This window comes from Barbatula barbatula, assembly GCF_947034865.1.
Source record: "Barbatula barbatula genome assembly, chromosome: 10".
Taxonomy (NCBI): domain Eukaryota; kingdom Metazoa; phylum Chordata; class Actinopteri; order Cypriniformes; family Nemacheilidae; genus Barbatula; species Barbatula barbatula.
The window spans coordinates 12,818,734-12,890,822 of record NC_136773.1 but is presented as its reverse complement, the minus strand read 5'-3'; the positions used below and the strand labels follow the sequence as shown (position 1 = coordinate 12,890,822).

Sequence of the window (72,089 nt, the reverse complement as noted above, 5' to 3'; positions counted from 1 at the left end):
CAATTGTAATCTGAAAAATTGTTCATACTTATTTTATGTAAAACAGTAGTCTGAAAGTACGTTGAAGTACTATAAAGTGCCCTGCCTGTTTCTGATATTTTGTCAGCTAGATAAAATAAGAAAATGTATCCTATTTATCCTATTAGAAAGAATTGAGATGATTGTCCACAAGGAATAAATGCAATGTTTTCATTCATATATATATATATATGACATTTTTACTTCAATCTTATTCAGTCTTATAGTTGTATTGTAAAAAAATATAAAAAGAATTGTGACTAAGAACAAAATCTGAACTAATGTTCAACTGTGGAGGAAACTCTTCAGTTTTATTAAATTAAAACCCATTAAGGGCTTTTTGTATAGGTCAATGCAAGTATTTATCTCTTGATTTTGACAATCAGTTGTTATAGTTTAAATAAGCATAAACAAGTTGTTATTTACCTGCAGCTGTCCTCCAGCCCAGATGATGTTTTCAGTGTTTAGCACAAAGCGCTGGTCAGGGGGTAGAGAGGCATCATAGTAACCCACTGCTTTAAACTGAACTGATCCATCAGAGTCCTGCTGCCAGTTCACAACTTCATACTGGGCTACTGCAGCACCAGTGCTGTCAAACCACACACGATCTCCCATCTTTATGGTAAAATTTACTTTTTCCAAGGCCTCAACTATCTAAAATAAAACAACATTGTATTTGTGTATAATACTACAAAATACCATGTAGTATTGTCAAAATATGCTTACAGTTGTCTTTTTACCTGCTGTGGTTGTACTGCCAGGCCTTTCTCACAACCTGCATGTTCTTTGCATTTGAGTAGATTGTGTAATGAATTAGCCACAGCATACACGGATTTGTAGACATTGCTTGAAAATCTTTGTTCAGGTACATCTTCATTGTAATTTTTCAGCACAAGTAGATCCTGATATATGCTGCAGTTTAATGCATGGTGAGAAAAATGTCCATCGCTTTCTGAGCATGGAACAGCTGTGTCCCAGAATGCTTTTATGGCATAATCTGAAAATCCTTCAATATACATTTTTCTTACAGCAAATCCCAATGATCCTCCCAGCACACTAAAACTATTAGGGGTGATTAAATTATTTGTAGTGATCCATCCTTCTACACCAATCATTTGCAGGCCTGTAATATTCTGAATACTAAACTGCTCAAGTAGAATTTCCATCTCTAAACTGGTGAGAAATGCTACAATCACTTTTGCACTTCCTTGTTTTATTACATCTACTACTTTTTTTAGTTTCTCTGTCTCTGTGCGGTAGAATTTCACAGAGTACTCTACACAAATGCCTTCCTCCTGTGCTGTATTCAGAAATATGGCCATTCCGTTGTTTCCATAATCATTGTCAGTGTTCACAGCTCCAACCCAAGACCAGCCGAAGTGTTTGACTATATATGCAAGTGCTCTGCTCTGATGATAATCACTTGCAATTGTTCTGAAGAATGATGGGTGTTCTTTCCTATTACTGAGACATTCACATGTTGCTGAGTGACTTATCTGAAAACAAACAGTGCACATGAAACGTTGAAACAGACATCTTTCTGTTATTGTTTCAAACCTTTTAAATGAGTGCCTTACCACTGGTATTTTAAAAGGTCCTGTTGTTCTGGACAGAATCACTGTGGCAGAAGACTCTGTTTCTCCCAAGATAGCATGTATAGGAGTCTGTCCATTACATCTGTCTTCTTCTGCAAAAACCTGTCCATTCATCACTGACATAGTTGCACTCATAGAAGACAGTCTTGAACCACAGGTATCATAGATTCTATAGCCAATAGACACATTTGGCAGCAAAGTTTCACTTCTATGGATCTCATCAATGGCAAATGTCATAGTTTGAGCCATTCGAAAGTCCCTTAGATTTACACTGTAAAAACATGATGGCAGTAGTCAAGTTTTCTGTTATATTCTCAATGAAATGGCAGTTTGCTGTTTTGAAACAAATTTTGTAGTTGTGCTGAAGTGTATTTTGAAATAAAATTTGTTACTTTAAAATACATTAAAATGCTTTAATTGTTGTCATAATTATATTTTAATGTAACAAACCTGGAGCATGACAGAAGCTGAGGTTTTTGTGTAAACTCAAAAGAAGACAATGTTTCCACGCTGCGAATAGCAAAAAGTCCTCCAATAATTATGTCTCCATCCTTTGAAAACAGTGGATACTTGGGATCTCCCATCATTTGGCAATGATTGCTTTTTGCCATTGCATAAGGGTGATAGAAAAGCAGGAGTGTGTACAATAAAATATACATCCCAGAGTGGAAGGTCATTGGCTGCTTCTAAATGCTATTGACCTGATACAGTGTGTGCACTTTTATATACTTCATTATTATGGATGAACGTGTTATGAACGTAGCCAATGACATCATGGGGCAGAGTGTGAGCCATGTCAAGCATGAGTCAGATACAATATTGCTGTTTTTTAAATGATTAGAAACAAATTGTGAAACTTTGGCTAATTCAATGTGTATTTTTGCTACCAAGTATCAAAATAAACATTCCATAAAAGTTGAATTCTTGTTATGCACATTTTTTGTTTATTTGTTTTTATTAGATGCAGAAGAAATGACTAGTGCATTCAGTTATGTTCTCAAGCAAAATGTGACTCACATCACATTTCTTTGAGATTATTTACAGTAGAGTATTTCAAATTAACAAAATACTCCTTCACAGCCTCCACTCAAATGCTATTTGTGTCAGGGACAGAAGGAAGACCCAAGCGAAGATGCGTTAGAGTCAATTTATTAACACAAAGTCAAAAAGGCAAACAAAGATACCCGGCAGTGCAGCCGGAGTAATGCAGGAGGAGGCAAGAATCGCAGTCGGGCAGGCGTGGGTCGGTCAAGGGCGTACGGTGTCCAGGGAGGGAGAAGAGAGAGCGTAGTCATACAGGCGAGGTGCGAACATAATGCGGAGAAACACGGCAAACTCTTAGTCGGATCAGAGGATCGGAGAAAAACGGAGAACCGAGAAGACAACAGCAGAACCGCAACTCCTGAAGAGAGAAGCAACCACCAGTACGAACTGGGGAAAAAAGGTTAGCAACACGACAAAACAGGGCAAGACCAACTGATATCTGAATAAGACAACAACACACTGGCAACGGAAATGACAGTTGAAGGAGTATATAAAGCAATGGAAGGTAATGAGAAAATAAGTAACAGCTGAGCGGAGAGCGTGAACAGAAGTGAATGGAAAGTCTCAATGAGAGAACGGTTCAGGATGTCCCGGGCCGAGACCCAACATCTTTCCTTGGGCCCATAACCCTCCCAGTCGACCAGATTCTGCAATCCCCTACCACGACGCAGAGAGTCAAGCATCTTCCTGACCCTGAAGGCAGGAGCGCCATCAATAATCAGAGGAGGAGGGGGAGAGACCGGGGAGGAAACAGGGGGAACATGAGGAGAGCAACAGACAGGCTTGACTTTGGAGACGTGGAAGACTGGATGCACCCGGCAAAGAGGACCCCGGCAAACGAAGCCAGACCGCCACCGGGCTGATGACCTTAACATTCGGATATGGCCCAATAAAGCGAGGGGCCAGTATGCGTGCAGGGACCTTTAACGTGAGGTCCCTCGTAGAGAGCCATACCCGTTGTCCACAGATGTACCTGGGAGCCTTCCTCCGTTGGCGGTCAGCGGCTAGCTTGGTACGGTCCCTGGCCTGTAGTAGCGCCTCCCTGGCCCTTCTCCAGGTGAGGTGGCACCGGCGAATAAACACTCTGACCGAGGGAACCGCAGCCTCTGGATCCTGGGAAGAAAACAAAGGAGGTTGGTAACCGAGGCAACACATAAACGGGGATAACCCAGTAGACGTTACCGGCAACGAGTTGTGAGCATACTCAGCCCACTTAAGCTGCTGACTCCAAGAAGAAGGTTGGTAAGAGGCCAGGCAGCGGAGCATCTGACTCAGGTCCTGATTGGCGCTCTCGGACTGGCCGTTAGACTGCGTGTGAAATCCTTTAGACAGACTGGCAGAAGCGTCAATCTGTCGACAGAACTCCCGCCAAAAGCAAGAAACGAACTGGGGCCCTCTGTCAGAGACCACGTCCTCCGGAAGACCATAAATCTGGAAGACATTATCAAGGACGCACGGGCTGTCTCCTTAGCAGAGGGGAGTTTTGGGAGAGCCAGGAAGTGGACTGCTTTAGACAACTGATCCACTACCGTGAGGACCACCTTATTGCTGCTGGAAATGAGGAGACCAACTGCAAAATCCAGCGCAATATGGGACCAAGGGCGGGAGGGGACAGGAAGGGGTTGGAGCAGCCCGGATGATGGTGCATTCAGGGACTTGCTTTGGGCGAGTCTGGAGGTGTGGCACCAAACGGAAAACCGGTGCGCGGAACGACTCATGAACAAAAAGGCCTGAGGGATCTCAAAGCGCCCTAAGAAGAGTGCCCAGCGAGCCTGTCTGGAATTCTGCCGTTTTGCGGATTGAATATATTCCAGATTCTTGTGATCGGTCAACACGATGAAGGGGATGGTAGACGCTTCTAACCAATGGTGCCACTCCCCCAGAGCCAAACGAACAGCCAGCAGCTCTCGATTGCCGACAGTAGTAGATGGGAAAAGTAAGCACATGGGTGCAACTTATTGTCATGAGGGGAAACCTGAGAAAGAACCACCCCAACCCCCAACTCTGATGCATCAACCTCCACCACGAACTGCCGTGCCGGGTCATGGGTAACAAGGATTGGGCGAGGAGACAAACCTGCTTTTAAGTTCCTTGAAAGCCGCCTGAGCAGCCGGCAGCCAGACAAACTTGCTGTTGGTAGAGCTTGCCGCCACCTGTCCGAAGTTCCTGATAAATTGCCGATAAAAATTGGCGAAGCCCAGGAACTGTTGTAAGGCCCTGCGGGAATCAGGCGGCAGCCAGTCGGAAACAGCCCTTACCTTGTCTGGGTCCATGCGGATCCCCTAAGACGATACGATGTGTTCCAAGAACGGACAAGACTGGCGGTGGAAGTCACACTTCTCAGCTTTGATGAACAGCTGGTTCTCCAGCAGTCAGTGAAGCACCCATCTGATGTGCTGAATGTGCACCTGGAGAGAAGAGGAGAAGATTAAAATGTCATCCAGGTAGACAAATATGAACCTGTTGATCATATCCTGCAGCATGTCGTTAACGAGCGTCTGGAAGACGGCCGGGGCATTAGAGAGTCCAAAAGGCATGACTCTATATTCCGTAGGGGTATTAAACGCCGTTGTGGTGAGGAAGGCGGGACGAGAGCCGTGAGGCTCCCCTCTCTCGTCCCTGTCGCTCCTGGTGCTCCCGTCTCCGTTCTCTCATCTCGTCGGCGCATACCCCATGCGCTGCCAACGCAGAGGCAGGCTCCCCGAGGGGATAGGTGCAGTCTCAGTGGTCCCCCCCGGCCTGTAAGGGGCGATGGGGGTATGTGGTGAGGAAGGCGAGACGAGAGCCGTGAGGCGGGGCCGGTGGCGTGAGTGATAGTTAGAATCAGCTGTACACGCACCGGTCCCGCATATCTCATGGAGCGATTGAGAGCTGAAGAGGACAAGCGGCAGGTCTGTTGATGAGAGAGGACTGGGCCCGGACATGTGTTAATTTTGTGTTTATGTTTTATGGCTGGCAGTCTACCGTGAGGTGGCTGCTGGTCTTTTACTTCCGTGTTATTGTTTGTTTATTTTAATTAAAGTTTTGTTGAATGTTCGCCGGTTCCCGCCTCCGTCCTTCCCTACGTCTATGAACTGTTTTACAGCCATCTTCCATTCGTCCCCGTCTTTCATCCAGACCAGATGGTAAGCATTGCGAAGGTCCAGTTTCGTGAAGAACCTTACGCACTGCAATAGCTCAAAGTCTGACGACATCAGCGGCAACGGGTACTGATTCTTAATGGTAATGTCATTCAGCCCCCGGTAATCTATGCAGGGACGCAAGGAGCCATCCTTTTTCTTCACGAAAAAGAACCCCACACCGGCCAGAAACGAGGAGGGACGAATAACACCAGCTGCCAGAGAATCAATCTAATATTTCTCCATGGCTATCCGTTCAGGGGCAGACAAGGAGAAAAGCAGACCGAATATCGTATATGACAATACACACTCCAACCAGAAACAAAATTATCCGCCCAGTTAATGGCGGGATTATGTAATGAAAGCCAAGGGTGACCCAAAATAAGAGGAACAACAGAAACTTTAAGACAAAGAAGGTGAGCTCCTTGCCCGAGGTGATGAGTCCTACCAAAGTGGTGGTAAGGGAAACCGTGCAGGAAATGGGCGAGGATGAGCGGACGGAGAGGAAAAAGGGGATTTCGCCTCTTGCGAGCCCAGGTTCATCAACAAAATTGCCTTCCGCCCCCGAATCCACGAGAGCCGACTCACAGAGAGAGGCATTGTACAGGTCAGCACGACCGGTAGAAGGGTATGAGTACCCAGGATGGGAGAGATGGAGGTGCCGCTCGCCAGGACTCCCCTGTTTAACGATGAGCGCTGGCTTTTAGCAGACAGGCAGCCGATTGGTGTCCTTGTCTCGCACAGTAGAGACACACTCCGTCGTTTATACAACGCATCTTCTCCCTGGCCGAGAGGCGAAGTCTGTCGAGTTGTATGGGTTCAGTTTCATCTGCGGGAGTTGGGGGTCCACGGATCCCCAAGACCACGGATCCATTTGTACGACTTGACTCGCTGGCGGATCTCTCTCCTCACATCCAGCTGAATGGCCAAATCAACCTGTCCATCAAAGTCGGCAGGGAAATCCCAGGCATAGATCTCATCCTTGATGTCACTGACGAGCCTATCTAGGAACTATGCCATCAGAGCTTCGGCATTCCAGGAGCAAGTGGTGGCCAGGGTACGAAACTCGATGGAATAGTCAGTAACCGACCTACTGCCCTGCTGCAGTGAGGCAAGGCGTCGAGAAGCATCCCACCCGAAGGCTGAACGGTCGAACACCTTGATCATCTCTCTGCCTTGAAATCTTGAAAATCATGCCTGTAGCAAACCTGTGACTACCTCGCAAGCCCGTCCGGTAAAAAGGGAAACTACAAACGCCACCTTGGCATTATCAGAGGAGTAAGTGCGGGACTGGAGGGAAAACACAACTTCATATTGCGTGAGGAACGCTCTGCAGAGGGTTGGCTCACCATCGTACAACGGCGGGTTGTTGACCCGGGGTTCGGGAGGTAGTCCTTGGGAGGTTGCATCAAGCAGATGTATGCGTTCCAGCCGGGACGAAAGGTCATTCACTAAAGTGGACAAACGCATCAACCGACTGCTGAGTGGCCGTTAGTTCCTCCTCATGGTGGCCCAGTAACGCCCCCTGTCGCTCCACGACCGTGCACAAAATGGAAACATTCCCTGGGTCCATAGTCTGTTCTGTCAGGGACAGAAGGAAGACCCAAGAGCAGATGCGTTAGAGTTCATTTATTAACACAAAGTCAAAAAGGCAAACAAAGATACGCGGCAGTGCAGCCGGAGTAATGGAGGAGGAGGCAGGAATCGTAGTTGGGCAGAACGGCAACTCCTGAAGAAAAAAACAACCACCAGTACAACTTCGGGAAAAAAGGTTAGCAACATGACAAGACAGGGCAAGACCAAATGATATCCGAATAAGGAAACAACACACTGGCAATTGAAAGGAAATTTGAAGGAGTATATAAAGCAAAGGAAGGTAATGAGAAAAAAAAGGAACAGGTGCGAGAGAGCGTGAGTGGAAACAGTTGAGTGGAGAGCATGAACAGAAGTGAATGGAAAATCAAACCCGAGACCTGACAATTTGTTTGTATCTTTGAAAAGTAAATAACCAAAGCAGTCACACGTTTCACGAAAAGATGTATGAGTAAAGAATACATTATATATTACATATGTACATATACAGTACATATTTGTTGGAAACATTTACACATAATTGACCACTGCTCATATCGATATACACTATGAACCTCAATTCTTGCGCCTCTCCTATTCAACCTGTACATGCTCCCAATGAGCCAAATAATAAGAAATAACCAAATTGCTTACCACAGCTATGCAGACGACACACAGATATACTTAGCCCTATCGCCTAAAGATTACAGCCCCATTGACTACCTGCTCAAATGCATTGATGAAATAAATAGTTGGATGTGCCAAAACTTTCTTCAGTTAAACAAAGACAAAACTGAAGTCATTGCGTTTGGAAATAAAGGTGAAGTTCTCAAGGTGAACGCGTACCTTCACTCTAAAGGTCAAACAACAAAAAATCAAGTCAGGAATCTCGGTGTGTCTCTAGAGTCAGACCTTAGCTTCAGTAGTCATGTCAAAGCAATAACTAAATCAGCATACTATCATCTGAAAAATATTGCAAGAATTAGATGCTTTGTTTCCAGTCAAGACTTAGAGAAACTAGTGCATGCTTTCATCACCAGCAGGGTGGATTATTGTAATGGACTCCTTACTGGCCTCCCCAAAAAGACCACAAGACAGATGCAGCTCATACAGAACGCTGCGGCAAGGATTCTGAGCAGAACCAAAAAATATGATCATATCACACCAGTCCTCAGGTCCTTACACTGGCTACCAGTTACATATAGGATAGATTTTAAAGTTTTATTACTGGTATATAAATCGTTCAATGGCCTAGGACCTCAATACATTGCAGATATGCTCATTGAATACAGACCCAAAAGAACACTCAGGTCATTAGGATCGCATCAGCTAGAAATACCAAGGGTTCTCTCCAAGCAAGAAGAGTCTGCATTTAGCTATTATGCGAGCCGCAGTTGGAACCAGCTTCCAGAAGATATCAGATGTGCTCCCACAGTAGTCACATTCAAATCCAGACTCAAAACACATCTGTTTAACTTTGCATTTGATTAATGTACACTGTGCCTCTGACCGTCCGACTGTTTGTGCTGTACTTTATTTTATTTATTATCTATTCTAAACTATATTTTATTTTATTTTTATTCTTAACTGGTTAATTTTTATTTTTCTTATTTCTTCTAAACTATGTTATTTTATTTTTCTTATTTCTTAACTGTTTTATCAAATGGATATTTTTTATTTCTTCTATGTAAAGCACTTTGAATTGCCATTGTGTATGAAATGTGCTATACAAATAAACTTGCCTTGCCTTGCCTAATGCTCAATTCTGGTTTATTGCTCAGATCAGATTTCACATTATTTGTTTATGTGGCCAGCAGATTTTAGCACATTGTCATACAAAGTAAGCATTATTGCCAAGTCAACAAATATTTGCAACTTTTTATGGTGCTTGCCGGACCGGTCTCCATGTGACATCCGCCCGGAATGTTTGGTTATGTTAATGTTTGGCAACTCAGCTGAGAGTGCATTTTTTTCGTCACCAGGGGCCTGTACCATGAATGTAGCTGAACAAACTCAGGGTAGTTGGATTAGTTTTGGGTTGACAAAACCAAACCAACATGATCAAGCTTTGTTGGTACCACGAAGCAGCTCATGGAGTTTCTTTGTCAACTCAAGCTTTGATCCTGAAGCTAAGATTAGTTTGCATGCGCGTGCACATGAACGAGTGACGTCAGCATGGCTAAACCAATCGCATTATAAATGGATAAAGCGATTTCCACAATATGAACACAAACATGAATTGGACTGATATGTTTCTGCTGTCTACGCAAGAGAGAAGTGATTCAGAAACACTGCTGATTGCGTTAATGCGCAAGTTAAAAGACTATATAGTACACACATTTACTGTAGTGCTGTAGGGCAAACAGGATCCGCGGGGTCCTCGGTGGAACTACAAGAGGTCCGTGTCCTTGCGGGCAACTTTTTTTATGATACGCACCGCTTCTGCATTGTAAACTCTGACATCTTACGTGTTTAAAATCAATAAATGCACCGTGTACTGATGGTTCATGTCAAAAAAGTTGCCCAAAAAATTACGCCGAAAGAAGATGGAGCTCAGAATTATAAAATAGCGGTGTGTTCTGCAACACAGAGAAGCAGAAGAAAATATAAGAATTACACTTAATAAAACGGCCTGCTTTTACAACAGAATGCATAAGCCTGTACCTTTAATAGACTAGTCTTTGCGCCATTAACCAGGGTCAGTCATTTCATTGAAGACTTAATAAAAACTACTATTCAGGACAAAGAAAAATGTCCTAATACAGTGAAACTGAAAGTGTTTCTAGATGTTCTGCACCACAGACAAGAATGTAAAAAATGCAATGCAAATACATGTGATACAATAAAAGTGGAATATAAGTAAGTAAATTGAATTTCATCTGAGTGTAAGGGAAAGCCAGCAAATCTGTAAAATCTGATTTTACCTATATAGTAAACAATATTTGATTTTATATTTGTAATATATATTTGTATATTTTTATATTAGTATTTTTATTTGATTAAACCGTATAAAAAATGACTAGCCATTCTAACGCACTGTGAGTCAGTTACGTCACCTATATGTTTCTTTGCTCACAGCTGATTGGTCAAACTTCAGTCTGATATCTTGAATCCAGAACATAGCCTGCCCCTGAGCAGGTTAGCCGTGCAGCGTAAGATACCATGGCGACGAACACCGATTAAAGCCTAGCTACTCTCATGGTACCTAAAACCCAAGGTTGGTACAAACTAAACTGAAACATAGCTGGGTAGCCACCTAAACCAGCTTCATGGTACAGGCCCCAGGGCTACATATTCCACTGCACAATTGTTATGTCCTTCCCTCACTAACTTCCCTCAGCCTCGTTATTCTAATGCTGCACAAGCACCCACCACTAACAGAACTTGTGAATCAGCTTTAAATGGAATGCGCTTAGCCATTGATCACTTGGTGTTCACAATTAAGCTTAGTTGACCATATGCACAGAACGTTCTTAAGAACTTCTGCAGTATAGCCAGCTGGAAAACCTCTGAGGAATATTTCGAGGTAGCTCCAACAGCATCAACAGCATCAATAGCGTAATACTTTATTCAGAATCTAGTCTAGTCTTGCCTTATAGTAACTTATTTGAAAAGACGTTTACATTTTAGAGGTATGAGGGGACAAAAGGTTCTTATAGACCGACTTCTGACATTTTCTAAATGAAATCTTATCAAAAGCCATCAGCGATTGAGCCACCATTTTCCATTCTTTGTCTTTTCATTTGTACAGATAAAACATACTGTAAGTCAGTGTGTTATTTGATATGTTTATTTGAGAATATGATAAAAGATACTCAAAATATGTTTATTTCAGTTTACTTAACAACAAAATTTAAATCTGATTGCATAACCACAAAATACCATGCAAGCTTATTTCTCATCAGGACTTAGTTTGTGTTTTTCCCATTAAATGTTGCTTTGTATTTTGTTCAGGCTTAAACAGGATGATGTAACATTTAGGTGCAAAAATACAGAATAATAAACCAAAGCTTGAGGCTAAAATTGCAAAAATCTCCACGGCTACAGTAAATTTTCCAGGAGAACTGACATAAGCTGGAATAAATGTGATCCATACAGCACAGAATATGAGCATACTGAATGTGATGAATTTAGCTTCATTGAAGTTATCAGGCAACTTCCGAGCCAGAAATGCCAGAATGAAGCACATTAGAGCCAGTACACTTATATAACCCAGTACAGCCCAGAAACCTATAGTAGAACCCAGACTGCACTCAAGAATGATCTTCTCTTTATAATATTTCATATTTTTGTTAGGAGAAGGAGGAGATATTGTTAGCCATAGCACACAAATAAGAACCTGTATGAGTGTAAAGGCAAGAACACTGAGTCTTTGTTGTAAAGGCCCAAACCATTTCATGACATTACTTCCTGGAAGTGTGGCCTTGAAGGCCATTAACACAACTAATGTTTTCCCCAGAACACAAGAGATACAGAGGACAAAAGTGATCCCAAACGCTGTGTGACGTAACATACAGGACCACTCAGTGGGACGACCAATGAAAGTAAGTGAACAGAGAAAACACAGAGTCAATGAGAAGAGCAGCAGGAAGCTCAGCTCTGAGTTGTTGGCTTTTACTATGGGGGTGTCCTTCTTACTGTAAAACAGAACTGAGACCAGTACAGTTATTCCTACTCCAAACAGTGAGAAAAAGACTAGCACTATACCCATAACTTCTGTGAATGACAGAAACTCTACAATCTTTAACACACATTTATTTTTCTCAACATTAGACCAGAATTCCCCTGGACACTGCATGCAGTTATTTGAATCTGAAAAGACAGTAGTGATCACTAGTTAGAGACCAAAAGAAAAGTTGATTATGAATTTAAATGTGAACCAATTTGCTAAGAAACTAAATTGAAAATATCAATGGAAATATAACAGTTTTCTGGTTCAAGTTTACCTGTCTCATTACTGATTTCTCCATCTGCACATGGAATACAGTCATAACAGCAGACAGGTCTTCCTTTCTGTACAGCCTTCCTAGTGCCTGGAGGACAACTCTCACTGCACACAGACCTTGGCTTCTACATTTGAAAGTTGATTATGTATTCACTTATTTATAGTATGTATAGTCTACAGACACTAAAGAATTAATATAATAGTAAATATATGATGCAAACAGACAATTTCAGCTATATATTGGGTATTTCTGATTACTTTCCTCTGCTGTTGATTTGTGTATTAATTCAACTCTCTTCAAAATATAAAATCATGTCAAGTCATTTCAAATAAAATGGCATTGTTATAACTCATTTGACAGTTTAATCTCACCACATTATGTACATCCGTATGTACTGCAGTGTTTGTTTTACTTAGTGCTTGAAGTGGGGGGAAAATATGTTCCATAACTCTCTTGTGCACTTTGCCATATGCAAATTATTACCACATTTGCAATTTCAAGAACAAAAATAAAAGTATTTGGACATAAAATAATGAATAATTTTAAATACAAATTTGACCAAAGATTCGCCGTTTCATTACCTACGTTTTCATTTAAAACAGCAGACTTATTAAAAGATAAGTATTTTGCATCTCTGAAATCTTACCATTTATCACTTTTGTTCATTTGTCATACTACACGGTCACAGTCATTACCCCAACCCTAACCATAACATACCCCTAAAATCGGAGGGAAATGATAATTGAAAAACAATGGATTCAATTTAATGGTCTCTGTGATTTGAATGGCTGGATTTCCGTAAACCCTGTTTGAGTGGTCAATCTGTTGAAATTGAGTAGCCTGCAATCTTTAGCCAAAAAAGCGTAATGGCTGATACTAACGCCGTGGCTTTAGTGAATCATCCATACAATGATGCTTTGAGTCAGAGTGAAAAACTACCGGCAACATGTTAGAAGTGCAGGTACCCAAGAAAAAGCTGTTGTACTTCATAACGACGCATACCGGCCCACTTCAAGCACTGGTTTTACAAATGTTTTAGAGATGCACGTGCTATTTACTATGTTTATGTCCTTCAATACCTTTGTTTTTTTCTTTATTTACAACATGTAGACTCAGTTTAAACAAACCATGCATCGCAAATTTACCTCCAGCTGTCCTCCAGCCCATATTATGTTTTTAAGGTTAAGCACTAAGCGCTGGTCAGGGGGCAGTGAGGCATCATAGTAACCCACTGCTTTAAACTGGAATGATCCATCAGAGTCCTGCTGCCAGTTCACAACTTCATACTGGGCTACTGCACCACCTGTGCTGTCAAACCACACACGATCTCCCATTTGTACGCTGAAGTTCACCTTTTTCAGAGCCTCAACTACCTAGTAAAAGAAAGTTTAAAACATAATTGAGAGCCTTCTTACTCCCACTTTATCTCTTATTGTAGTTTTTACCTGATGTGGTTGTATTGTCAGGCCTTTATTACAACCTTCTTTGTCTTTGCACTTGAGCAGACTGTGTAGTGAATTAGCAGCAGCATACACCGCTTTGTAGACATTACTAGCATATCTTTGTTCGAGCACATCTTCACTGTAATTTTTCAGTGCAAGTAGATCCTGATATCTGCTGCAACTAACTGCATTTTGAGTCGAATTACCATCTCTTTCTGAGCATGGAAACGCTGTGTCCCAGAATGCTTTCATAACATATTCTAAAAACCCTTCAATATGAATTTTTCTCACTGCAAATCCCAGTGACCCTCCCATCACATGAAAACTGTTTGGAGTGATGTAAATCTTTGATGTTATCCATGCCTCCACACCGACCAATTGGAGGCCTGTAATGTTCTGTATACTTAGCTGATCAATAAGTAATCCCATCTCAACAAACGAAATAAATGCAACAATAACTTTTGCTGTGCCTTTTTTCATTGTATTTACAACTTTTGGGAGTTTTTCAGGCTCTGTTCGGTAGAATTTCACAGCGTACTCTACACAAATCCCCTCCTCCTGGGCTATTTTCAGAAATATAGACATTCCGTTGTTTCCATAGTCAGTGTCACTGTTCACAGCTCCAACCCAAGACCAGCCTAAATGCTTGACCATGAGTACAAGTGCTCTGCTCTGATGATAATCACTAGCAATAGTCCTGAAGAATGATGGATAATCGTTTCTGTTACTGAGACATTCACATGTAGCTGAAGGACTTATCTGAAAAAGAAAGCATATGAAACACAAAAATGTTGATGAATTGAAGTTGAAGAAATACTGCGGGATTGTGTCTAACTTTTACTCATCGTCTCTCACCACTGGAATTTTAAAAGGTCCTGTTGTTCTGGACAGAATCATTGTGGCAGAAGACTCTGATTCTCCTATAATAGCATGTATAGGAGTCTGTCCATTGCATTTGTCCTCTGCTGCAAACGCCTGATCATTCATCACCGCCATAGTTGCACTCATAGAAGACAGTCGTGAACCACAGGTATCATAGATTCTGTAGCCAATAGAAACATTTGGGAGTAAAGTTCCACTTCTGTTAATCTCCTCAATGGTAAAAATCATGATTTGAGCCAGACGAAAATCTCGTAGATTCACACTGTAAATACATTAAAGCAGCAGACTAAAGATAAATAAGGGGGATCACAAAAGAGTATTCAGTCGTTCTCTCTGAAATTCACAAAGATCATTCTGTAGTGCCGGCAAAAATTAAATAAGTTATCTAAGTTCCCAGATGTTTTGGTAGTGTTCTGTTATAGAGTTAAAATACATCAAATGAAGAAGAAAAATAGAGCGTTTGGTCTTTTTAGATTTTTGGTAAAATCTGTGTGTTTGGGTAGTGAAATTGATCAAGACGTTTTTTTTACAGTGAGATAAATGTCAGAAAATGTACCATTCATCTGGAATTCACCTTGTGTTATTATTATTCCTAATTTCTTTCTGAGAGTTTCCAATATTACAAACCTAGAGCATGACAGAAGCTGAGGTCTTTTTGTGAACTCAAATGAAGGTAACATTTCTTTCTTGTTGATTGCAAAAACTCCTCCAATAGTTATGTCTCCATCCTTGGACAGCAGAGGGTACGTTGGGTCTCCCATCATTTGGCAAAGAGATTTTTCTGCTTTTGCATTACAATGAAAGAAAAGCAGGAATGTGTAAGGAACAATAAGCATCCTAAAGACTGAGCTAAAGTGTTGATGCCTTATGCATTTGACCCTGATGCAGTATTTATGTGTTTATAGGCATAATTTATACGGATGAATAAACAAGGATGTGACCTCATAGGGCAGAGCATGAGCTAGGTCCAGTAAGATTTGAATATGTTCATGCTAATTTATTTTTCTATCAGAAGGTAAACTGGAAAAGTGTTTGGAATAATATTTAGTTTTATCCATATTTGCTATCGGATATGTAAAGCCACAAACATGGTTTGTGTGTCTTCGGATTTCAGAAGATTCCTATTTATTTCCTATGAGCTCATAGGTTGTTGAAGCTTCTGGTGAACAGGTACTCCACCCATAATCTGACAGAAAATATTCAATCAGTCAGACAATAACAGGAAACAAAGAAAACCTTTATGAGTTGTCACTCATAAACTCATAAAGGACTAGACATGTGTGCGTCCAAAAGAGCCTGAAAATGAAATAAGAGCCTGTGTGGGAACAATATAAAAGGTTATTTTTTTAGTGTATTGTTTGTTTTGACCAATAGAGGGAGCTGCTCACTGCAGAAGCTTCAACATCTATTATCATTAACCAACGTATGTATGTATATAAACAGTATATATATTCTCATAATTGTGATTGTATTCCAAAAACCTTACAACTTTCAGCAACAATTGTTTTTTACATGTAATGGTAACATCCTAGCGTCAGAGGGAAAGAACAATTTCAATGTTTTAATTATCTGATTGTAATATTTTATTTATTTATTTGTTCATTCATTGTTGTTCACCTACAGGCCACAACCCCCCTGCAATACTGCAGTAATAGCATCCATTCTTCTGTGAGGGTTTAATTTAGGATTATAATAATGGGATAGAATATACAATTGGTACAGCATAAAAATCATTACATCTGACAGTCCTGTGAAATCAGAATATAAATGAACCAAGCATGATCAAGCATCATTTATGTGAACAAGTTATTATTCCATTATAAAATGATGACCGCAAACATTAAAATATGAGGAAAGCCGATGTAAGCCGTTTTACCTGCTTTATAAAATATAAATAAGTGTGCAGTCATTGGTTCATATAATAAGTAAACTGATCCTTTTGAACTAACAATAGCTAAATATGTGGTAAACACCTTTATCTTAAAATAAAAAAACACAGAAAGTATTTTGTGATGGTTAGTTTTAGGGGAAGGGCTAAGAATACAGTATACAGTTTGTATCAAAATCATTATGTTGATATGGAAAGTCCCCACAATATATACAAACAGAGGCCTTATAGATTTATGCACACCTAACATTTAATTATCAAATTGTTGAAAAGATTTTAGATAATAGATTAAATTGGTCACTTGTGAAATGATGGAATATAACTACAGGTCATCTTAATAATAGCTTCTGGGTGGATTGATGTCTTACATCAATTTTGAAAACTCAAGGTTTACTTATTCTGGGTTTGTTCAAGGTGTTTGCAAGGGTCAAGCTGGGTGAATCATGTAAAAATTAAGGTGGTCAGAAAATAAACAATAGAAATCACTGAATCGTATACCATATAATATACCATATTCCTCAGTAGGACTTTTTTGTTTTTGCCATCAAATGTTGTTTTGTATTTTGTTGAGGCTTTAACAGGATGATGTGACATTTAGGTGCAAATATACAGAATAATAAACCAAAGCTTGACGCTAAAATTGCAAATATCTCCACAGCTACAGTAAATTTTCCAGCGGAACTGACATAAGTTGGAATAAATGTGATCCACACAGCACAGAATATGAGCATACTGAATGTGATGAATTTAGCTTCATTGAAATTATCAGGTAGCTTCCGAGCCAGAAAAGCCAGAATGAAGCAGAAGAGAGCCAGTAGACCAATATAACCCAAAACAGCCCAGAAACCTACAGTTGAACCCAGACTGCACTCAAGAATGATCTTCTCTTTATAATATTTCATATTTTTAATGGGAAATGGAGGAGATATTGTTAGCCATAGCACACAGATAAGAACCTGTATAAGTGTAAAGGCAAGAACACTGAGTCTCTGTTGAAGAGGCCCAAACCATTTCATGACATTACTTCCTGGAAGTGTGGCCTTGAAGGCCATTAACACAACTAATGTTTTCCCCAGAACACAAGAGATACAGAGGACAAAAGTGATCCCAAACACTGTGTGACGTAACATACAGGACCACTCAGTGGGGCGACCAATGAAAGTAAGTGAACAGAGAAAACACAGAGTCAATGAGAAGAGCAGCAGGAAGCTCAGCTCTGAGTTGTTGGCTTTTACTATGGGGGTATCCTTCTTACTGTAAAACAGGACTGTGACCAGTACAGTTATTACTACACCAAACAGTGAGAAAAAGACTAGCACTATACCCATAACTTCTGTGAATGACAGAAACTCTACAGCCTTTAACACACATTTATTTTTCTCAGCATTAGACCAGAATTCCCCTGGACACTGCATGCAGTTATTTGAATCTGGAAAGAAAGTTGTGATCACTATGGTTAGAAACAAAAAAAATCATTTATTTACTCCTTTGCTAAGAAACTGCATCCTGAACAGCAAAAGGAAAACACAAAAAGAACAACTAACCAGTTTTCTTTGCATCTTTGATTTGGGCTGAAGTTTACCTGTCTCATTACTGATTTCTCCATCTGCACATTGAATACAGTCATAACAGCAGACAGGTCTTCCTTTCTGTACAGCCTTCCTAGTACCTGGAGGACAACTCTCACTGCACACAGACCTTGGCTTCTACATGAAAACATAGATGTACTTTTAGCTATTTATCTCTATGGAATGAGAAAAAAAGGAATTAATACCCTTTTTTATTTAATTTCCATATTATTTAAGGAGTTAACTCATGACAACAGCACCTAGAATTGTAAATAAGTGCCACCACTAAATGGCTAAAGGTGCTTATGTTTCCTATTGCAAAACGGCGTGTTTGATTTATATGTGGCACAACGGAGTGAAACCCGCTTTAAACTGTCATATCTTCCAATAGAAAATGTGAGACTTTTGTATATAGATCCAATTAACAAGCAATGTTTTAATCTCATTTTAAATTATTTCTTTGTTTCTTTCATAATCTTTCTGTCAGATTAACATGTTAGTGTCATTTACCTGCAGCTGTCCTCCAGCCCAGATGATATTTTCAATGTTAAGCACAAAGCGCTGGTCAGGGGGTAGAGAGGCATCATAGTAACCCACTGCTTTAAACTGAATTGATCCATCAGAGTCCTGCTGCCAGTTTCCAACTTCATACTGTGTTACTGTGGAACCAGTGCTGTCAAACCAAACACAATCTCCAAACTTTGTTGTAAAATGTATCTTTTTAAGAGCCTCCACGACCTAGTAAAAGGACAGCATATGAACATGATCATGGTTGTAGCGGAAAACGAGTGAAATGGGGATGCCTTTTTCAACCATATTCTCTTTTTGTTTACCTGTTGTGGTTGTATGGTTAGGGCCTTTGCACAACCTTCTTGTTCTTCGCACTTGAGCAGACTGTGTAGAGCATAAGCCACAGCATACACAGCTTTGTAAACATTACTTGAATGCCTGTGTTCAGGCACATCTTCATTGTAATTTCTAAGCCCAAGCAGCTCCTGATAGTTGCTGCACTTTAATTTATACTGAGAAGAATTCCCATTTCTTTGTGAACATGGAAAAGCTGTTTCCCAAAATTGTCTTTTAACATAATCTGAAAACCCATCTATATAAATTTTTCTTAATGCAAACCCTAATGACCCTCCCAATAAATGAAATGTTTTTGGAGTGATTAAATCCTTTGACGTTATCCATCCAACCACCCCAATAATTTGAAGCCCTGTAATGTTCTGTATACGTAGCTGTTCAACTAGTAATTCCATTTCCACTAATGCAGCAAAGGCAACAATCACTTTCGCTGTGCCTTTTTTAATTGTGTTTACCACTTTTTGGAGTTTGTCAGGCTCTGTTCGGTGGAATTTCACAGAGTACTCTGCACAAATCCCCTCCTCATCGGCTGCATTCAGAAATATGGCCATTCCATTGTTTCCATAATCATTGTCACTGTTCACAGCTCCAACCCAAGTCCATCCTAAGTGCTTGACCAAAACTGCGAGTGCTCTGCTCTGATGATAATCACTAGCAATTGTCCTGAAGAAAAAGGGGTAATCTTTCTTATTACTGAGACATTCACATGAGGATGAGTGGCTTATCTGAAAAAGAAATCACAGGAAACAGTAAAAGAGTCATCAGTTTGGAAATTGTGTCAAACGTTTGCTGTTAAATTTTCTTACCACTGGTATTTTGAAAGGTCCTGTGGTTCTGGACAGAAGCACCGTGACAGAAGACTCAGTTTCTCCTATGATAGCATGTATAGGAGTCTGTCCATTACATTTATGCTCTGCTGCAAACTCCTGTTCATTCATCAATGCCATGATAGCACTCATAGAAGACAGCCTTGAACCACAGCTATCATAGATTTTGTAACCAATAGAAATATTTGGGAGCAAAGATTTACTTTTGTTTATCTCCTCAATTGCAAAAATCAAAATCTGAGCCATCCGAAAATCTCTTAGTGTCACACTGAAAAAGAAAATTACAAGTTGGTTAAATCATCAGTTTGCTGTCCGTACATTATCTAAACTAACCCTTCTTTAAAAGTTTTAAATGTAACAAACCCAGAACATGACAAAGGTTGAGGTTTTTGTTTGAACTCAAATGAAGGTAATTTTTCTTTACTGTGGACTGGAAAAATTCCCCCAATAATTATGTCTCCATCCTTTGATAGCAGCGGGTATTTAGGGTCTCCCATCATTTGACAAAGAATGTTTTCTGTCTTTGCATGAAGGTGATGAAAAAGCATGAGTGTGTATAGAAAAAAAAGCATCACAAAGATTGAGCTCACCGGCAGCCGCTACAGTAAATGCAATGGATCCAATTCTGTGTCAGCTATTTTTATAGACGCAGTTTGGATAAACAACATGTAGCCAATGGCATCAGATTGAACAGCATGAGCAAAGACAAGCAGATGTGAAATAGATGTCGTTGTACCATCTTGCCATTCATTTTTTATCTTATACAGGCAAATTAGAACATTATCATTACTTTGTATAATCCATTAATTATCAAAAACCTAACAACTGGTTAAATAAAAATAAAAAAAGACATTTACATCAGTTAAATCAGTGTTTCTCAACTTTTTTCTGCTATTCCCCACTTTGGAGGTAGGGTAGGTGTCCGAGCCCCACCTGTCCCCAATAGCCAAAAACAAAATGGTAATAAACTTTAGGTCCACTGTCTGTCTTGGTTATCTCTGCTGGTGCCGAATCTCCAGTTTTCTTTTCATTCCATGTCACAAACCTCTGACATAAAATCATTCTTGCAATGTAGTTGCAATCAGATTTTTTAAAAATAAGGCTCACATTTAAATGTCGTTGTTTTGTTTTGAGTGTATGGTCAATAATAAAGTAATTAATAGAGATTAATAGAGGCACAAAGGGCACTCAAGGGTGGTCTCGCCCAGGGTGCAGTTCAATGTAGAACCACCACTGACGACACAGACACTTTTTGCTACACACTTATTTCTTGTTTAGTCAGCATATGCCCTCTTACATCAAGGTCAGCAAGTGTGTTCCTTTCTGCCCCTGGGTTATCTGATGTTCTCCGTGAGCATCGCGCCAGGCTCAGGTCTGCTGAGAGAAAGTGGAATCTCTAATCTCTGTCTCTATCAGTCTGTCCTCTCTTCTTTCTCTGCAGATGTCTCCTCTTCAAAAACTCAGGACTACCACTCAAAATTCAACAACTCGCCTGACTCAAGCTCTCCGTAAAACCTTCTACACTCTTCTTTGCCCGCCTGCCCCCTAATCCATCTGAAAAGAAAATGACCACCATCAGTAGACAGCTCTCTGAGCCACCTCTTTAACACGCCAAAACCCCCAACACATATTCGCTCCCCTCTTTCTCTCACTAATCTGAAGATGACATCTCCAAGGTCATTTCTTCTAACCGCCCAACTACCTGCCCGCTAGATCACATCCCCACCCATCTCCCCCAGGCCTGTTCCTTCTCTGACCAACTTTATCAACTCGTCTCTCAGCACCGGTACACTTCCCACAGTCTTCTAAGTGGTCCACTCTAAATCCTGCACTGTTAGATAATTACAGACCAGTATCTCTCCTCCCCTTCATTCACAAAACTCTTGGGCATGTTGAATACTGGAGAGGTGAGGTCTCAACATTTCAAGACAGGGGTGTCTTATAGCTCACTTGTTTGGATCATTGCTCATCCATATACATGACATCCCTAGGTTATGTTATTCGGAAACATGGCTTTTCCTATCACTGCAATGCAGATGATACAAAATTTCACCTGCCATTTCAGCCTGACGATCTGACTCTTTCTGCACACATTTCAGCATGCCTGGCTGATATTTTGTCTGGATGAAGGACCAAAAACAGAACTGCTTGTAATCCCGACTGACCCAAAGATTCACCACACCTTGTCCAGTCAACAAGTCTCATCAAACATCACACCTTCCAGAAAGGCCAGAAACCTGGGAGTGGTAATCAATGATGTGCTAAACTTCACGGATCATGTTGCCAGCACCAACCGGTTCTGTAGATTTATCCTCTACAACATTAGCCTTTAAACACCGCCTTCCCCTGGACTGCGGGAGCAAAACGCGTTCCGCCTGGTGCCATTTTTCAGCTCACGAAAGCCTGGAATGCCCCCTTCTCGGCGTGTTCATGGCAGACAAGCTTGGTCGCCATGACTTCCCTCGACTCCGGAGCGGCTAAGGGCTGTGTCGAGGTATTCCAGATAATGCTGTCACAGTACACCTGTGCCAACAGACGGCCGCCACCTGGAGGGACCGACCAACGCTCCCTTCCAAAGCGTGTAAGTTCTCGAGATCGCTGGTGTCGAAGGCTTACACTGTGGCAGGTCTAGCTGCCTCCCCGCTTCACGCCATGGCCATCCTGCAGGTCCTCCAAGCTAAGAGAAAGAGCGACCCAGTTGTTATGCAGGAACTGCGCACCGCCACTGACCTCTCTCTCCGGGCGAATAAGGTGACGGCCTGCACGCTGGGTCACTCCTGTGGTCCAAGAGAGACACCTTTGGCACCTTTGGAGATGCCGAATGAGGTTGGGTTTCTCGATGTGCCCATCGCACATGGTGGGCTGTTTGATAACACCGTCGAATACTTTTCCCAATAGAAGCAGACCGAGACCAGCAGGCACATCCTCCACTGCTGCAACCCGGCCCCGCCATGGCGCCAAGGTCCCGGACAGTGTCTGCAACCCAGCAGCCCGCCCCTCCACACCTCTGTCCCGGCACCCCCTACTTAGGCGGCCCTCCGCGGACATAGACCCAAGCGGAGTGCATCAACTCCCCATCAGCAGCACTCCAGGAAGCGACTCTAACAGGTATGACCCAGGAAGATACATGACATCGTCCGCAGCTCCAGCCATGCCATCGCTGACGAGCCGCACTGGGATGGTCCCTGCCATGTCCCACTCCAAGGCAGGCACCTTCTCCCTGGGTGTCCACACCATGCAGCAGCCTTAACTTGCCCAGTCGATGCTGCGGTCTGCGGTCGCCCTGAAACAGTCAGAGGCTCCTGGGACATATGGCATCCTCCTCAGCGGGCATGCCGCTCGGGTTGATGCATATGAGAGCACTTCAGCATTGGCTTTAGAGTCAGTTCCCTGGAGAGTGTGGCACATCGGCACAAGGCCCAATCCAATTGCCTGGAGTTGCTGACAGCTTGTCTTGCGATGTAAAGGCCCCTGCCTCTCATTTGGTGCAAGCACATGCTGCAGACAGCATGCACAAGGCTGGCTGCCGGACAAGAGGGAGTACTTCTTCCCCCTCCAGTGAGCCTCCCCGCAAAGGTACTGTGCAGAGTCAGGGAAGAGCAGCATCTAAGTCTGCTAGTTGCGCCCGATTGGCCTAACCAGACTTGGCTCTCGGAGTACACGCTCTGACAACACCTTCCCCTGGCCGATTACCCTGAGAAGAGATCCGAAGTGACCTGTCTCCCGCTCTCGTGAGCATGGTCATTCGGGAAAGAGCACCAACCACTAGGCGACTGTCGTTATAAGTGGCGCCTCTTCTCACCCCGCACAGAGAGTGCCCCGACCAGCAGATTCCTAAGGGGCGTGGGTCTGCTATCTGTACGCTCCTGTGACCTTATCTTGGTCCTGATGGGACTCCACCGCTTCTGTGCTACATTGGTTGGGGCCCCCATGAGTTCTCCTCACTGGTGAGACCATGTAGGTATTCCATGTATTATCTCCCTTCGGCAGATGTGGTCTCCGTAGCGACCCCGCCGAATTTCCAGTGCTCCTTACGGTGTCGGGTGGCCTACTCGCCTCTAGAGTAGTAAGGCCACTGCCTGTAAGGCCGGTAGTAAGAACCTTTCGTCTTGGTCACACAAATGTATATCTTACTACACTACTGGATGCTTACGAGTCGCAAGGATGCTCTTCGTGACTCGCATAGGCCGGTCAGTGTCGTTCCGCTGGAAATCGTGACGCAGCGCAGCACCGTGGCGTTTTCGGCACGTTTCGTTTTCAACATCGAGAGACCGACAGAAAGGGAACATCGGTTCACTGATGGAGGGAACAAGACGTTGTGTCCGTCATGCCACGAGCGCTGTGCCGGCCCGTGCCTCACAAGTTCATCACCCCAAAAAGGTGAATGAATGGGCATGTCCCATTTGCCAAGTTCATTGGCCTTTTCAAAGTATAATCGGAGATGATAGGTTTTCGTGTCAAACCCCATTCTGTCAGTCTCGACAGACGTTTTTTTGTTGTCTCATTTTTTTGAAGGGCAAACAAAGATGCTTTCTATTCGCAATGAAGCACACACAGCGTCTCCGCAAAATGGCTGCGGTTGCAACAATACAATGAGATTTACAAATACCACCTTACTTACATTTTGTCGGTCTTAGTCAAGGCACGAAATGACGTACATTTGTGTTGTTTGGGGTTACATGAGGTGTTTCTGGCAGGTCCATTTTATATAGAATGCATCTTTTGTTCCGACACTTTAGTTTTTGAAATGTATGTGTCTTATGCGTGGGCAACTAACACACCACAGCAAAACACGTATTCACGCTTTATATCTTTTATACCTTAAATGTGTGTTTGCAATTGTGCATTTTAGCAGCCATCTTCTTGAGGTATCACTCCACAATGCTTTTTGAAAAAAATGAGGTTCTCTTAATGAGTAATGGGTGTTTTTCGGGCGTAACGTGCAATAAAACCAATCAGAGTGTCATCTTACATTCCCTTTAAGAGCTGTGCTCGTGCCATGGTGGATTCGCTACACGGCGGAATTTGGAAGAGCAGACACTTCTCCAGAAAGAAAACGCATCTGCTTGTGCGAGAGGTTAAACTGCACAAGCAGACAATCTACAGGACAAGCCGGAATTTTATCTTTATGTACAAACTAATATTCTTTACATTGTTATTATTATTATTTTTTTTTTTTTGCATTATTGTGTGCTTCTTTGCGTCCCTTTGTGTGTAACAAGCAGAATGTACGAGTGCTGTGGACCCACCTATAGGCGCATATCCCTAAAACGCTCTTGAAATAACTAAAAAAATATTGTGCCATTGACTTTAGACCATGTTTGAGTTGGTCTATAGAGTAGTCCATTTTCATTTCCTGAAAATAGCAACGCGCCAACAACGTGCCTGAGCACACCTCTTTTTTAGACCAACACGCCCATAGGCGCACAAATGAGTGCAAATGCATTTGCTAAACAACGTGGCACAGGACGGGAAAGACGGGCTGAAAATAGCATAAAAGATGAGCGACCGGTCCGTCAGTGAAGGAGGGGACCAGGCCTGGCTTTTAATTATCTGTCTATTTACTGTTTTATTTATTAATTAAAAGTATTTTTACGTTCGCCGGTTCCCGCCTCCTTCCTTCCTTTTATTGAACTTGTAACATGCATTTTTATAGATATACAATAAAACCACTGCCATGTTAATATAACCAAGTTAGTTTATTTCTCAGTAGGACTTAGATTGTGTTTTTCCCATCAAATGTTGTTTTGTATTTTGTTCGGGCTTAAACAGGATGATGTAACATTTAGGTGCAAATATACAGAATAATAAACCAAAGCTTGAAGCTAAAATGGCAAATATCTCCACAGCTACACTAAATTTTCCAGGAGAACTGACATAAGCTGGAATAAATGTGATCCATACAGCACAGAATATGAGCATACTGAATGTGATGAATTTAGCTTCATTGAAGTTATCAGGCAGCTTTCGGGCCAGAAAAGCTAAAACAAAGCACAGGAAAGCCAAAAGGCCTATATAACCCAACACTGCCCAGAAACATATAGATGAACCTAAACTGCACTCAAGAATTACTTTTTCTTTGTAGTGTTGCATATTATTTTTAGGAAAAGGCGGGGATATTGTTAACCAAAGCACACAGATAAGAACCTGTATAAGTGTAAAGGCAAGAACACTGAGTCTCTGTTGAAGAGGCCCAAACCATTTCATGACATTACTTCCTGGAAGTGTGGCCTTGAAGGCCATTAACACAACTAATGTTTTCCCCAGAACACAAGAGATACAGAGGACAAAAGTGATCCCAAACGCTGTGTGACGTAACATACAGGACCACTCAGTGGGGCGACCAATGAAAGTAAGTGTACAGAGAAAACACAGAGTCAATGAGAAGAGCAGCAGGAAGCTCAGCTCTGAGTTGTTGGCTTTTACTATGGGGGTATCCTTCTTACTGTAAAACAGAACTGTGACCAGCACAGTTATTACTACACCAAACAGTGAGAAAAAGACCAGCACTATACCCATAACTTCTGTGAATGACAGAAACTCTACAGTCTTTAACACACATTTATTTTTCTCAGCATTAGACCAGAATTCCCCTGGACACTGCATGCAGTTATTTGAATCTGAAAAGAAAGTTGTGATCACTATAGTTAGAGACAAAGGGGAAAAAAGTATCAACTCCATTGATAGGAAACTGCATCCTGAACAGCAGAAGGAGAACACAAAAAGAACAACTAACCAGTGTTCCTTGAATCTTTGATTTGGGCTGAAGTTTACCTGTCTCATTACTCATTTCTCCATCTGCACATGGAATACAGTCATAACAGCAGACAGGTCTTCCTTTCTGTACAGCCTTCCTAGTGCCTGGAGGACAACTCTCAGTGCACACAGATCTTGGCTTCTACATGAAAGACAAATGAACAACATTGTTAATGAAATTAAATAATTTAAATATTATTTTATTATATTTTTTTATGTATTATTTTATATATTTTATTTTATTTAACATGCATAAAATGTATATACCAATTACTTTGTCATTTTTGTTAAGGAGTTGATGTCACGTCAGCTGTCAAATATTTTTCACCCAATATAAGTATGTATTATTTTTAACTTTGCGTAATATATATATGTATATGTTTTGCCCGTTTAAAGAAACTCTGTAAGACAATCAGGTTATTGTCATTTACCTGCAGCTGTCCTCCAGACCAGATGATGTTTTCAGTGTTTAGCACAAAGCGCTGGTCAGGGGGCAGTGAGGCATCATAGTAACCCACTGCTTTAAACTGGAATGATCCATCAGAGTCCTGCTGCCAGTTCACAACTTCATACTGGGCTACTACAGCACCAGTGCTGTCAAACCACACACGATCTCCAAACTTTACTGTGAAATTGACTTTTTTAAGAGCCTCAACTACCTTAAAGGACAGAATTGGAAAATATAATTGTGGTTATTTAACACAAATAAAATGGGGATGCCTTCCTCTCCCAAACATTTGCTGTTTGTTTACCTGCTGTGGTTGTATTGTCAGGGCCTTTGCACAAACTTCATGTTCTTTGCACTTGAGTATACTGTGTAGAGCATAAGCCACAGCATAAACTGCTTTGTAGACATTACTTAAATATCTATATTCAGGAAAATCTTCATTATAATTTCTAAGTACAAGCACATCTTGATATCGGCTGCAATTTAAATCAGCTTGATATGAATTCCCATATCTCTGTAAGCATGGTAAAGCTGTGTCCCAGAATGATTTAATAACATAATCTGAAAACCCTTCAATGTATTTGTTTCTCACTGCAAACCCCAGTGAACCTTTCATTACATGAAACGTGTTTGGAGTGATGTAATTCTTTGCAGTTGACCATCCTTCCACTCCAATTATTTGAAGGTCTGTAATGTTCTGTTTACTTAGTTGGTCGATAAGTAATCCCATCTCAAGAAATGATACAAATGCAACAATCACCTTCGCTGTCCCTTGTTTCATTGTGTTTACCACTTTCTGGAGTTTTTCAGCCTCTGTTCGATAGAATTTCACACTGTACTCTATGCAAATCCCCTCTTCCTGTGCGACATTCAGAAATGTGGCCATTCCATAGTTTCCATAGTCATTGTCACTGTTTACAGCTCCAACCCAAGACCAGCTTAAGTGTTTAACCAAGAGTGCAAGTGCTCCGCTCTGATGATAATCACTAGCAATAGTCCTGAAGAATGATGGGTAATCTTTCCTATTACTGAGACATTTACATGAAGCTGAGTGACTTATCTGAAAATGAAAACACTGGAAATAGTAAAACATCAGTCCGGTATTTAATTAAACTTTTGCAGTTATTGCCTCTTACCACTGGAACTTTAAAGGGTCCTGTCGTTCTGGACAAAATCACTGTGGTGCCAGACTCTGATTCTCCAATGATAGCATGTATAGGAGACTGTCCAATGCATCTTTGACCTGCTGCAAACTCTTGTCCATTCATCACTGCCATAATTGCACTCATAGAAGACAGCCTTGAACCACATGTATCATATATTCTATAGCCAATAGAAATATTTGGGAGCAAAGTTTCATTTTTGTTAATCTCCTCAATTGCAAAAAGTATTATTTGAGCCAGTCTGAAATCTCTCACACTCAAACTGTAAAAACATTAAAGCATCGGGTTAAAACAGAACATTTTTTAAACATTATCTCCTCTACATTTTGTGAATAATGTCCAGTATAACAAACCTGGAGCATAACAGAGGTTTAGGTTTCTGTGTAAACTCAAATGAAGGCAATGTTTCTTTAGTGTGGACTGGCAAAACTGCTCCAATAGTTATGTCTCCATCCATAGACAGCAGCGGGTAGTTAGGGTCTCCCATCATTCGGCAAAGAGTGTCCTCTGCCTTAAGGTGATAGAAATGCAGGAGTGTGTATAGAAACAAATGCATCCCAAAGATTGAGTTCATCTGCAGCTGCAAAATGCAATGGACTCGATTCTGTAATGGCTGTTTTTATATAGTGTTAATATGTATGACCTCACAGGGTAAAGCATGAGCAAAGTCATGCAGGTTCATAAAAGATGTTTGTGTACCAATCATTTTTGTACTTTATAAAGATGAATGATTAATATATTAATGTAACATGCCCTCTAGAGATTAAAGCAGCTGCTCCTTGCTGTTTTGGCAATAGGCATTCACTGTTTAAACATTACATGCTATCATAACTTCTAATAAAATGTATGCTTACATAAAAATGTAATCAATAGTTTAGATATTGCAGACATGGTGTTACAGTTAGTATATTAGTCATTATTACATGTCAGCACTAACTAGGTCTAATCATTATAAAGAAATGTGATTTTACATTCTGTCTTGGTTGTGTTTTATTTATTATTTTATTTGTTTTGTTTTTGGCCGACACATGCTCAATCATCACACGTGTTCCTCATTTTTCTCTTTACTCCATTCTCACCTGATTCCTGATTATTACCCACACCTGTCACACATTTCTGTTTGCCTTATTTAAGCATCTCTCTTCCATTCACTAGTTGAGACAATGTTTTTACTATGAGGCTAATCTCATGGAGTACTGGGGCCTGTACCATGAATGTAGCTGAACAAACTGAGGGTAATTGGATTAGTTTCGGGTTGACAAAACCAAACCAAGGTGATCAAGCTTTGTTGGTACCATGAAGCAGCTCATGGAGTTTCTTTGTCAACTCAAGCTTTGATCCTGAAGCTAAGATTAGTTTGCAAGCGCGCACATGAACGAGTGACACCAGCATGGCAAAACCAATCGATTTCCACAATATGAACACAAAAATGAATTTCAGCCATGGACTGATATGTTTCTGCTGTCTACGCAAGAGAGAAGTGTTTCAGAAACACTGCTGATTGCGTTAATGCGCAAGTTAAACGACTATATAGTACACACATTTACTGTAGTGCTGTAGGGCAAACAGGATCCGCGGGGTCCTCGGTGGAACTACAAGGGGTCCGTGTCCTTGCGGGCAACTTTTTTTATGTAAGGCATGGGTACAGAAATATTACAACAAATGTTCATTGAAGCTCCCGCATATTGCCATTTTAACCTGCGTGCGGTCAAAAAACATCCATTCAGGCAGCAGAAGCAAGAAAGGTAACCTTACTTGCTTCATCATTTCTCTTCCGAGTACACATGAGAGGAGTCGCGTGCAAATAAAGTTCATTGACATATATTTCTGAACTTCTGTACAAATTTGTTAAAGCTGTAAACGGCTAATTTGACAGGCAAATGACACCACACCGCTTCTGCATTGTAAACTCTGACATCTTATGTGTTTAAAATCAATGAAACATGCACAGTGTACTGATGGTGCATGTCAAACAAGTTGCCCCAAAAATAACGCGGACTGGTTGCATGTTGGTCTCCTTTCAGTCTGATATGCTCTGCAGAAAAAAAACGAGTTTTTTTTTTGCAGAAAGACAACGGAGCTCAGAATTATAAAATAGCGGTGTGTTCTGCAACACAGAGAAGCGGAAGAAAATATAAGAATTACACTTAATTAAACGGCCTGCTTTTACAACAGAATGCATAAGCCTCTACCTTTAATAGACTTTGCGCCATTAACCAGGGTAGGTCATTTCATTGAAGCCTTAATAAAAACTACGTTACAATGAAAACACAGTAAAATGAAAATGTATGATGCTGCAAATCCCTTAAAATAATAAAACCGTCTTTATCAATAATCAAAATAATACACAGAAAAGTATGTATGTGCCACAATAACATGCATAACAGTGCTAATGTAGATTAATAAAAAAAGGATTAAAATAGCGATAAAAGATATGTGATGTCACCTGTCAATGTATTGGTTTGTCTGTGTCTTGCTGTAGCTGTTTAGTTTAGTGGACAAATAAAAATGTCCTAATACAGTGAAACTGAAAGTGTTTCTAGATGTTCTGCACCACAGACAAGAATGTAACAAAATGCAATGCAAATACATGTGATACAATAAAAGTGGAATATAAGTAAGTAAATTGAATTTCATGTGAGTGTAAGGAAAAGATTTTCAGGTTTTACCTATATAGTAACCAAAATTTGATTTTATATTTGTAATATATATTTATATATTAGTATTTTTATTTTATTAAACAGTATAAAAATAAATAGCCATACTAAAACGCACTGTGAGTCAGTTACGTCACCCATATGTTTCTTTGCTCACAGCTGATTGGTCAAACTTCAGTCTGAGATCTCGAATTCATAACATAGCCTGCTCCGGAGCAGGTTAGCCGTGCAGCGTAAGATACCATGGCGACGAACACCGATTAAAGCCTAGCTACTCTCATGGTACCTAAAACCCAGGGTTGGCACAAACTAAACTGAAACATAGCTGGCTAGCCACCTAAACCAGCTTCATGGTACAGGCCCCTGGTCTCATCAGTGTACGGTTTGTGATGTACCCAAGATTCACTAGTGATGGCCAAAAGAAGCGTTTCGAAGCATTATTGCTTTCTGATACAATTGTGTCAAAAATGGTTCATTACTCAAAGCTTCATTCAGATAGAAATTAATTAGTAAATGTCATGCAACAAAGCTGTCAACCATAAAATGCAAGTAGGCTTATATGTTAACGCCGCGTTTATTACGTGTTTACCGAGGCGATCAAAGCTGAAACTGTGTTAGTGCTGTGAAACTCATTTACGTAGGTGAATTTTACAGATGAATTTCATGTGTTCACCTTGATAATAAAACATTATGCATGATGTGTGTGTATGTGTGTGTGTGTGTGTGTGTGTGTAACTCTTTCTTTAGACAAGGACAGAAGATCAGACCATCTTAAAAAAAAGTTGGAAACCATCACAGAAATTCTAATGGTTTCTATTAAAATACCAATAGGAACCATTGGCTTTTACCATTTAAACCACTACAGAATTATTTTTTGTAGTGTGTTTGGGACATATTCCGTTAGGATTTAATGCCCCCACCAATAGAACCCAACGCATATCAGTAGAGACCCACAGAGACCACTATAATTCCCATTACATCCAATAAAATTCCCATAAAAACATAAAATCCAATAGAATTTCTGTAATGGTTTCTATAGGTTTTTTTTAGCATGGCAGTATCATGTGTGAAAGCGTTGAGAACGACATCTCTTTCTCGCTGGCTCCATCGCAACACTGAAATAAACTCAATCCACTCTCCTCAACAATAACGCCAATCCAAACACCGACTACTACAACCCACGGTGTTGCCATGGTTTGGCTTCACTTTTATAAGAAATACAGCCGCCAGGTTTCAAACCTGTCAACACTGGATTGGGCTGTAAAAGCAGTCTGTTTTCGCTTCAGAAGTCATTTTCACGTGACTAGTGATGTAATGATACAAGCTCCGAAGCAGTGGTTCATTGCAAGGTCCGTTCAAGTTTGAAGCAAGCTTCGGAGCGTCGGTGTCAGATGTAACATCACTAGGAGTCACCATCCAACTCTTAAACCGCGCATCTCGTCACGGTGAGGCTGTACCGAGAGAAAGCTACTTGGAATTTTTGGTTAGTACGATGAAATTTCCTCTGCCCACCATGTTGCGGCTACTGGTGCTGGCACGACCAGTTTCTGGAGTTTGATTACTTTTTGTTCACTGCTGTGTGCCTTGAAGAATATTTTAATGTGTTTTAGAAGTGCTATTACATTTGATATGTTTTCTTATTAATACTTGAAAATATAACTAGTATGAGAGTGAAATCAAGCAAAACTTAAGAGTTGATATTGAGTGTACTTCGGGAGGAAGTGGTGGGTGCGTGGGTGTCGAGAGCATGCAAAAGACGAAGTAGCAGGTGACAGCTGAAGTCTCAGAATATATGCATGCAACTGAAGAGATAAATGTAAAGCCAAAAAAGGAGAAAATGTACACACACACACACATTACATTGACTGACTTCTTAAAAATGTTGTTGCTGGGCAGAATTGGGGTGTGTGGGTTGTCATTTGATGTTTTGCAGAAACTCTGAGAACGATGGACTAAGAGCTGATTGGACAAATACCAGGCAGCACCGCACCCAACAGCAAGAAGAGATTCAACGACAAATACTATAAATATGTTGTGAAACCGTTTTCCGGGTTGTTGTTTTTCTGTGAGACATTCTGTCTGAGGCAACCCGGCTGTATTTTTTAATCTTCTGATCAATAAACTTCAAGATTTACTTTGACTGGCCTCCCTCCAATTTTGAACACGCAAGAACATATTTAGAATGTTCTACAGCCTGGAGTTCCCTTTTTCTGCTATGATTCATAATCTCTCTCTTTAATGGCTTTCCTGTGACAGTCCTTTTTTCCCGTAACAAGACACTATGACGTTACGCTCTACTTTTGTGTCCTTAAACAATCTGTATTTGGGGGGTCAACAGCTTAAATGTAGTTCTGGGTTTTTATCTTGTTTACTGTATACCCTGTCATATAGCAGTTTTTAGTTGTTATAAGTCAGAAATGACAAGAATGAGGCTTTCCCAATACAATGTCAGTGGAGCGGGTTGAATTGTTTACCTCTGGTTGGTGTGGTTTTAGATTATGAAGCATGTCGCTCTGTTTATTTATTGTCCAATCGAATGAAGAGGCAGGCCTTTTACAGTTGCTTGAAATGTCCTGAGACTGCATTGATGGAGAACAAACTTGTGGTGGCTGTCACGGGTTAAAGACACACTGCAATCACAATAATCTTTCCTATCTTTTTATATCTTGGCTATCTTGGCTTAAAGGAAATCAATAGCTTAAACTAATATGCTCCAAAGCACTTACCAAATCCATATTTAGAAGATGTAAGTGTTCAATAGCAGAGTAACACCCACTTCATCTATCATATCAGCCACTGTTTGCACATTTACTTTCCCACAGTAAATGATCCATAGTGCACTAGATATGAAATCAGTTCAGATTCAGACCTTGTACTCTATAGTCGTAGATCTCCCAGATGTGGATCGCCAATGCAAGATAGTATCGAAGTGTGGGGCAATTTACGCATTTATCATTGACAAGTTGTATTTGTGGACAAAACTGAAGCTTACGTGTGACTGCAAATAGCATTCTATCAGAGTGTAAGTTCAATGCAGTTTGCAACATTGTTACTTTCCACCGCAACCTTTTACGTGTTCAAATGTGTCATTGACGCCATAAGAAATATAACAAAACAATAAGCCAGTGATTGGAGAGATGTGACATATGGGTCACATCTGTCCAGTCAGCTGCAGGTGAAATCATGTTATTCATTTACGTTACTGCTATAGGCCCTTTTCACATGACGTCACGCATCTTCCTTCTGCCGCAAAGCAGTGTATCATTACTTCTGCTAGCACCTCAGAATGGAGTTTACCCCCTTGCATAGCTACCACAAACACGGCTAGATGACATGTTGCTAATGATAAGATCAAAAGCTAGATAAAGGATCTAAATTCTCTGTTGAACAGTACTAGTTTGATTATGAAGGTAAGTGGGTTTTTTTGGCGTAGGCGAAGGTGCTAGGATAAGTACTCGAATAAGTGTTCTGTCAGTTAATAACGTTACGAAATATTAACATGCCTGATACTAAACACAATAATATTCTTACCAATGTCTTGACCACTCATATTTTCAGTCACTGTTGGTAAATTCTTATGTGTCGGCAAAACGGAAGTTCTTTGTTTTTTGCAAAACAGAAGTTATGATGCACTGCTTTGCAAAAGTGCAAGGGATCCTCCTTAGCTGTTGCAGCAGTTAGCTCAGCATGTAATAGATAATATTTAAGGGAGCTATTCCACAATGACACCCATCTTATACAGGTTGGTTTTGTACATTAAAATGTCGTAACTCAGTCGTTACCTGCCAGCCCTGAGAATCGAGCCGGCAAAATTATGGTCATGAGTCCGACTCTCTTACCATTAGCCCTCGACCGCCCCCATTGACGTTATGTAATAGTCACGTATTTTGGCTAGCTGGGTATAAGGCATCAGTCTGCATCAGTTCAGAAGATTATTATATTGTGAACATACCAAGTGGTAGAAGATCTCGAGGCCAATAATATTGAGTTGAATAATGAGGGTGTTTATTTTAGTAAAGGTGTAGAAATTTATTTTTCAAATCGATTACGACTTTTGTACAGTTTAACTACACAGGTATGGTATTACTCTAGCAAAAAAATATGAATATAGTATAAAACCGTGTTAATTTAAATGAAATGCATTGGTAAAGCTTTCAAATTAAAAGGTTTTCACACGTGATCTCTGAGGTTAATGAAAATGCAGTCGGCATCACATTAGGGGGAGTTTAAATCTATCAGTTTGAATGTGCTTTTGTAAAAACTTTGTTAATAAATAGTAATATACAAAATACCTACACTCTAGACACCAAAACATTTACAAAATAATAACCTAAATATACTTACAAAAATATTAAAACCAAAAAACGAATAGCCTGTAAACATTTGAGTTTCCTGTGCGGTGTATATATATATATATGTGGGATCATAGAGCCTGCCGATCAACATTAGAGTGCCACCTTCAGGCTGAATTATGCATGGATTCAAAAGTGTTCTGCATGTGTTCAGATATTTGAATGGAAAACTTAAGCTAGTATTAGCCAAAAGGCAAAACACTTATTTGTTAACTGTTGTAACTGTTATAAAATATAAATAAATGAAGTGACTTTATATTTTAATTAACTTTAATATGATTTAGATTGTGTTTTTGCCATCAAATGTTGCTTTGTATTTTGTTCAGGTTTAAACAAGATAACGTAACATTTAGGTGCAAATATGCAGAATAATAAACCAAAGCTTGATGCTAAAATGGCAAATATCTCCACAGCTACAGTTAATTTTCCAGGAGAACTGACATAAGCTGGAATAAATGTGATCCACACAGCACAGAATATGAGCATACTGAATGTGATGAATTTAGCTTCATTGAAGTTATCAGGTAGCGTCCGAGCCAGAAAAGCCAGAATGAAGCACAAGACAGCAAGTAGACCAATATAACCCAGTACAGCCCAGAAACCAACAGTAGAACCCAGACTGCACTCAAGAATGATCTTCTCTTTATAGTATTTCATATTTTTATAGGGAAAAGGAGGAGATATTGTTAGCCAAAGCACACAGATAAGAATCTGTATAAGTGTAAAGGCAAGAACACTGAGTCTCTGTTGAAGAGGCCCAAACCATTTCATGACATTACTTCCTGGAAGTGTGGCCTTGAAGGCCATTAACACAACTAATGTTTTCCCCAGAACACAAGAGATACAGAGGACAAAAGTGATCCCAAACGCTGTGTGACGTAACATACAGGACCACTCAGTGGGGCGACCAATGAAAGTAAGTGAACATAGAAAACACAGAGACAATGAGAAGAGCAGCAGGAAGCTCAGCTCTGAGTTGTTGGCTTTTACTATAGGGGTGTCCTTCTTACTGTAAAACAGAACTGTGACCAGTACAGTTATTCCTACTCCAAACAGTGAGAAAAAGACCAGCACTATACCCATAACTTCTGTGAATGACAGAAACTCTACAGCCTTTAACACACATTTGTTTTTCTCAGCATTAGACCAGAATTCCTCTGGACACTGCATGCAGTTATTTGAATCTGGAAAGAAAGTTGTGATCAATATAGTTAGAGACAAAGGGGAAAAAAGCATCAACTCCATTGATAGGAAACTGCATCCTGAACAGTAGAAGGAAAACACAAAAAGAACAACTAACCAGTGTTCCTTGAATCTTTGACTTGGTCTGAAGTTTACCTGTCTCATTACTCATTTCTCCATCTGCACATTGAATACAGTCATAACAGCAGACAGGTCTTCCTTTCTGTACAGCCTTCCTAGTGCCTGGAGGACAACTCTCACTGCACACAGACCTTGGCTTCTACATGAAAGACAAATGAACAACATTGTTAATGAAATTAAATGATTTTCTTATTTTAACTTTGTGTAATATATTTTGCCAGTTTAAACAAACTCTGTAAGACAATCAGGTTATTGTCATTTACCTGCAGCTGTCCTGTAGCCCAGATGATGTTTTCAGTGTTAAGCACAAAGCGCTGGTCAGGGGGCAGTGAGGCATCATAGTAACCCACTACTTTAAACTGGAATGATCCATCAGAGTCCTGCTGCCAGTTCACAATTTCATACTGGGCTATTACAGCACCAGTGCTGTCAAACCACACACGATCTCCAAACTTTACTGTGAAATTGACTTTTTTAAGAGCCTCAACTACCTTAAAAGACAGAATTGGAAAATATAATTGTGGTTATTTAACACAAATAAAATGGGGATGTCTTCCTCTCCCAAACATTTGCTGTTTGTTTACCTGCTGTGGTTGTATTGTCAGGGCCTTTGCACAAACTTCATGTTCTTTGCACTTGAGTAGACTGTGTAGAGCATAAGCCACAGCATAAACTGCTTTGTAGACATTACTTAAATATCTATGTTCAGGAACATCTTCATTGTAATTTCTCAGTACAAGCACATCTTGATATCGGCTGCAATTTAAATCAGCTTGATATGAATTCCCATATCTCTGTAAGCATGGTAAAGCTGTGTCCCAGAATGATTTAATAACATAATCTGAAAACCCTTCAATGTATTTGTTTCTCACTGCAAACCCCAGTGAACCTTTCATTACACGAAACGTGTTTGGAGTGATGTAATTCTTTGCAGTAGACCATCCAAACACTCCAATCATTTGGAGGCCTGTAATGTTCTGGATAGTTAGCTGATCAATTAGTAATCCCATCTCAATAAATGAAACAAATGCAACAATCACTTTTGCTGTGCCTTGCTTCATTGTGTTTACCACTTTAATGAGTTTTTCAGGCTCTGTTCTATAGAATTTGACAGAATACTCTATGCAAATCCCCTCCCTCTGGGCTGCATTTAGAAAAATTTCCATTCCATTGTTTCCATAGTCATTATCACTGTTCACAGCTCCAACCCAAGACCAACCAAAATGTTTTACCATGAGTGCAAGTGCTCTGCTCTGATGATAATCACTAGCAATAGTCCTGAAGAATGAGGGGTACTCTTTCCTATTACTGAGACATTCACATGAAGCTGAGTGACTTATCTGAAAATGAAAACACTGGAAATAGTAAAACATCAGTCCGGTATTTAATTAAACTTTTGCAGTTATTGCCTCTTACCACTGGAACTTTAAAGGGTCCTGTCGTTCTGGACAAAATCACTGTGGTGGCAGACTCTGTTTCTCCAATGATAGCATGTATAGGAGACTGTCCAATGCATATTTGACCTGCTGCAAACTCTTGTCCATTCATCACTGCCATAATTGCACTCATAGAAGACAGCCTTGAACCACATGTATCATATATTTTATAGCCAATAGAAATATTTGGGAGCAAAGTTTCATTTTTGTTAATCTCCTCAATTGCAAAAAGTATTATTTGAACCAGTCTGAAATCTCTCACACTCAAACTGTAAAAACATTAAAACATCGGGTTAAAACAGAAAATTTTTAAAACATTATCTCCTCTACATTTTGTGAATAATTTCCAGTATAACAAACCTGGAGCATAACAGAGGTTTAGGTTTCTGTGTAAACTCAAATGAAGGCAATGTTTCTTTAGTGTGGACTGGCAAAACTGCTCCAATAGTTATGTCTCCATCCATAGACAGCAGCGGGTAGTTAGGGTCTCCCATCATTCGGCAAAGAGTGTCCTCTGCCTTAAGGTGATAGAAATGCAGGAGTGTGTATAGAAACAAATGCATACCAAAGATTGAGTTCATCTGCAGCTGCAAAATGCAATGGACTCGATTCTGTAATGGCTGTTTTTATATAGTGTTAATATGTATGACCTCACAGGGTAAAGCATGAGCAAAGTCATGCAGGTTCATAAAAGATGTTTGTGTACCAATCATTTTCTACTTTATAAAGATGAATGATTAATATATTAATGTAACATGCCCTCTAGAGATTAAAGCAGCTGCTCCTTGCTGTTTTGGCAATAGGCATTCACTGTTTAAACATTAGACGCTATCATAACTTCTAATAAAATGTATGCTTACATTAAAATGTAATCAATAGTTTAGATATTGCAGACATGGTGTTACAGTTAGTATATTAGTCATTATTACATGTCAGCACTAACTAGGTCTAATCATTATAAAGAAATGTGATTTTACATTCTGTCTTGGTTGTGTTTTATTTATTATTTTATTTGTTTTGTTTTTGGCCGACACATGCTCAATCATCACACGTGTTCCTCATTTTTTACTTTAATGATTATGTCACAGATTTGCACTATGTGATTCATAAAATCCCTCTTTAACGGCTTTCCTGTGACAGTCCTTTTTTCCCGTAACAAGACACTATGACGTTACGCTCTACTTTTGTGTCCTTAAACAATCGGTATTGGGGGTCAACAGATTAAATGTTGCAATGGACATTTTCTAATCTCGCTTCTTGATGTGTCTGTCTATGTTTATGAAGTGTTTATCTATGTTTCTTTAAAATGTTATCATGTTTTTCTCTATACCCGTCATACCACTCTGCCTTTGCCCTGGAGCAGGGGCCAATATGTTCTGTTTGGAATAACGGGCATCACTTCTCGTAAACCAGCTCAGGATTCTTGCTGGGGGGCAAGGGGGGGGGGTGTCACGTTTTAATCATATATATACTCTGTGTGCAGGAGGAAAGAGCGCCTTTTCTCTGCACCATCTCATTGCTTATGATGCAGATTAAACGACAATAAAATACTTTGCAAAGTAACCTCACCTCTCTGTGTATTGCGTTTGTCAAAATGGACTCAACCTAGATTAAGGAATAAGAAAATTCCACAACAATGTAGTTCTGGGTTTTTATCTTGTTTACTGTATAGCAGTTTTTCGTTGTTATAAGTCAGAAATGACAAGAATGAGGCTTTCCCAATACAAAGTCAGTGGAGCGGGTTGAATTGTTTACCTCTGGTTGGTGTGGTTTTAGATTATGAAGCGTGTCGCTCTGTTTATTTATTGTCCAATCGAATGAAGAGACAGGCCTTTCACAGTTGCTTGAAATGTCCTGAGACTGCAATGATGGAGAACAAACTTGTGGTGGCTGTCACGGGTTAAAGACACACTGCAATCACAATAATCTTTCCTATTTTTTTATAAAGACTCTGTTTATTTATAAACTCGCTCTGGCGCGAGGAAAAGCCAGAGCAGCGTGCATTGCAAGCTATATCGTGCGTTGAAAACGTTAAAACCGCACATCATAAACTCTCTCTGGAGCGAGGTAAAGCCTGAACCTGATGTTGGGAACATTGTAAGCTCTTTTGCACTAAGAAATGCGCAATGCACGTTTGTTATATTAATTTGCAACATATTTAGGGAAACAGCCAACTATATTCTAAGGAATCGTCTATCGCCAGGGCCAGAAGCAATCCGCGTCCGCGGGTATCCGTGGATATTTCCTCGGAATAGTACCGTGTATTTAATTGAGAACGCATCAAGTACTCTGCTGTTTAGTGTTGCAATCTGGCGATTTTATGGCGTGATCGATTCCAAAGACACCCACAGTCCACTTCTCAAGTGAATCTTATAGATCGTGATCGTTTCTAAAGTAGGCTACAGAACAAGCTAATTTTTCCTCACGCAAGGCAAAAGTAAAAATGCAGCTAAATAAGCAGCCTGTGTATATAAATGTCCACACGATATGGTTGTCGTGTTTGTATTGCATCACGTGTTTTTGTTGATAAAAGCAAGCTTAGCCTACACTGAAAAAAATAAATTTATTTTTACAGAAAAAAAACGGTAGAATTTAACAGTATTATGACATTTTGATCAGAACTGTGAAATTCCATAAAAATGCTAACTTTGACATCCAATTTACATTTTCCCTGTTTTAACTATTTAAATGAGGCTTCCACACCAACCCACTTGTTACATCACTTCTGGAAAACCATTTATTGTTAAGGTAAGCTAATTGTCAGGATTTCCATATCAAAATCCGAAATAACCAACTGTAGATGCTATTTACACAAAAAAAAATACAGATATATTTTTATTCTCACTAAGTGACAATATCATTATTTTTACGTAATGCAATTAGGTGTAAATAATTTTCATTTAATAAATATAAGTATCAAATTTGCAGTAAGTGTAAATTCTAATTAGATGCTATCTATATTGGCAGATAGTTGCACCTTAGTATTTTTGTAGATTAACAGGATCCGATAATTATCATAGAGTGCAAATGATTATATTTATTAAAATTGTTAATTGGATGCGTCATTGTTGTGAGAATAAAAGCCAGTGGTTCTCAAACTTCTTCTGTGACATATTTTCATTTTCATCACATTAAAGGTAAATAGCAAGCATCCCAACTTAAAATGTGCTAATATTGTTTTTGGCAGAGAAAATACAACTGACTTCAGGATGAATTTGAATGTTTTCTACGAGTAAACTAACAATGTGCAAGAACAGAACTGCAACAGCTCCCTTCCATAATGTCCAAATAAAAAATAAGTGCAATTAGCAACCATTACTGCCAGGTCAGGCACAAAAAGTGTTAAGGGACGCTTTCATGAAGGAAATTTCCTACAAATGCATATCCAATAAAGATGCAATAATCACTGCACATGCCCTTCTACCATGTCTTCTGAAAACCCTGAAACATTCAGAAAGTGTGCACTGCCACAAATAGTTAGCAAATCTGGGTTTACATGTTTTCATGCCATAATCTTTTTCTAGTGAATTTATTCTAGTGAATTTATTTATTGAACCAAATGTACAGGGACATCTTTGTATACTATGTGACAGAAGTAATGCTAAAAAACAAATTAAAAATACTCTTGAAACAAATTTTTGTAAAATGTTACACAATAAATTATGGTAGCCAGAGATTGCTGTAAACAACTTCAGCTTTTTATTATCTAGCAAACCTTCAATATCAAACAATGGGAAAAAAAGTAATGTTTCAGAACACAAATGTGTTCAATTTAAAAGAAACAAAAACACCGGGCCTGGATTCTTATAATTTTGAAGTTGAATTGTGAATATTGTAAATGGGGCTTTCGCCAATTTATTGATAAACAATGTACTACATGTAGATGTACATTTTATTATGTAATGTTTTGTGACCAGTGTGATTTTAGCCCGTGGGACTATACGGATGCAAATTAGCCTTTGGCTACAATCCGGCATGTTCACATGCATGAATTCCATGTTTCTTCATTATGCACTGTCCCAATCAAATAAATAAATAAATTTAAATTAAATCACATCACAAGGTAACCAAAATTATTTAAAGAACAAAAATATGCACTGAAGTACTAAAAGTCGGTCTGTCCTGTTCTTCAGCGAAATGTCAATCTTCTGAAAGAAAAGTGTCCCAACTTTTTTGGTATCGGGTTTGAACATATACATATACATACATATCGCTCTGTGAACTACGCGTGTGGCACAATTTGTAAGGCTGGGCATGCTCACATCACAAATTCTCGTTTTGCTTTCAAAATGTTTGTGGATCGTTTAAAAGTTGTATCAGCGTTTTACTTACGGCTTCCACTTGAAGAGCTGGATGGTGAAATTGAGCATCCAGGAGCAGGTGAACCTGATGCATCAGAAGTGTATTCAGCAGATAAATCATTGACAGTGTTTTGCAGAGTGGAAGCAATATCTTCATGGCATAAACAAAAAACTGCATTAAAACCATACTGCAGAAACAAGAAACACATTGACATACTGTAATACAAGTAAAGAGTACAGCTAACAAAGTACAGAATGAAAGAGACTGGGGTGTTGTTTTTCCAGTTCCTCTAATTGTATGCATGTACACAAGTCAACATTTAAAGTGGATCAAACCTTTCATAATAGTTGTGTTTAAAACAAACACCTGTTCTTGTGAACTTAATTACATTTTTGATTCGCTTCAAATGTTAACTAGTGTAAATGTAAAAACAAACATTGATTTGAAGACTTACTTGGGATTTGGGCTATGAGTTTTCTTGCTTCAATTGGTCCCAGAAAGCCACCTAGATCATCATCTTTCAAAAACTGTAGGTCATCTACGGTCTCCACACCTAGGCTGTTCAAACCCTCTATGGCTAGCTTTGTTGTTATAGGGTTTGGGAACATATTCTCAATAAAAGTCAACAATGCATCCATTTCTGTCGGGAGAGGACAGTTTATCCTTTTTACAGATGAACAACGCTGTGCTTCAGTCCCATAAAACTGTACTCATTTAAGGGATAATAATCCAGACATTTCTCAGCATTTACACAAATTAATTCTTTTGTCGCAGACAAAATCTCAAAAAGTCCATAATCATGCAAATACACTGAGGGGCGGGGAGTCACAAGGAAAGTCACCTCATCATCTTTCACGAAAATCAGCTCAATCTGTCCAAACTGTAAAATAGAATAGTCCTCTTCACATTTAAGGCAAATTAAGTTTCCTTTCCTGTACAGGGTACCCTTGTGTTCTAACCGTGTTGAAACAAAGTCTGGTTCAAAGCTTGTCTCAACAGCTTTGCACACAGCATTACTGTACAAATGAGGAGAGTATGTGGCCATGTCAACACTTTTAAGCTTTGGGGGAAAAATTACCATGAGTGAAGATATGCTTGAAGAAGTTGAGGGTTGTGTGACAATGTCCTGCATTTTTGAAGTTCTGTGTTCTTCTCTCTTGTGAAGTAGGAATGTTTGCTTTCAAATCTCAATGACCATAAACGAATTAAAGGTCCAAGACTTAAAATTAGTGACGTATAGTGAAGCATGTAATGATGTTTTGGTTTCAAATTTTCACCAGGAAACAGCTCCTTTCTTGTTTCCAGATATTCTGGTATTAAGACATTGAGATATGCAATCTGTGCAGTGGTAATCTTGGGAGCACACTAGCTCAACCAGTTCTTACAATTTAACAGTCAGTTGCCATACAGGGTCTTGTGACTCTACTCTGTCTCCAATTATGACAGGAAGAAATCTGAGGAGACACCAGTTCTCAGCTGCTTGACCACCTAACTTTCTGCCTTTTTCACATATCTGGGAGGGGGCAGAATCAGCATCAGAATCCAGATATTTAAATTGTGCAAGTCTCCTGTTCAGCTGTGTATATGCAAACCACTTCCTTTTTACAAAGTATTCCAAGAAAATGGCAAGATCAATAGCTACAACGCCTTCAAACAAGTCGTGGCCAAGGCATGGGGGAAGGCCAGGCTGAGCAACATGAAAATATTTGAGAGAGTTGAAAATGGAGCCCATTTACAACATTTTCTTCGGTCGTCCTTAGAGTGTCCACTGCCGCCTTATAGGACTCAACTGTGCGATTGGGAAAGTCTACACACACAATCTGAAGTTCACTGCGAGATACCAAGCAATACCTACAGCAATGCTTGGCAGTACTGAAGTTCTGCGTGTAACCACCAATGCAGTGGGACTCCAAATTATCACCGATAATAGCCACTATTGTTGCATGTACTATGTCACCTGAAGATGTCACAAATCCATGCTCTTCAAGTTCTTTGACATCTGCCAACAACTTAGCAAAAAAATCTTGGTTTGACCAAAATAGTTAAAGTTTCTCTCATAACACAAAAGTGATAACTGAATGTTATCAATGCATGATCTGTAAAATGGCTCAAAGTTGCCAAGTGTAAAATACACTCCGATCATTTTGTGTCTTTTTTTAGCTGACCCAAGGGGATTCACAATATCAAAGGCATCCTGGTACAAGATAAATTGGATTGTAATCTCAGGCTGCTTAAACAAGTCATTGGATTTGAATACAGAGCCATCACAGATGTCAGAGAACACATAGGAGTGTACATGCTGATGTTTGGCGCACTGCTCCCACACACTGGGTCTATTAACATGGTTTTTAAAGTGTTCTTCAATGGAATATACTGTGCATAACGTTGTTTTCAGTTCTCATCACGACCAAGACACATACTTTGTGGATGCACGTACAAATTTTTTTTCTGAAAATACTATCTTCTTTGGTATTCTGTGGAAAGTAATGAATTACAAGCTGAATGTAAATTCCTCCGCAATCATCGGAATGGTTGGCGATGGCACCAGGTATTTGGCTTGTAGCTGCATATAAAACAGGCAGATATTTTTCATGTACAATGACTTTGCGTTACATTTCGTCAGTGAGTCTGTGAATTCACTTTCATCAACCTCATCCTCAGTAACATCAAAAAATGCTGAAGAAGGTTGCTCAGATAAAGTATCCATAATCCGTAATTGTGCAAATGTAGAAGTCCTGTGCTTTCGTGAAACATGGGCAGTGAAACTTGATCTTAAACTGAAATTTTGTCACATTTTTCAAAAGGACAACACACCACCTCTCCCTTGGCTAAATGTGACCTGAGATGAGAAAGGACATTGTTCATGTCTGTAAATTGTTGTTGACAGTCTGTATTGTTGCAAACAAATGTGCCCGTCGAATCATCAAAATTAGTATGTGGTCTTTTGTGATGGCGATAAACATGAGCTTTGAGAGCATTGTATTTTGAAAATTTACATTTGCATTCTGGGAAGCAACATGAAAATTGAGCATTTGCTTCATGTCTGTGTAAGATTTGATGATTAACATATCCCTTAACTGTCTTCAGAGAGCAATCACAAAATTTGCACAAATACATCATCATCCATATGGTTAAAGGTAACACACCTTGTTACCCACAAAATGACAACATTAACTTGAATTTTGTCCTTTATTCCTCTCGTGCAGAACTCACAAATGCACACATTTGGTCTTTGTTGTTATTGTTGAAATTTAGCATGTGTGTCTGTGTACGTGTGCGTTTGGTTTGTGGTCAAACTGTAAACAGAAACAATTTCACAAATTACTATACAATATTGTTGTACAATAAATCTTACAAACATTTTAACTTCGGTTTTAGATAGTATGCATTATCACACACGTGATACAAATCAACAACACATATTTCTAGAGCAATCTCTTTTTCACAAACGCATACTTAACTTTCCTTTACTATCTAAATTCTGAATATATTGTATGCATATTTTAACAAACAACATAAAACGGTAAAAGTCTACACAAACATCAAACACAAGTGTATAATCACAAATAGCGATCTATATAGCCACATATCAGAAAACTATAAACACTCTAAACAACATAAGAACAACTCACCCCGCTGGGGAATACGTGATTTTAAATTATAGTTGGAATTGTTATTAACTTCAGCAAGATAAAATGTAAACAACATGGATTTTCTCTCAGTAAATTTCCTCACTGTCGCTCCTCCCCAGCAATCACCTGACCTCACATAATCAGCAGCCTTAAAGGGGCAGCACCCAACACACCTCATAAGATGAAATCCGTTGTCCATGTGTTCTTAAATGATTGTGAAAGCACCGTTCTAAAACAACAAAACAATTCTGAAACCTATTTAGCAAATTGCATCAAAAATTAAGAATAAGATTTAAAACGTATGTGATTAGCCATTGTAATTGTATTCACCTGTTGCCAATTAACTTTTAAATTACATTGGATGATACGGCAACAGATTTTTTTAAACACTTGCCATTCAGCACTCGACATTCAGGGACCTGTTTCAGAAAGCAGGGTAAGTGCAAACTCAGAGTAAGTTAACCAAAGAAAACGGGATACTCTGGGTTTTCAGTTTCAGAACGCGAGGTATATCAAACCCGCGACCGCGGGGTAAGTCAAGCCCGTTTCAGAAATCAAGGTATCTTATACTTAGAGTGAGTAACCATAGTTACATACTCTGTGAACCTAACCTGGTCGGGAGCAGGTTTTATTCCACTAACCCGAGGTTTGTTACAATCTCCGCCCCCTTTTCGAAGCGCGAGCGGTGTTGAACTTGCCTACGCCGTTAGTTTTTTCGTTTGTTTTCCTTAATCGCGCACAAGTTCGTAACACAAACATTAAATATCTGTTTATTCAGGAACCCGTAGATGAGGAAGCTGCATTAATTCGGAGAGAGTTAAATTTACGTCGGTAGAGAATATATGGTGATGCCCCGTTTGGATGTTTTATCATATCCGGAGGATTTTTTATTTGAGCGATACCGTTTTTCTTTACAGTCCATTAAATATATTCACAATCTGCTTCATCCTTACATCACAAACCTCACTCGTCGTGGCCGCGCTCTTACATCTGAGCAGATTCTCTGTATGGCCTTACGTTTATTTGTTAATGGAAGCTTTCTTTATAACACCGGGGATGCAGAACACGTTAGCAAGGCAACTGTATGCAGAGCAGTAAGAAAAGTGTGCATCGCTCTCAAGCACTTTTTATACATTTCTGTTAAATTTCCTGTGAGAGCCACCAAAGAGGAGTTTCACAGGACTGCAGGTAAATGGTGAACGTCTTTCTGAATAAGCTGATCAAATAAATGTGGTCTTGCTGTCAACTTTGGAAGTAAGCTAATAATTCAAATACCCTTTAGGATTTCCCAATGTGATTGGTTGCACATTGATGAACATTAAAACAATGTTCTGCGCGTTCAAAAATTGGAGAGAGGCCAGTTCAGAAAACGTTGAAATTTATTGATCAGAAGTCTCAAACAAACAGCTGTTTCGGTGGATCCTCAGACACACAAACGTCTCACAAAGGGTCGACCACCAGAAACAGCTTTACAGCTATTTATGTATTTTTCGTCGGGTCTGTTCTCCATGGCGGGGTCCAATCAGATCGTCTTCCCTTTGTCTGCATTCCAGCCAATCAGCTCACTGCCTTGTTTTTCAAACCACCATCCATCTGTAACAAATTATAGAGGCCCAACACGCTCTGTGCGTAACCTGATCTTAACACACACACATACCCATTTCCTGTGGACAACCACAGTATCAGCTGAATTCTTGGGTAACCCAACTAACACACTGGTTATATTTTCAACATATTATGCATAGTTAGTAATCAATAATGAAATCATATTAAATGTAAAGGCATGTTTAAACCACAATAAGATCCTTGAGTGTACACATTTCTTCCCCAAAAATAAGATGTGGTTATTGTTACACATTCACACATAAGCAGATCCTGCAACCCCCCACTAACTGACCACATTCCATCTCTGGCAACATCTAGCAACTGTAGAACTCTCAGCTTCAAGCTTTTGTTCACAATCATGTCATGTAGGAAAATACATCTGATTTAAACAACATCAATCATCCATTTTTATATCGATCCATATATTGATCTTAATTCCCACAATTCCCTCTCTTGACCATTAAAAAATGGTCATAAAACATTACAATCATCATTATCATCCTCATCTAGGAAATGGTCGCCAGACAATAGAGGCATGGTATATTTCGGAGGGGTTAAATCTGTCTTTTCTATTGCCGATAATATCACTCTGTTACATAGTGATCTGATACAGGGAATACAACAGCATCCGCATGAGACCAAAATACCTGCAAATACAGCTATTGATAACACAATCGACATTAAAACTGATTTCCATTTGCCTAGTGCCTTGTTTAGCCAATCTCCAAAAGGATTATTCACTCCTGAATGTTCCTTCATTTCGATAGACAAAGTTCTCAAACCTTCCAATGCCCTAGTGACTGATCCGTCTGGTGCTGTATTATTAGGAATGTAAGTACAGCAAAGATCACCAAACATAACACATACTCCTCCCTTTTCTGCCAACAACATGTCCAGAGCCATACGGTTCTGTATAGCCATAAGTGAAGTTGGTGCTAGCTGTTCTGCTAAACCATCTACTGCATCCCTTGTCATATTTGCTAACCTCATCACATTATAATGTACATAATTAATCCTATCTACATTCTTGTTTGGGGTGACTGGAAAAATAGCAGCTATTACTGGTATATTCTCAAAACCTGCTGCCACTTGGTTCGCTAGTTTATATTCATCCGGTACACCTCGTGGAATCCCAATCGCGTCAATGTATGTCGGACTATTTAATGATAAATCTACACTTGATCCTATTGCTCTTTTTGTAATGACGTGTCTCCAACGTCTTCTAGTCAATGTTGCTGAATTCACGGTTTCCGTTCTGACTGCTCTGTCTCCTATCAGGGTTATTGGGGCTCCCAGTCTCACCATAGCACACACTCCCTTTGCCTTCTCAGGTATCCTAGTAAACAATCTTCGATCTCCACAATAATAATACAAACCTGCCCTGGCCCACGTACCTATCTCAGTCCCATTATCTACTATGATCTGATCACACCACTCCTTATTTATCTCCCCCAGGTTGCTGGTTGGTGATAGGCGTTTAATATCAAAACAGGTATAATTTGCTTTCTTTGGTGTAAATGGACCTGCCCGTGAAAGGTTGGTTATTGGTGGGAATATTGCTGCCAATGTGGTACAATTTTGTGGACTGGCCATCCGTGTCAATGCCAGCATACACTCATAACCCCACGTATCATTTTGGTACAACGGGGCTGGTTCAATATATAAATGGGGTCTTGCATTAGCACATCCTACACAATCATCTAAGCTCTGTTCTCTGGCTGTGGTAATTATCCATTCCAGCCACAAATTATTTTCCCCATATCCTGTGGCTCTTTCTATCATATCTTCTGGTTTTAACATGGTGTAATCTATTTCTACTACCCCATTCTTTTGTCCTACCGATAATGGCTCAGCTACTGTCCCATTTCTTTCCTCCTCAGGTGAACTGTCCACAACAAATTTTATTACTGCTTTTTTTATCTGTTCCTGGGCTGTGCACCCCCATTATAAGGAAAAACTCCCCTGTATAATTGGCTGATCCCGTTCTGGTGGATATTGAAAGGGTGAGTGGATTTTGGCTTGCACTATAATCTCTTTGCATTTTAAAATCAAATTTTGCCGAGGTACGGGTCCAAAGGCTAGGTTCTTTCGGGGTCCAACCACCGGTATATGCTATTACCTTATTCCATGACGGACACCATTCACCCCTATAGGTTTGCCTAGACTGGTACGCCTTACAAACACTGTCCATATTCCCGTCCGTACATACATATACCTCGTACCCCCTCCATGAGCTATTTTTTCCCCCACAATTTATGACAGCGCATAAGTCGAACGTAAATGATGTGGTCTTACCCCAAACATAGTTAATTACAAGTTGTTCACATGGTAACCTCGTATCGGCTATGGCTCTTTTGTAACTCGGTTTCGATATGTTGTTGTTGCTTTCCTGACCCTCAGTTATGCTAAAAATTATTCCTACTATAACCCCTGAAATTATTAATAGGATCCCTGACAGCTTACAGTTTTCCCACAGCTTCATCTCGTTACCCTCTCTTGGACTTTAAATGGTTAAACACACTCTTGGAAAAATTTAAATGGTTAAACACACAGTACACTTAATGGGAATATGAAATTAAGAAAAAATATGTGGTTAAGATCCCACAAAATAGAAATGTAAGGGATAAATGGTTATACGTTAATGAATATGACAATATAAAATCACAATAACAATATAAAAATATGGAAAAATACTGAATATGAAATATGAAAACTGTGAATATAAAAATATGAAAAATAGTAAATATGGAAAATATGAATATTAAAATTGAAGAAGAATCACAATAACAACAATATATATTGATTATAAAGAATTAGAAAGAAAATTAATATATAAAGATTATGATAAAGATAAATACGAAAATGTTGATAACCCTTGGTTCTAATGAGTATATAGTCTAAACACCAGTTTCTTATTTGTTTTAAGCTCTGGGTGAAATCATCATAAGTCGGATAGTCCGTGCACCTTGCTTTTGTGACTAAATGGAAGATAGTTCTACTGTCTTCCTCATGAGTCACTGCACAATCACCTGTTCTTTTATTTTGTCGTCTCACTTTCTCCACTCCGTACCTGTTTTTAAATGTCACTGCTTGAAAAAATGTCACCTTTTTTGCACTGGATTTTAATTTTTAATGCCCCTGTTGTTGATGCTTGTATGTCACTTTCTGCTCCACTTTCTGCTCCAGAGATACCCTCCTGTATGTCACTTTCTGCAGAGATACCCTCCCCCTCATGGACCTGAGCCCTCAGGTCCACAGCAGTCTCTGACAGCGACCTGTTTGGTGGATCACAGTTAACACAAGAAGACAAGTGATACCAGGTGTCGCCCTTGCCAGATAGACGGACACAATGCGATGTCCTTGCTGTCACTTTCAGAGGTTCCGTCCAGCGTGGCTCATTCCACTTCCTTCGAAACTTCTTCAGGCGCACCCACTGTGAACAGGACTCGACAGGTTCTCCAGCAATGTCAGAGGGAGTCTGCTGAGAGAAATGTTGAATCATAGCAGTCAGTTTGTCAAAATATACACAATGTGAAAGTGGTACACAGGTGTCCGGCTTCAGCGGCGTCGACGGTCCTGGAAAAGATCTACCTGTAAGCAATTCAAAAGGTGTAAAGCCAGTGATTCTGTTAACAGAGGAACGTACAGACATTAGAGCCAACGGAAGAGCTGATAGCCATGATAATTTGGTCTGTGCACAGATTTTAGCCAATTTAAGTTTCAGTGTTAGGTTCATCCGTTCGACCTTACCTTGCGATTCAGGATGATAACGCATGCGTTAGACCCAGCGATTTCGCTACGATTTTTAAATGCTCATTTTTGAAGTGCGAGCCGTTATCTGACCGGATATGCCGGGGGAAACCGTAATGCGGAATGTACAAATTAATGAGACACTTAATGACTGCAGTGCTGTCTTCTTTTCCACAAGGAAAAGCCTCAGGCCAACCTGTGAATTGGTCAACAATCACCAACAAATACCGTTTCCCTTGCACCCTCTCTACCATGTCTGTAAAGTCAATCACGATTTCCTCCCCTGGGCCTCGCAATGGCAAAAATGTGCCCTTTAACTGTTTTAAAGTTGGTTTGATGTTATGTTTTTGACAAATGTCGCATGAAAGTACAAAGTTAGACACCATAGCCATCAAAAAAGGATGCCACCAATATTGCAAAGTTTTCATCATCTGTTTTGAACTCACGTGCGACATAGTGTGTGCTTGGGTCATGATAGAGCGTGACAGGCTCATGGGCAATGCTGGTCTGCCATCTGGGGCCTGCCACAGACCATCTGGTGCACACAGGGCCCCATACTCTGTCCACGTTGACAGTTCTTCTGGTGTGCATTTGCCATGTTCGGCCACAAGTGTTTCTCTGCTGAAAGATGGTAACAGTTTCACATATGAACAGTCAGTCTGTACCATCATGGTCATCTGATAGCCTGCAGCTGTTTTGGCAGCCAAGTCAGCAGCCTCATTTCCCCGTGCTACAGCACTGTCTGTTTTACAGTGGCCCTGACATTTTATGACAGCAACAGCTGCTGGAATTTTCAATGCGTCCAACAGTGCACGTGCTTCTGCATCGTGTGCTATAGGCTTACCAGACGTAGTGACGAACCCACTCCTTTGCCAAACTGCGAGTTCGACATGGACAGCACCCACGACATAAGCTGAGTCACTATAAATGTTGACTTTGCCAGACCCTGCAAGTTTAAGTGCTTGTGTGACCGCAATTAGTTCTGCTCTCTGTGCCGACTGTTTGCCTTCTATTTTCTCTGCTTCCCTAGTAGTGTAACCTAAGTCTGTTTGCTGCACAACAGAATAAGCTGAGACCAAAGAGCCATCATGAGCTCTAAAACAGCACCCGTCCGTGAAAAGTGTAATCACGTCCGAGGCTTCAGGGATAGGGGTTGCAGTTAAGTCCTGGCGAACACGAGATGCCAGGTCAGTGATTGGTGCACAGTCATGTGGTTCCCCTTTGGTGAACAAATCTGCCATGTTAATGCCGTCGTGTTTATATGTTATGTTTGGCGCCGTTAAACATTTGGACAGTTTTCTCTGCCTCAACGGTGAAAATGTAAATGATTCAGAATTGACAAACGACATAACAGAGTGCGTGGTCAGGACCGTTAACTGATGACCCATCACAATGTGTGATGTCTTTTCAATAATCTTTGCCAATCCTGCAGTGAACCTGGCACAAGCCGGCTGGCGTTGTTCAATGGTGTCCATTAGGACACTGACATACATGAGCACACGTCTAGCACTAGACTGTTTCTGAAAGAGTACTCCATGTGCGCTATTCCCTGTTTCAGAAACGTCTAGGAAAAATGCCTTGTTGTAATCAGGGCTATGCAGATATGCTGCATGTGACAGCTCTCCTTTCAATTTAATGAATGCGGTTTCTGCTTCAGGGGTCCATGTTAACTTCGCCTGCACATTTCTCATGCCTTGTTCCTTGACCATGTCTCGTAATGGCTTGGTGACCGCTACATACATAGGGATATAATTTCTGCTGAAACCTGTCAATCCCAGAAAGGAAAGCATGTCCTTCACATTGTGTGGCTTTGGGTATGACAAAATGCCATCACGTTGGCGATCAGACAATGTTGTGCCTTGGCCTGTGATTAAACGGCCCATGAAAGTAACAGATGGCCTGCTGACCTGCAGTTTTTCTTTACTAACCTTGAACCCAGACGCATGCAGCTGTCTCAGAATGGCGCCCGTTGCTTTTAAGCAATCTTCGTTGGTTACGGCTGCTAGCAAAAGATCATCAACATACATTATTAGAACGCAATCTACAGGCAACACACAATTTATCAGCTGATTTTTTAGGACCTGATTGAATATCCCTGGCGATAAAATAAAGCCCTGTGGAAGTCTGTTATAAGAATATTGACATTTTCGGTAAGTGAAAGTCAGGCATGATTTACATTCTTCTGAGATTGGTATACAGAAAAAAGCGTTGGCCAAATCAATGCATGTGAACCATTGGTGAGCTGGGGTCAAATTTGAGATGGCAGTATATGGGTTTGGTACGGCCATTGTTGGTGTTGTCACCAGGCTGTTTACTCGACGCAGATCATGGACTAATCTATATTTGTTTGTGCCTGGTTTTTTTACAGGAAAAATCGGGGTGTTCCATGGCGATCGCCATGGAATAATGACACCTTTCTCCACTAAACCTTGAACAGTGGGCGCAATGCCTTCCTCTGCCTCCCTTTTGTTAGGATATTGTGGGACCCAAACTGGTTCTGTCGATTTTAACTGAAATTTGACTGGCTCAATGTTACAGAGGCCAACGTCCGTTGGACCTTGTGACCAGAGGTCGTCCGGCTGGCTGTTAATTAACTGCTCAGCTCCGGGACCGTCTGTCAGTTCGCGACCATGGCTTCTTGTAATTTCGAGGTGAGTCAATTGGCCCCTATCGGCCGTTTTTTGTGGTACCCAATATGAATCTGTCATACGCGAATGCAAAACCCCAACAATGCCAGAGGGCTCCCAATCGGTCACCAAGCGCAACCTTTTTGTCATAGCTCCTAACTCTCGAGCTTCATGGCCTGGATGCAGTGCCATAGAAATGTGAGGTTCAGCTGTGTCTGCCATTTCATACCATATCTGTTGTTCTGGTGTCAGTGTAACTGGAACTACTACACCCTCTTGTCCTACATATAGACCCTCCCCTGTGAGTGTCCACATTTGGCCCTCAATTTCATGGAACATTTCCTGGTATGTGACAGTGTCATTCCGGTCATAAAATAGTGTACAATGCAGGGGGTCGATGGGAGGCAAATAGACAGCTAAGTCTTTGATCCAGGGCCCCTGACTCTTATACAGTGCTCTGGCTCCTGATTGTGAATTATCTAGTTCCACCCAATATATGTCTGCCATCTCTTGCAAGGGTCCTCCCAGCAAAACCTGCTGGTGGCCCTCTCTACTGTGTGCCTGTGAACAGTTGACTTTAGTGCCGTCCGGGAACGTGACTGTGACACCTTCTGGTGAGCATAAAATATTTGCACCCAATTTAATCAACAGATCTCTGCCCAATAGGGGAACAGGTGCTTTTGTGGAAAACAGAAATGAGTGTGACAGGGACTGATTTGCCACTTTCGTGGTAAGAGGAACAGTAAGATGCCAGTGTTCTAACCCTCCAGAGAATCCCATAACTCCAACAGTCTTATCACTTAGATCTTTGTCAGTGATTGTGCCCCTCGTTACTGTGGAGTATGTTGCTCCGGTATCTACCAAAGCTGTTAGTGGCCTGTTGTTGACCACTAAAATCATGTAAGGCTCAGCCAAACCTCGCATGATTGTTCTCTGTTGGCCCCTTCAACAATCCGCATCTACCCCCTGGCCCCAAGTCGGGTTCAAGGGCGCCTGAATCGAGTGGGGATGTGGGCATTGTTGCTCCGGGTATTTTGGAGTTTGTGGTCCTCTGCCACGACCACTGGGCCCACCTCTATGAGGATCCCATCCCCCCGCAGGTGGTCCCATATACTGGCTGTCCCCTGTCATGGGACAATGTCTCCTCCAATGATCAGTCCCCCCACACTGATGACATGCATCCCTGTAGCGCACCCCTCCCCCACTCGGCTTCCCCCTAGCCCATCCGCTATTGCCCCGTGGCCTATACCCTCCCCATGGTTTTATTAATTGGAAATTAGGGACATGTCCTCCCTGAGCATAGCCAAAAGTTTCGGGTGTGACTATGGGAAAAGGTGGGGTCTTCACCCCGGGCTGCCCGTCAAAGCCGCTGCTCACAGGACGTTGTGACATTTGTTTTGATTTTTTGGTATCTGACTTAGCCATTTCTAATTGTAGTTTTAACAATTGTTGCTTTGTCTTTTCTAATTCCTCCTGTTCTTTATCCTGCTTATCGACTGATCTGTCAATATGGAACACTAGATGTCTTTCCCACATTTCGTTGCTGGCAACTGGAGTGTCAGGATTACATTCCATTGCCTGCTTGACACCATTGGGGGCCCCTGCCATTACGGCAGTTCTAAATATATTACGCGTAATTGGATTATTTAGACTATTTTCTTCTACCATCTGCTCCCATTCAGCTGCGCATCTAAAATAGTAACTCGCTCCAGTCTCACCAGGCTTAATGCGGAACTTAATGTTTTGGTATACGGTTGGGGGTGTTGGAAATTTTTCTCTGAGGGCCCTGGCGATCGCTGTACTGACAGTGGTATACCGTGCGTCATTGGGTTCGTCTTCAATGTTTGCATCCTTCTCAAACTCTGCCATCTGCGAAACAGTAAAAACTTGGCCTAAAAGGCATCTTATGTCTCCTACCGCCAAGGTGGTGCCGTGGCACAATGCCATCAACTTTATGAGCCATCTGCCTCCACCAGATGTAATGGGGGGCAATTTTGCCAGCACAGCTGTCATGTCACTATGGCTCCAGGGCTGGTACTTTGGTACCCCTCGGTTGCCCTGTAACAGAGGCATGTTAGTTGCCCCTCCTGACATTAGTTGGGCGTTTGGCACATTAACATTCCTTTCATCATACTCACTACCTGGGCGACACATACTGTCCCATTGTCTCTCTTGAGGGGGAGTGAATTGACAGGCTGGAGTGGATTGACAGGCTCTGGTACGACTCCTAGTACCCTGTGACACTGGGGTAGACATCATAGTTCCTTTAATAACTACGTCCCTACATACCTGCAGTGGCCCTCCATCCTCACTGTTATTACATGCTTCCTGTCCCTTGGTGTCTCTGCCTTCCTCCTCATTGTGCACTACTTGTGCTCTTTGGTTTGTTATGCTATCCTTTCTTTGTAAGGTTTCCTGTCTATTTACCATTAGTTCTAATTGTGCTGTCAACACGTTTATTTGATCCTTTAAAACATCTAGATCTGGCATGTCTACCTCCACCATCGAATCTCTCACATTCACTTGCACTTGCTGTGAAGCTGGTATGTAGGGCGGGGGCAACAGCTTATTCAAATCAGGATATAAGGGGGCGGTCTCAGTATGACGCGAGATACTGGCTCCTGCACTTCCTGACTCTCTCACCATTTCTTTCTCTAACTCCTTCGACTGCACATGTCCTGTGCCCCCCCTAGGGGAACTCAAAGCAATTGCAGTCAGAGCAATGCGTGTCCAAAGACGTAATTCTTTTCTCAATCTCTCTTCCTCCTTTTTATGCTTATTTTTATCTAACCACTTCACATCTTTTCCTCCTTCTACATGTTTGTTTAAACTTGCATGCGCTTTTTCCTCCATTTCCCTGATTTTTGGAGTGATCTTAATCAACACTTTCTCAGATTCCTTCCACACATTCTCCATGCAAATTTGACTCCATTTTTTTTTCCAGATTTTCCTGTCCTTCTTACGAGTTTTCGGCTCTGATTGGGCCATTAGCATATCAACAATCTTTTCCCACTGCATAGCTACAGGGGAACAGCCATACTCCGCACATTTCCTCTCAAAATCAGACATTTTACACAACAATGGTACAGTATACAATACACAATATGCACAGTTTAATCGGCTTTTAGTGTACCTTTATAAATAAAACTCGTGACGCGGCCTTTCACCGGTCTTGTTAACGTAAATAAACCGTGACGGGCCTTTCACCGCGTCTTGTTAACGTAAATAAAACTCGTGACGGGCCTTTCACCGCGTCTTGTTAACGTAAATAAAACTCGTGACGGGCCTTTCACCGCGTCTTGTTAACGTAAATAAAACTCGTGACGGGCCTTTCACCGCGTCTTGTTAACGTAAATAAACCGTGACGGGCCTTTCACCGCGTCTTGTTAACGTAAATAAAACTCGTGACGGGCCTTTCACGCGTCTTGTTAACGTAAATAAAACTCGTGACGGGCCTTTCACGCGTCTTGTTAACGTAAATAAAACTCGTGACGGGCCTTTCACCGCGTCTTGTTAGCGTAAATAAAACTCGTGACGGGCCTTTCACCGCGTCTTGTTAATGTAAATAAACCGTGACGGGCCTTTCATTCTGATCAACAAATATCAATGATTTTTAATTTCTTAACAATGGAACAGATATACTTCAAACTCAACACATAAATTTGGAATATCCAATCTGCAGAAGTTCGTTTAAACAGGTCTCTGCTCACCTCTGGTTTTGCTGTCGACAGTGTGTTGAATTAAAAGTTGTCTCGTCCCGATTTTCGGTCAATCCCCGAGTATGGTTCTCTTTAGATGCCTTTTTCTCCAATCGCGTCCGGGGTCACTATCTGATGAACATTAAAACAATGTTCTGCGCGTTCAAAAATTGGAGAGAGGCCAGTTCAGAAAACGTTGAAATTTATTGATCAGAAGTCTCAAACAAACAGCTGTTTCGGTGGATCCTCAGACACACAAACTTTCTCACAAAGGGTCGACCACCAGAAACAGCTTTACAGCTATTTATGTATTTTTCGTCGGGTCTGTTCTCCATGGCGGGGTCCAATCAGATCGTCTTCCCTTTGTCTGCATTCCAGCCAATCAGCTCACTGCCTTGTTTTTCAAACCACCATCCATCTGTAACAAATTATAGAGGCCCAACACGCTCTGTGCGTAACCTGATCTTAACACACACACATACCCATTTCCTGTGGACAACCACAGTATCAGCTGAATTCTTGGGTAACCCAACTAACACACTGGTTATATTTTCAACATATTATGCATAGTTAGTAATCAATAATGAAATCATATTAAATGTAAAGGCACGTTTAAACCACAATAAGATCCTTGAGTGTACACATTTCTTCCCCAAAAATAAGATGTGGTTATTGTTACACATTCACACATAAGCAGATCCTGCAACCCCCCACTAACTGACCACATTCCATCTCTGGCAACATCTAGCAACTGTAGAACTCTCAGCTTCAAGCTTTTGTTCACAATCATGTCATGTAGGAAAATACATCTGATTTAAACAACATCAATCATCCATTTTTATATCGATCCATATATTGATCTTAATTCCCACAACATGTAACCGGTCCCACTCGCGCGGTCTTCAAGAACGACGTCGATCCGAATGGGAGACGGGCGCTCTAACGATGAGCCTAAAGACCGCAGTCCCTAGCATCTCTGTTGGTCGGGGAATTAGGCTTACACACTACACAACTCTTCACTAGCTGGCCTCCGTTACACATAGCTGGAGCAGGGGCAAGCATGGCCAGTTTTTTGTCTTCTACAGCCACAGTGCTCGGTTCTCATATCCTCATAACTTTCAAGGCCAGTTTATTAAATATATCAAACATTTCCCAGTCAGGCATCCTACTGACAAGAGCATTTAAACTTACCGGACTGAATGATGTTTTTATATTTCATTTTCAGCTGCTGCCATGTTCTTATTGCAGAAGGATTGCACATGACAAAAATCGTAGGATTGAACTCATTAAAACCAGCTGTTCTGAAACCGAAAACTCAGAGTAGCGATTATCTGAGTAAATCAACTCAAAGTTCATATTTTAACTCAGTGTTGCTTGAACCTCCTTATTGAAACTGGTCCCAGGTCCATGATTGTTTTGTTGATCATTCTGTTATATATTGCATTCATACAGCAGAATATGTTGCCTAAATGGCCAAGTTTACACACAAAGCTACTTAACAAAGTCACCTACGATTTTAGAAAAAAACTAACTGACGCCTGTAAATATTTCGACATTGTGAGGTAATCAAACTGGGTAAATATGCTGGCATGTAATATTAAATTTAAAATTGTAATCAACAAGTGTTACTGTATTTACGTTGTTACTTCCTTGGCCTTGTCAGTGGGTGAGGTCACATCACTAAACTGTCTGAAGAAGTAAGGTGTCGTGGACCATCATAAAATTTGTAAGTGCATTACACATTTAATGAACAAAGAAAAAAAACTATAATTTTTTATTTAAGAAACGCAAGAACACCTAAAAAGAGTAACATGATCAGACATGATAATGAATATAGATATATGATGTATGATAAATAACCGTTTTCTCTCTTATTAAGGCATCAACGTGGTCAAAAGACCATTGTTCTGTCCGAAGTGTAGTTTGTGGAAGATGCAATGATGAAATTAATTTGAATTGTCAATGTTGTATTTTAAGCATATAGGCCTACGCAATGTTCAGATGATGGTACTGTAGCACTGTTTAAAGTTTTTAATATTGTTGTTATTTACCATGGAAAAATACTGTAACAGAAGAAAATAAAGAGGGAAAAATACAAATGATTTTCTCTAATGACTTTTTGTGTGACATATAACATACATATCATGAACTACATATAAAATTATCTGTAAGCATAATCAAAATCAAAATGGTCCATCACAGGTCCATTTTTTCAAATAACGGTCAAAACATGTTCTTTCAAATAACGGTCAACACATGTTCTTTCAATTTACAGTCAAACAATGCTTTATGAAGTAATGGTGTCAACATGTTATTTATATGTACATTCAAACCATGTTAAGTTAAACAATTGCTACACCATGTTTTTATATTTACAGTTAAAACATGTTTTATTTAATAAGGGTTTAAACATTTTGCATGAACTTACAGTCAAATAATGCCATTACATTTCATGGTCTATGCATGTATTTGCAATTATACAGACAAAATATGTTATCTCCGATTACGTTTTAAACATTTTATAGTACTGTATGGTCAATGTTCTTTTTTCATGTTGCTGTGTAAACATGTTACTTCAGTTCATGGGGTTTTACCGTTATTTTCATTAATGGCAAACGTTTGGCACCCTGTGCTGCCATGCATTTGCTCGTTTTTTTAAGTGTTTTTTTTACAGTGTACGCATTATACTTGCGTTTAAGAAGCGCTGCCTAATCAGACGCAACAAACTCACACACAACAATGCAATGAGCGAACAAGTTTATGTTTTTTTCCACATTAATTCCTTTCTTCTTCATCTCATGTGCTGAAACCGTATCACTGAAAGATCCATTAAAGTCGTCAAAAACACGAATGAGATCATCAGAGTTTAAAGCTGTGAACACAGTTTACATGTATGATCATCATTATAAAAATGTAATTCTGCATGTAAAATAAAAAAAGTAGGTCTATATTCAACAATGATGTTTGATGCTGATTGCCAAGTTCAATACCAGAGATTATATTTGAGCCCCAAACCTCAGATTTGTTGGGTCAACTATTTATTTTATGTTAATAAGACCGTTATGTAATTACCTGATTGTCACATGTTTAGAGACTTTTCCTCGATGATGCTGATTGAAAAGTTCAACACTTAAAATCCCTATCGAAAGTTTCCCTATCGATACTTCACTCGTACTGCGTAGCAGGACGCTATGTGGGAAAACTCCTTTTTCTCCGATGACTGAAGCATTTCAATAGTGCAGTGAAAACTGCCTGCTCATTGGTTGGAAAAAAGTAAAACTTTAAACCAATGGTAGCGGAGCTGCCGGACCAATGGCGATGGTACCCGCCAGAAAGGGCGGGGCTTACGGCTATATAAGCCGACGCATCGCTGTAGGGCCCTCAGATCTCTTCTCCTTCAGCAACGACTCTTCTTCGCTTCCCGAGACTGACTGACTTCACCGTCGAGAGAGCACCTGCAGCGGATTCGACCTCCTGCTCAGCGGCTTCGTTTAGTGGCTTCGCTTCCGGTGGATTCTGTTGGCGGCTTCGCTAGCGAGCGGTTTTCGCTACTCAGCAACAGTCTTTTCCCTGCCGCTATCCGGCGACGCTAAGAGCAATTTCTCCCGGCGTTGTTTCAAATGATGTGTCGTCCCTGTCACTCGTGTGGGGTCTTCCTGCACGCCGCTGACGGGCACGACGAGTGCGTCTCATGCTTGGGTCTCTCCCACGCTGAGGACGCGCTCAAAAAGACGGAATGCTCTCACTGCGAGAGTATGAGTCGCTCCTCTCTGCGCTCGCGGATAACTTTCTTTTCAGAAAGTGACTCCGCCCCTCGATCCCCCGGCCTCTGCCCGCACAGGCCACTGTGCGAATGAAGCAGTGGGGTAGAGGAACTAAGCGCTCGGGGAAGCGCAAGCTCACGTTCGCTTGGCATGCCTCGCCTTCTCCAGAGAGAAAGCTTTCCCTGGTTTGCTTCACCCGAACAGATCAGCATCCACTGGCGGCCTGGCGAGCCATCCCCGGTGTGTCAGATTGGGTTCTGGGTATAATATCTCGAGGATATTCACTCCAGTTTGCTCGTCGACCCCCGCGCTTCTGCAGGGTCGTCCCCACCCGAGTACAGAACTCAAATTCACACGTTCTGCGCACGGAGTTGAGGAACTTACTTGACAAAGGAGCCATAGAAATGGTTTCTCCAGACCAAATCGAGTCAGGCTTCTACAGCCGATACTTCCTCGTACCAAAGAAGGACGGCGGCCTCCGCCCCATCCTCGATCTCAGACATCTGAATCGCACCCTTATGAAACGGCGCTTCAGAATGATCACGATGAAGCAGATCCTATCGCAAATATGCCCAGAGGACTGGTTCTTCTCTCTGGATCTGGAAGACGCATACTTCCACATCCAGATAGCCCCCCGTCACAGACGATTCTTGAGATTCGCCTATGAGGGGGTTGCATATCAGTACATGGTCGTTCCATTCGGACTCTCTCTAGCTCCCCGCACTGTCACAAAGTGCATGGATGCGGCTCTTTCCCCTCTCAGACAGAAGGGAATCCGCATTCTGAACTACCTCGACGACTGGCTTTGAAATTTGAAATGCCTGGGCCTCAGGATCAACCTTGCCAAGAGTGCACTGTCCCCCAGCCAACGTATATCATTCCTGGGGGCAGTCTTCGACTCAAATCGAATGACTGCCAGAATATCGCCAGAGCGAGCTCTGGCTATTCGACGGCTTGCGGCCTCATTCACACCCGGGGTTTCACGCCCCCTCAGGGGATTTTCAGAAAATGCTGGGCCTTATGGCCTCTGCATCTCAGGTGCTGAGTCTGGGCATCCTCCGGATGCACCCCCTCCAGTACTGGCTGAAGCCGAGAGTTCCTCCACACGCTTGGCGTTTTGGTGAACCAAGCCTGCGTAACTGCCCTAGCCTCGTGGAAAGATCCCCTTTGGCTAGAGCAGGATATGCCCCTGGGCTCCACGTGCAGCCGGAAAAAGGTCACGGCAGACACCTCCAACACGGGTTGGGGGGCTCTGTGCAACGGCGAACCTGCCTTCGGCCACTGGTCGAACCAGGAAAGAAGCCTCCACATCAACTACCTGGAAATGAAGGCAGTATGGTTGGCTCTTCGCTAACTTCCTGCCGGCGCTAAAGGATCGCCACGTCTTAGTCTTATTAACAGCATGACGGTGGTATCTTACATAAATCACCAGGGAGGCCTCTCCTCAAGACGCCTGTTTTCCCTGGTATTACGCCTCTTGAAATGGGCCCAGTCCAATCTGTGCTCACTAAGGGCAACTCACGTTACAGGCAGACTGAACCGGGGGGCAGATATGCTATCTCGGAGCAACGTTCCTTCGGACGAAGGGCCGCTCCACCCCATGTCGGTTCAGAGAATCTGGCAAATCTTCGGCAAGGCAGAAGTCAACCTTTTCGCCTCAGAAGACAATACTCATTGCCCAACGTACTTTTCGAAGGGCAGGGACGCCTTGGCCCACACTTGGCCCAACCGGCTCCTCTATGCTTTTCCCACGATCGCTCTCTTATAGCAGACGATCAGGAGGATCAGGGATCAAGCGCACCGAGTGCTATTGGTAGCCCCTTTGTGGAAGAACCAGCCTTGGGTCGCAGATCTCTCTCAGCTGCTAGTAGCAGCCCCGTGGCCCATTACCCTGAGGCAGGACCTCCTCTCTCAGGCAGGGAACACGATATGCCCCCCCCCAGCCAGAGATGTGGGCTCTACACCTTTGGCCTCTCGACGAGAGCCTACGGACCTCCCCGAGGGCGTTCTGAACACCATATCCCAGGCTAGAGCCCCGTCCACTAGACATCTCTATGCCCTCAAATGGTCTGTCTTCGCCTCCTGGTGTACACCACGCGGCGCTGACCCGGTGTCCTGTGACATATCGCTGATACTGTCATTCTTGCAAGAGTTGTTAGATAACGGCCGCGCCCCTTCCACGCTCAAAGTCTATGTGGCAGCCATTTCAGCCTCACATACCCACATCGAGGGAAAATGAGTGGGCAAAAACGACCTCATCGTTCGTTTTTTGAAGGGCTCCAGACGGCTACACCCCCCTCGCCCTCTTACAGTTCCCACTTGGGATCCCACTCTAAAGAGCCCTCCCTTTGAGCCTCTGCTATCTGTGGACCTCAGTTCCTTAATGCTCAAGACCGCTCTGCTTCTCGCTTTAGCATCGGTGAAGCGTGTGGGCGACCTACAGGCTCTCTCTGTGAGCCCATCCTGTCTTGAATTTGGGCCTAACGACGCCAAGGTCGTCCTCAAACCAAGGCATGGCTATGTACCTAAGGTGCTCTCTACTCCGTTCAGAGCACAGGTTATTACGCTCTCTGCTCTCCCCTCCTCCGAGCGGGACCCAGAGCCTAACCTGCTTTGCCCAGTCAGAGCATTAAAAATCTACATTGAGCGCTCCACCCCATTCAGACGGTCGGAACAACTCTTTGTGTGCTTCAGTGACCACACCAGAGGGTCTTCGGTCTCGAAACATAGACTGTCAAAATGTATAGTCGAGGCTATATCGCTGGAGTACTCTTCCTTGGGCCTTCAATGTCCCACGAGAGTTAGAGCCCATTCTACTAGAGGCATTGCCTCTTTCTGGGCCTGGTCTAGCGGTGTCTCTATAGAGGATATCTTTGCGACGGCCTGCTGGGCTTCGCCGTCCACTTTTACAAGATTCTACAGTCTGGACATCCCGGCCCTTCAGGCCCGGGTCCTTTCTGCTTTGGATTAGGCTGCTGAGCCCTGGCTCTATAGCCACACCAGCACCTAATATTTTTTGGGACGATTAACCGGACTAGGCCACCTTCTAGCTTGACCTTCTCCGCCTTCTCAGGGACTCCCTGTTCTACCCCGTCTACAAGCCAAGGCTCCGAGACTAACTGTGTTTTCGTTCCATCTGTAGCACGCCGTGATTATACTGGTTCCCCATAGCGTCCTGCTATGCAGTACAAGTGAAGTATCGATAGGGAACGTACTCGATTACGTAACCTCGGTTCCCTGAGATACGGGAACGAGTACTGCGTTCCTTGCCGTGCTACGAGCTGCATTATTGTCACTTCAGTCGAAGTAACCTGAGGACCCTACGGCGAAGCGTCGGCTTATATAGCCGTAAGCCCCGCCCTTTCTGGCGGGTACCATCGCCATTGGTCCGGCAGCTCCGCTACCATTGGTTTAAAGTTTTACTTTTTTCCAACCAATGAGCGTGCAGTTTTCACTGCGCTATTGAATTGAATTACAAAAAAAGTCAGCAGATTCCGTCTGGCCCTGGCTATCGCCTATATGTCTGAGTATCGTCGATACACGATAGTGGTGTCAAACGAAAAGCCCTATGGTCTAGTCTGCTGTGTTTTTTTATTATAATTTTTTGTATACCGCGTACAGCATTGCAGTTTTGTAAATGGGACATAGGAGGGCATTACACCGAGTGATGCAGATCTTAATAATAGGGGAAATGATGGTAATAAGGGAAAAGACAGTGGAAAAGGTTTTACCACGAGTCAAACCCCAAAAGACAACGGAGGCGGATGGAATAAAGGGAAATGTACTGAGAGAATGTGCAACACAGCTTAAGTGAGTGTTGACAGCTTTTTCAGTTGCCGTTTGACTGTAATGTTGTTCCTCAGGCCTGGAAAGAAAGTACCATCATTCCACTGCCAAAAAAAGTAATATGCTAAGGACCAGTGGCTCTCTTCGCTCTCTCAACGGAGGCAGTCGCATTTTTTTTGCTCCCGTCCTCCCCTTTTTTCCTGCTGATCTCGTGTCTTGTCTCGTATCATCTATTGAGATATTATCTCTGCACTGCTCTACAACTGAAATTATGGATCTGATGAACTGGTCTCTCAACGCTATTGACACTGATCTTCTCGATGACAAAAACTTGGGTTCGGGGGAACCTGTCTGCCCTGACGGAACGTTCGCAGCTGGCTACACGATGGACGCCTGGGAGGGATGGCGGATCGTGTGTCTGGCTCCTCTTTCCGTGGAGGACATTGAAGATATCTACCTATTCGGAACCATGATAACAGGTATTATGCTGATTGGATTAGGCTGTGCCCTTAGTTATCGAGAAATTAAGAAAACGGTAACAGCTCTCAAAAGTCTCACACGGCTGCCCGTTATGATGGAAGTCGTGGGAAGAGCGGTCGGCTATGGAAATGAGACTAATTACCACAATATGGATTCTATCACGGAGAAGCTCACGACTTTGCAAAGGAAAATTGATATTGTTGGAGACCAAAATGGACAAAGAGAGTAGCCGTGGAAATGGAATGCGGTTGCTCGCCCCAAGACTAAACAATCAATCTTATCTTTTTCGACACCCCCGTATCAGCCTTGGCCAAGGCTGGTGCTGGAATTCAACCCTGAGTGGAGCAGTACGGAGAGACGCTCTTGTCCCTCCCCCATTCTACTGAAACACCTGCACAGACTATCACACACACACAAACATAGGCCGCACTCGAGGGCGGTCACCCATTCCCAGATCCATCGCCTCCGTCGCTTTGACCCGCCAGCCTGACAAGCGGGTCTGTATACGGCGCCACCATGGCAGCAGGATCAGATGGCTGCTTGTCGGAACTGGATTACTTATCCCTGTTGCAAGTCTTGTCTATGGTGTATTGTGTACATGTTTTTCTCCTCACCTCCCCCATGTTATGCTTTATCTTCTTCTAAAAATTAATTTCCTTGAACTGTACTTGTATGTGTGTAATGACAATAAATTCAATCCAATCCAATCCAATCCTCTTACTGTACATCTATGCTTTGTAAGTGCATGGAGAGAGTAGTTTGTTAAATTGTCTGGGATTTGTAAAATTATAGAAATGTGTTACTTTGTGAACCTTTGCTAGTTCATGGAGAGGAAGTTGAATAGGAGGTATCTTTTAAACATTTATTTACAGAGATTGATGCACAATTTAAATTTGATAAGCATTCAGATAAGGTTTTTAAAAAGGCTCATCAACGTTTTAACATTGAAAAGAACATTTTTAAAGTGAGGTGACCTATTTGTCAGATATGGTGACCCATACTCAAAATGTGACCTCTGGATTTAACCCATCCAGTGATTAGTGAACACACACCACACCAAAAGTCGTGAACACACGTACACCCGGAGCAGTGGGCAGCTATCACTGCAGCGACTGGGGAGCAAGTAGGGGTAAGGTGCCTTGCTCAAGGGCAACTCAGTCGTTACCTGCCAGCCCTGAGAATCGAGCCGGCAAAATTATGGTCATGATTCCGACTCTCTAACCATTAGCCCATTAGCCCCCCATTGACGTTATGTAATAGTCACGTATTTTGGCTAGCTGGGTATAAGGCATCAGTCTGCATCAGTTCAGCAGATTATTATATTGTGAACATACCAAGTGGTAGAAGATCCCAAGGGCAATAATATTGAGTTGAATAATGAGGGTGTTTATTTTAGTAAAGGTGTAGACATTTATTTTTTAAATTGATTAAGATTTTTGTACAGTTTAACTACACAGGTATGGTATAACTCTAGCAAAATAATATGAATATAGTATAAAACCATGTTAATTTAAATGAAATGCATTGGTAAAGCTTTCAAATTAAAAGGTTTTCACACGTGATCTCTGAGGTTAATGAAAATGCAGTCGGCATCACATTAGGGGGAGTTTAAATCTATCAGTTTGAATGTGCTTTTGTAAAAACTTTGTTAATAAATAGTAAAATACAAAATACCTACACTCTAGACACCAAAACATATATAACCTATATATACTTACAAAAATTTTAAAACCAAAAAACGAATAGCCTGTAAACATTTGAGTTTCCTGTGCGGTGTATATATATATGTGTGATTATAGAGCCTGCCGATCAACATTAGAGTGCCACCTTCAGGCTGAATTATGCATGGATTCAAAAGTGTTCTGCATGTGTTCAGATATTTGAATGGAAAACTTAAGCTAGTATTAGCCTAAAGGCAAAACACTTATTTGTTAACTGTTCTAACTGTTATAAAATATAAATAAATAAAATGACTTTATATTTTAATAAACTTTAATATGATTTAGACTGTGTTTTTGCCATCAAATGTTGCTTTGTATTTTGTTCAGGTTTAAACAAGATAACGTAACATTTAGGTGCAAATATGCAGAATAATAAACCAAAGCTTGAAGCTAAAATGGCAAATATCTCCACAGCCACAGTAAATTTTCCAGGAGAACTGACATAAGCTGGAATAAATGTGATCCACACAGCACAGAATATGAGCATACTGAATGTGATGAATTTAGCTTCATTGAAGTTATCAGGTAGCGTCCGAGCCAGAAAAGCCAGAATGAAGCACAAGACAGCCAGTAGACCAATATAACCCAACACAGCCCAGAAACCAACAGTAGATCCCAGACTGCACTCAAGAATGATCTTCTCTTTATAATATTTCATATTTTTATAGGGAAAAGGAGGAGATATTGTTAGCCAAAGCACACAGATAAGAACCTGTGTAAATGTAAATGAAAGAACACTGAGTCTCTGTTGAAGAGGCCCAAACCATTTCATGACATTACTTCCTGGAAGTGTGGCCTTGAAGGCCATTAACACAACTAATGTTTTCCCCAGAACACAAGAGATACAGAGGACAAAAGTGATCCCAAACGCTGTGTGACGTAACATACAGGACCACTCAGTGGGACGACCAATGAAAGTAAGTGAACAGAGAAAACACAGAGTCAATGAGAAGAGCAGCAGGAAGCTCAGCTCTGAGTTGTTGGCTTTTACTATGGGGGTGTCCTTCTTACTGTAAAATAGAACTGTGACCAGTACAGTTATTCCTACTCCAAACAGTGAGAAAAAGACCAGCACTATACCCATAACTTCTGTGAATGACAGAAACTCTACAGACTTTAAAACACATTTATTTCTCTCAGCATTAGACCAGAATTCCCCTGGACACTGCATGCAGTTATTTGAATCTGAAAAGAAAGTTGTGATCACTATAGTTAGAGACATAGGGGAAAAAAGTATCAACTCCATTGATAGGAAACTGCATCCTGAACAGTAGAAGGAAAACACAAAAAGAACAACTAACCAGTGTTCCTTGAATATTTGATTTGGTCTGAAATGTACCTGTCTCATTACTCATTTCTCCATCTGCACATGGAATACAGTCATAACAGCAGACAGGTCTTCCTTTCTGTACAGCCTTCCTAGTGCCTGGAGGACAACTCTCACTGCACACAGACTTTGGCTTCTACATGAAAAACAAATGAACAACATTGTTAATGAAATTATATTTTATTTTATTTTATTTTATTTTATTTTATTTTATTTTATTTTATTTTATTTTATTATTTTATTTTATTATTTTATTTTATTTTATTTTATTTTATTTTATTTTATTTTATTTTATTTTATTTTATTTTATTTTATTTTATTATTTTATTTTATTTTATTTTATTTTATTTTATTTTATTTTATTTTATTTTATTTTATTTTATTTTATTATTTTATTTTATTTTATTTTATTTTATTTTATTTTATTTTATTTTATTTTATTTTATTATTTTATTTTATTTTATTATTTTATTTTGTTTTTTATTTTATTTTATTTTGTTTTTTATTTTATTTTATTTTATTTTTTTAACATGCATAAAATGTATATCCTAATTGCTTTTTCATTGTTGTTTAGGAGTTGATGTCACGTCAGCTGTCAAATATTTTTCACCCAATATAAGTATGTATTATTTTTATTTTAACTAAAACTCTGTAAGACAATCAGGCTATTGTCATTTACCTCCAGCTGTCCTCCAGCCCAGATGATGTTTTCAGTGTTAAGCACAAAGCGCTGGTCAGGGGGCAGTGAGGCATCATAGTAACCGACTGCTTTAAACTGGAATGATCCATCAGAGTCCTGCTGCCAGTTCACAATTTCATACTGGGCTACTACAGCACCAGTGCTGTCAAACCACACACGATCTCCAAACTTTACAGTGAAATTGACTTTTTTAAGAGCCTCAACTACCTTAAAGCACAGATTTGGAAATGATCATTGTGGTTATTTAACACAAATAAAATGGGGATGCCTTCCTCTCCCATACATTTACAGTTTGTTTACCTGCTGTGGTTGTATTGTCAGGGCCTTTGCACAAACTTCATGTTCTTTGCACTTGAGTAGACTGTGTAGAGCATAAGCCACAGCATAAACTGCTTTGTAGACATTACTTAAATATCTATGTTCAGGAACATCTTCATTGTAATTTCTCAGTACAAGCACATCTTGATATCGGCTGCAACTTAAATCAGCTTGATATGAATTCCCATATCTTTGTAAGCATGGTAAAGCTGTGTCCCAGAATGATTTAATAACATAATCTGAAAACCCTTCAATGTATTTGTTTCTCACTGCAAACCCCAGGGAACCTTTCATTACACGAAACGTGTTTGGAGTGATGTAATTCTTTGCAGTTGACCATCCTACGACCCCAATTATTTGAAGGTCTGTAATGTTCTGTTTACTTAGTTGGTCGATAAGTAATCCCATCTCAAAAAATGATACAAATGCAACAATCACCTTCGCTGTCCCTTGTTTCATTGTGTTTACCACTTTCTGGAGTTTTCAGCCTCTGTTCGATAGAATTTCACACTGTACTCTATGCAAATCCCCTCTTCCTGTGCGACATTCAGAAATGTGGCCATTCCATAGTTTCCATAGTCATTGTCACTGTTTACAGCTCCAACCCAAGACCAGCTTAAGTGTTTAACCAAGAGTGCAAGTGCTCTGCTCTGATGATAATCACTTGCAACAGTCCTGAAGAATGAGGGGAAATCTTTCCTATTACTGAGACATTCACATGAAGCTGAGTGACTTATCTGAAAATGAAAACACTGGAAATAGTAAAACATCAGTCCTGTATTTAATTAAACTTTTGCAGTTATTGCCTCTTACCACTGGAACTTTAAAGGGTCCTGTCGTTCTGGACAAAATCACTGTGGTGGCAGACTCTGTTTCTCCAATGATAGCATGTATAGGAGACTGTCCAATGCATATTTGACCTGCTGCAAACTCTTGTCCATTCATCACTGCCATAATTGCACTCATAGAAGACAGCCTTGAACCACATGTATCATATATTTTATAGCCAATAGAAACATTTGGGAGCAAAGTTTCATTTTTGTTAATCTCCTCAATTGCAAAAAGTATTATTTGAGCCAGTCTGAAATCTCTCACACTCAAACTGTAAAAACATTAAAGCATCGGGTTAAAACAGAAAATTTTTAAAACATTATCTCCTCTACATTTTGTGAATAATTTCCAGTATAACAAACCTGGAGCATGACAGAGGTTTAGGTTTCTGTGTAAACTCAAATGAATGCAATGTTTCTTTAGTGTGGACTGGCAAAACTGCTCCAATAGTTATGTCTCCATCCATAGACAGCAGCGGGTAGTTAGGGTCTCCCATCATTCGGCAAAGAGTGTCCTCTGCCTTAAGGTGATAGAAATGCAGGAGTGTGTATAGAAACAAATGCATCCCAAAGATTGAGTTCATCTGCAGCTGCAAAATGTAATGGACTCGATTCTGTAATGGCTGTTTTTATATAGTGTTAATATGCATGACCTCACAGGGTAAAGCATGAGCAAAGTCATGCAGGTTCATAAAAGATGTTTGTGTACCAATCATTTTCTACTTTATAAAGATTGATTAAGATGATTAATATATTAATGTAACATGCCCTCTAGAGATTAAAGCAGCTGCTCCTTGCTGTTTTGGCAATAGGCATTCACTGTTTAAACATTAGATGCTATTATAACTTCTAATAAAATGAATGCTTACATAAAAATGTAATCAATAGTTTAGATATTGCAGACATAGTGTTACAGTTAGTATATTAGTCATTATTACATTTCAGCACTAACTAGGTCTAATCATTATAAAGAAATGTGATTTTACATTCTGTCTTGGTTGTGTTTTATTTATTATTTTATTTGTTTTGTTTATGGGTGCCACATGCTCAATCATCACACGTGTGCCTCATTTTTCAATGATTTGACTTCAATGATTTTCACTGATCATTACCCACACCTGTCACTCATTTCTGTTTGCCCTATTTATGCATCTCTCCTCCATTCACTCGTTGTGACATATGAGGCTAATCTCATGGAGTACTGGGGCCTGTACAATGAATGTAGCTGAACAAACTCAGGGTAGTTGGATTAGTTTTGGGTTGACAAAACCAAACCAACGTGATCAAGCTTTGTTGGTACCATGAAGCAGCTCATGGAGTTTCTTTGTCAACTCAAGCTTTGATCCTGAAGCTAAGATTAGTTTGCAAGCGCGTGCACGTGCACATGAACGAGTGATGTCAGCATGGCCAAACCAATCGCATTATAAATGGATAAAGCGATTTCCACAATATGAACACAAACATGAATTGGACTGATATGTTTCTACTGTCTACGCAAGAGAGAAGTGTTTCAGAAACACTGCTGATTGCGTTAATGCGCAAGTTAAACGACTATATAGTACACACATTTACTGTAGTGCTGTAGGGCAAACAGGATCCGCAGGGTCCTCGGTGGAACTACAAGGGGTCCGTGTCCTTGCGGGCAACTT

General features: G+C 40.9%; 6 protein-coding genes and 1 long non-coding RNA gene across 7 annotated transcripts in view; 1 reads left to right on the top strand and 6 right to left on the bottom strand.

Moving 5' to 3' along the window:
• LOC306899595 (extracellular calcium-sensing receptor-like) overlaps positions 1-2,224 on the bottom strand; it is a gene marked incomplete at both ends in the record, with an annotated part of 16,147 nt that extends 13,923 nt beyond the window's left edge. Inside the window, one exon of the mRNA XM_079465960.1 lies at positions 2,064-2,224. Coding sequence (XP_079322086.1) covers positions 2,064-2,224 — 161 coding nt within the window. The remainder of the gene's footprint in view (positions 1-2,063) is intronic.
• A 9,025-nt stretch (positions 2,225-11,249) lies between these two features.
• Positions 11,250-15,379, bottom strand: LOC306899763 (extracellular calcium-sensing receptor-like; the record flags this gene model as incomplete). The annotated part of the gene is made up of 6 exons (XM_079466234.1): positions 11,250-12,160; positions 12,295-12,418; positions 13,440-13,667; positions 13,740-14,495; positions 14,592-14,880; positions 15,246-15,379. The coding sequence occupies 6 exons, from the start codon at positions 15,377-15,379 to the stop codon at positions 11,250-11,252; spliced, it is 2,442 nt and encodes an 813-aa protein (XP_079322360.1).
• A 1,645-nt stretch (positions 15,380-17,024) lies between these two features.
• LOC306899593 (extracellular calcium-sensing receptor-like) lies at positions 17,025-20,337 on the bottom strand (the record flags this gene model as incomplete). The annotated part of the gene is made up of 6 exons (XM_079465957.1): positions 17,025-17,935; positions 18,089-18,212; positions 18,585-18,812; positions 18,908-19,663; positions 19,745-20,033; positions 20,129-20,337. The coding sequence occupies 6 exons, from the start codon at positions 20,335-20,337 to the stop codon at positions 17,025-17,027; spliced, it is 2,517 nt and encodes an 838-aa protein (XP_079322083.1).
• A 5,134-nt stretch (positions 20,338-25,471) lies between these two features.
• On the bottom strand, positions 25,472-28,622 carry LOC306899762 (extracellular calcium-sensing receptor-like; the record flags this gene model as incomplete). The annotated part of the gene is made up of 6 exons (XM_079466233.1): positions 25,472-26,385; positions 26,540-26,663; positions 26,953-27,180; positions 27,274-28,029; positions 28,106-28,394; positions 28,486-28,622. The coding sequence occupies 6 exons, from the start codon at positions 28,620-28,622 to the stop codon at positions 25,472-25,474; spliced, it is 2,448 nt and encodes an 815-aa protein (XP_079322359.1).
• Positions 28,623-34,071: 5,449 nt separating this feature from the next.
• Positions 34,072-37,502, top strand: LOC306899772. Its single transcript, XR_013787224.1, has 3 exons — positions 34,072-34,199; positions 35,973-36,057; positions 36,281-37,502. It is a non-coding gene; the product is annotated as an uncharacterized lncRNA (long non-coding RNA).
• On the bottom strand, positions 34,074-38,610 carry LOC306899771 (extracellular calcium-sensing receptor-like). The gene is made up of 6 exons (XM_079466242.1): positions 38,261-38,610; positions 37,881-38,169; positions 37,049-37,804; positions 36,728-36,955; positions 36,480-36,603; positions 34,074-36,325 (listed from the first exon to the last, which is right to left on the bottom strand). The coding sequence occupies exons 1-6, from the start codon at positions 38,479-38,481 to the stop codon at positions 35,412-35,414; spliced, it is 2,532 nt and encodes an 843-aa protein (XP_079322368.1). The 5' UTR covers positions 38,482-38,610; the 3' UTR covers positions 34,074-35,411.
• Positions 38,611-67,536: 28,926 nt separating this feature from the next.
• Positions 67,537-71,006, bottom strand: LOC306899592 (extracellular calcium-sensing receptor-like; the record flags this gene model as incomplete). The annotated part of the gene is given in 7 exon segments (XM_079465956.1): positions 67,537-68,450; positions 68,605-68,728; positions 69,272-69,499; positions 69,593-70,089; positions 70,092-70,347; positions 70,424-70,712; positions 70,804-71,006. Coding segments are annotated over 7 exon segments (2,511 nt in total).
• Between the last annotated feature and the right edge of the window lie 1,083 nt (positions 71,007-72,089).

What these genes read in the sequence shown, in the direction of transcription:
- LOC306899771 (XM_079466242.1), bottom strand. Translation starts at nt 38,481, where the DNA reads ATGAACTCAATCTTTGGTATGCATTTGTTTCTATACACACTCCTGCAT. An exon ending in GGGCTACAGGACAGCTGCAG is followed by an intron (nt 36,604 to 36,727) that starts GTAAATGACAAT and finishes TCTTTCATGTAG; the next exon opens with AAGCCAAGGTCTGTGTGCAG. An exon ending in AGAAATGAGTAATGAGACAG is followed by an intron (nt 36,326 to 36,479) that starts GTAAACTTCAGA and finishes CTTTCTTTCCAG; the next exon opens with ATTCAAATAACTGCATGCAG.